Here is a 71,582-nt window from a genome sequence, read left to right as displayed (position 1 = left end):
AGCATCAAGATCTATAGAGATAGATCAAGACGATTGATAAGTTTTTTCAATGAGTACATACTTTGACAAGTTTTTGAAGTAATTCAAAATGGAACAATCAAAGAAGGAGTTCTTGCCTGTGTTGCAAGGTGTAAAGTTGAGTAAAGACTCAAAACCCGACCAAAATAGAAAATAGAAAGAGAATGAAAGTCATTCCCTATGCCTCAGCCATAGGTTCTACAAAGTATGCCATGATGTGTACCAGATCTATTGTATACCCTACACTGAGTTTGGCAAGGGAGTACAATAGTGATCTAGGAGTAGATCACTGGACAGCGGTCAAAATTTCCCCTAGTGGAATAAGGATATGTTTCTCGATTATGGAGGTGACAAAAGGTTTGTCGTAAAGGGTTATGTCGATGCAAGTTTTAACACTGATCCAGATGACTCTAAGTCTCAATCTGGATACATATTAAAAGTGGGAGCAATTAGCTAGAGTAGCCCCGTGCAGAGCATTGTTGACATAGAAATTTGCAAAATACATACGGATCTGAATATGGCAGACCCGTTGACTAAACTTCTCTCACAAGCAAAACATGATCATACCTTAGTACTCTTTGGGTGTTAATCACATGGCGATGTGAACTAAGATTACTGGCTCTAGTAAACCCTTTGAGTGTTGGTCACATGGCGATGTGAACTATGGGTGTTAATCACATGGTGATGTGAACTATTGGTGTTAAGTCACATGGCGATGTGAACTAGATTATTGACCCTAGTGCAAGTGGGAGACTGAAGGAAATATGCCCTAGAGGCAATAATAAAGTTGTTATTTTATATTTCCTTACTTCATGATAAATGTTTATTATTAATGCTAGAATTGTATTAACCGTAAACTTGATACATGTGTGGATACATAGACAAAACTCCGTGTCCCTACTATGCCTCTACTTGACTAGCTCGTTAATAAAAGATGGTTAAGTTTCCTAACCATAGACATGAGTTGTAGTTTGATTAACGGGATCACATCATTAGAGAATGATGTGATTGACTTGACCCATTGAGTTAGCTTAGCACTTAATCGTTTAGTATATTGCTATTGCTTTCTTCATGACTTATACATGTTACTATAACTATGAGATTATGCAACTCCCGAATACCGGAGGAACACTTTATGTGCTACAAAACGTCACAACATAACTGGGTGATTATAAAGGTGCTCTACAGGTGTCTCTGATGGTACTTGTTGAGTTGGCATAGATCAAGATTAGGATTTGTCACTCCGATTATCGGAGAGGTATCTCTGGGCCCTCTCAGTAATGCACATCACCATAAGCCTTGCAAGCAATGTGGTTAATGAGTTAGTTGCGGGATGATGCATTACGAAACGAGTAAAGAGACTTGCCGGTAACGAGATTGAACTAGGTATTGAAATACCGACGATCGAATCTCAGGCAAGTAATATACCGATGACAAAGGGAACAACGTATGTTGTTATGCGGTTTGACCGATAAAGATCTTCGTAGAATATGTAGGAACCAATATGAGCATCTAGGTTCTGCTATTGATTATTGACCGGAGATGAGTCTCGGTCATGTCTACATAGTTCTCGAACCCGTAGGGTCCGCACGCTTAACAATCAGTATTATGAGTTTATGTGTTTTGATGTACCGAAGGTAGTTCGGAGTCCTGGATATGATCACGGACATGACAAGGAGTCTCGAAATGGTCGAGAAGTAAAGATCGATATATTGGATGACTATATTTGGACATCGGAATGGTTCCGGGTGAGATCGGGCATATACCGAAGCATCGGGGGGTTACCGGAACCCTCTGGGAGGTATATGGGCCTTATTGGGCCATAGTGCGAGATAGGAGAAGGGATCAAAGGTGGGGGCACCCCCCCCAAGCCCAATCCGAATTGGGAAGGGGGCCGGCCCCCTCTTTCCTTCCTCCTTCCCCCTCCTTCCTTCTCGTCTAATCCAACTAGGGAAGGGGGGAATCCTACTCCCGGTGGGAGTAGGACTCCCCTTGGGGCGCGCCTAGGAGGCCGACCTCCTCCCCCTCCTCCACTCCTTTATATATGGGGGAGGGGCACCCCATAGACACACAAGTTGATCATTGATCTTTTAGCCGTGTGCGGTGCCCCCCTCCACCATAATCCACCTCGGTCATATCATCATAGTGCTTAGGCGAAGCCGTGCGTCGGTAGCTTCATCATCACCGTCATCACACTGTCGTGCTAACGAAGCTCTCCCTCGAAGCTCTACTGGATCGTGAGTTCATGGGACATCACCAAGCTGAACGTGTGCAGATCGCAGAGGTGCCGTACGTTTGGTACTAGGATCGGTCGATCGTGAAGACGTACAACTATATCAACCGCTTACTGTCTACGAGGGTATGTGGACAACACTCTCCCCTCTCGTTGCTATGCATCACCATGATCTACGAGGGTATTTGAAATTACTATGTTCCCCAACACATTGATGGAAGGAACACGGATTAGATTCATGCGGATGGATCAAAAGTGACCAAAAGTTGAATTAGTAGGATCTTCGTCCTAATTCAACTTTTGATTCGTCCAAATGAATCTAATCGATGTTTCTTCCTCACAATGATATATTAATTCATCATGGACATACTGATATAACAACCTCTTAATTGGTACTGTATCAAAATTTGTATAACGGCGTATAAATACACTAAAAATAAAAAAATGAAAAGAAGAATACTAGTAGCGCTGGACAGGAACCACGCTACTACTAGTTAGATTAGCAGTAGCGCTGGAAACAACACATGCTACGACTATATGTCTTAGCAGTAGCGTGTGTTACACGCGCTACTGCTAAGGAATAGTTGTAGCGTCTTACTAGTAGCGCGGGGCCCTGCGCTACTAGTAGGCATTAAACCCGTGTTACTACTAGGCTTTTCCCTAGTAGTGGTACATCGTGACGTGTTCGTGTGCGAACACCGGGCCATGGTTATGTTCCCTCTTCAAGAATTCATCTGATTAACCAGTTAACTTGCCGATTAACCCCTACTTGTAGGGTCACCGAATAGCCTATAAACCGATAAATCGTCCGATTAATTGATTAAATGGCTGATTAACTTGCCGATGAGCCGATTAATCCCCTACTCACCAGCCAACCGAGTAGCTACCAGTTAACGATTTCCTCAACAATGGTTATGTTGCCGGCCACCGAGATCATAAGGAAGACACACCTGAATTGGCGTATGTGCGATGTTGCTCTCCCTCCTCGTGACCTCCTCCAGCACGCCCGACGATCTGCCTTGCCTCCATCTTCTCTTTGGGCGTTGGGATACGGGACGAACCATTGTTTTGTCTCGAGCCGCCTAGACTGTAGATCTTCGATGAAGGAATAACTAATGAGGCCTTTGTGCGACATTGCTCTGCTTCTGTTGTGATTAGTTAGCTTGTAGTAATTAGAGGGAACCTCCCCCCTTGTCTTGCTGCGTGCAGTTGCCATCTAGCAACCGACGTGTCTCTCTTTCCCCTCTCTTCTAACCATTGCATCTGTTCCAGTTGTCGTGACTTGTGCGCCGTATCTTTTTAGAATATACATAAGTGTTTACATCTGCCCGTCAATACAGTTGATCATTTTTCACTCAAAACACATTATCAGCATGCTCTGCCAAGAGCATAGAAACACCTCGCCGATGTTATCTACGGTGACAATCTAATGGAGGAGGAATTATGCCTTGTGGACAGTGCAACCACAAACTCCATGCTAAGGGAGATGGAATATTTCCAAACTCTTAAAAATATGAATGGAGATATTCTAACTATCGCTGGACGCGATGCGATGATCGTTGGCACTGGATGTGCCATATTTACCCTCCTAGGCAGTACACAGTGACAATTGAGGATGTTTTGTTGTATCCCGACTCAGCACATAACCTGATCAGTTATCGAGATATCCATGAAAATGACTTTCACATTGAAACCCATGAAGACAACAAAGAAGAGTATCTACTCTTCACCAAAGATCACGGATATGGCAAGCAGGTACATGAAAAAAAATTCTTCTCTATCGTCTGGTTTGTACTATATATACATCAAACCCGTAGAACATGTTGCATACAAAATTACTTTCTAAAATGTTGACGCATTGCAAACCTGGCATGATTGCCTAGGCCATCCCGGAATTGGAATGATGAGGAAATTACTAGCAATTCCATTGGTCATAATTTGCTTCAGTCAAAATTTTCTCAATTTTCAGACTTTGTGTGTACATCTTGTGCCACGAAGAATCTATTTTTGAGGCCCTCTCACCTCAAAATACAAGCTGAATCACTTCAGTTTCTCGAATGCATTCAAGGAGACATTTGTCATCCCATCCAACCATTATCTGGACCTTTCTGTTACTTCATGGTTCTAATGGATGCATATATGCGATGGTCACACGTGTGTCTTCTATCCACGCGTAACCATGCATTTACCAAGATAATGAGGCAAGTCATTAAGTTACAAGCCCATTATCCAGAAAGTAAAATTAAGACAATTCGCATGGGCAATGCTACAGAATTATCCTCACGTGCTTTAAATGATCCTTGCATGGTCCTGGGGATTGAAGCTTAGCACTCTGCTCCATATGTCGATACACAAAATGGTTTTGTTGAACCATTGATTAAAAGGATCAAACTCATTGCAAGACCTTTGTTAATGAGTTGCAACTTGCCAACCTCATGTTGGGGTCATGCGGTTCTACATGTTGCTGACTTGTTATAATTGAGGCCTAATGCATATCACAGTACTTCCCCTCTGCAATTAGTACATGGAAATCCTCCTAGCATTTCCCATCTGCGTAAGTTCGGATGTGCTATATACATTCTGATCTCACCATCACAGCGGACATCCATGGGCCCACATAGGAAACTGGGGATCTATGTAGGGTACAAATCACCATTGATTATTGAGTACCTAGAACCCCTTACTAGGGACTTGTTCACATCCCGTGAGCTGATTGTATATTTAATGAGGAACACTTTTCGACATTACGGGAAGATTTCAAGTACTAGAAAGAATGTTTGGAAATTGATTGTAATGCTCAAGACATTTCATCCTCTAATCCACATATCCAAGAGACCGAACTCCAAGTTCGTAAAATCATTAATTTTCAATATCTTGCAAATAACCTGTCAGATTCATTTACTGATCTAAAAGGTGTTACAAAGTCCTTAAATCTGGCCCGAAATGCGCCCAAAAGAGTGGAGGAGTAAAAAGCACTCAACTCCTTGTTTCTAAAAAGAGGGGGAGTAGTAAGGCCTCTGGCCTGGAACAAGCTTCCATCAAGCAACAAAGAAAATCGAGGAGAAAAACCTCAGAGTCAGTAAATGCAAGTTAGCTCAATGTTGAAAAACACATTATGGGTTACTATATACACCTAGTGGAAGGGCAACCTCCACAACCCAGCTTCACTTCGCACACACTGGTTGGGCCATCAGAACACCTAGACTCATGCGTATTGGGAAATCATGAAGAGTCACTAGGGATGCAGGGAATTTCCATCAACTATATCGATTCTAGAGAATCTTTCGATCGTAAGTCTATGATTGTCGACATTTATTTTGCTAAAAAAATTGCATATATCCTTCTCACTGATCATGATCCAAAGACTATCGTTGAGTGACAAAAGCACTCCGACTGGCCTAAATGGAAGGACGCAATACAAGCAGAAATTGCCTTGCTTAACAAAAGAAATATTCATTGGAGCAATATTGACACCTCCCAATGTTTTCCGTGTGGGATACAAATGTGTTTTTCTCTGAAAACGGAATGAGAACAATGAAGTGGTGAGATATAAAGCAAGGCTCATAACACAAGGGTTCACACAGAGACTTGACATTGATTTTAATGAGACATATTCTCCTGTAATGGGTGGAACCACCTTCTGATACCTTATATCTTTGGCAGTGCAAAATCGTCTATCTATGTAGTTGATGGACGTTGTGACCGCATATCTTTACAGATCACTAGATTCAGACATGTATATGAAGGTTCCTGGCGGAATCTCTATCCCGAATACGCAAAACACAACATGTATTACGTAAAACTAAATAGGTCATTATATGGCTTAAGACAGTCGGGACGGATGTGGTACAACCGACTAAATGAGTTTCTTCTTCATAAAGGTTACTCCAATAGTAGTGATTGCCCATGTGTCTTTATCAAAAAGTTCTCTGCATGATTTTGCATCATTTTAGTGTACGTCGATGATGTCAACATCATTGGCAACACGCAAGACAATGATGAAGCATGCAATCACCTAAAGATGATATTTGAGATGAAGGATTTGGGTAAAGCCAAATTTTGCTTAGGTATTCAACTAGAGCACCTTCCCTTAGAAATCATGGTATACCAAGCTGCTTATATCCAGAAAATATTGGAGAAACTCAATATGGAAAAATCCTACCCATCTGAAACTCCCATGGTGGTTCGCTCTCTAGATATAGAGAAAGATTCGTTCAGGCCAAGGAATGACGGAGAAGAAAAATTAGGACCTGATGTTCCATATCTCAGTGTCGTTGGAGCGCTCATGTATCTTAAAGATTGCACGAAACCCGACCTCACATTTGCAGTGAATCTACTTGCTAGACTAGTGCAGCTCCCACCAAACGTCATTGGTCTGGAGTGAAGAATATCTTTCGATATCTCCAAGGCACAAAGGATCTTGGCCCATTTTTTCAGTTCTAGAGAAATCAGGACCCTAATATGATTGGATATGCCGATGTTGGCCATTTATCTGATCCCCATAATGCCATATCGCAGTTCGGCTTTGTGTTCCTACATGGTGAAACTGTCATATCATGGAAGTCCTCTAAACAGACTCTGGTGGCAACATCTACCAACCATTCTAAAATAATTTCATTATTTGAGGCATCACGCGAACATATGTGGCTTCGCAGAATGATAAACCACATGCAACAGTCATGCGTAATTGGTTTTATTGAATCACCTACCATTATCTACGAACATAATGTGGCTTGTGTTGCACAAATGCAAACAGGATACATTAAGAGTAATATCACTAAGCATATTTCTCTTAAATGATTTTCCCCCATGATCTTCAGAAAAGTGGGGAAATAAACATCTTGCAAGTTAAATCATGTGAAAACCTTCCTGATTTATTTACCAAGTCTCTACAAAATTCTACATTCCAAAAATATGTTCATGGAATTGGTATACGACAATTTCAGTACTTGCTATCAGGGGGAGTGTCTCCCTGAACTATTCCTGTTTAAAACATCATATTGAACTCTTTCTCTTTGTGAGTTTATATTTCAGGTTCTCATCAAGGATCCTATTGAAGAATTTTTTTAAGAAGGATCTTTTCGAGGTGATGATACTACAATGGAAAATCTTGGAGATGATGATTACCTGGACAAGCGTGTGAAGATTCTACATGGACACGGGTAGATTAGGGGGAGTGTTATGATTAATTAGCTTGTAGTAATTTGAGGGGAAATCTCCCCTTGTCTTGCGAAATGAAGTTGCCTTCTAGCAACCGATGCGTCTCTCTTTTCCCACTCTTCTAACTGTTGCATCGGTTCCAATCCTTGCGACTTGTGCGTCGTATCTCTTCAGAACATACATAAGTGTAATCTATCTGCCTATCAACACAGTTGATCATTTTCCACTCAAAACAGCTTCGTCGCTGTCGGCGGCGGTGACTGCCATGCACTTTGGTATATAAGGCAACTCTCAATTTTCATCTATCCCTGCATTCTATTATCCTTGAGCTCATGGCTTTGGATTTGTCAAATCGCACTTCAACTCGAAAAGTGCTCAAAGTTTTGCCTGCAAGGGTCGTTGTTGCTTCGTTGATTCTTAGGACTCTTGCTACACTAGAAACAAACTCCCGTCTCTTGGTTTCTTATTTACAATGGATGAGCTGAGCACATGCTTATGTTAATATTCTATTTTGTTACTTATATTGTTCTTAAGAAGCTCCCATCTCTGAATTTAATTAGTTACTATTGGATGAGCATGCTCCTTCTATTTGTTTCTATGTATAGATAGAAATAAGAATTTTCTCCCATGGATTCCCGCATGTAATGTACTTCCTCCGTTCCTTTATATAAGGTGTATTTGTTTTTTAATAAAAATCCACAATGTAAGATGCATTTGTTCTAATTCGTCATAATTTTGATCTTGACCCTCGAGAAAAAAGGAAAGCATCGCTACCCTAATTGCATATTTCTCTCCTTGTAGAGAAAAAAAAGGAAACTAAGTATTTTTCGATTGCGTGTATCTCTTCCTTTTCTAGCCTAAATGATTTACTTGCCACTAATCCACCAATTAGACAAGGGTAATTTCGATATAAATTGTCTATAATCATGTGTCTTGGTCACCGTGCTGAAAATAATACACCTTAGATAAAAAAATGGAGAGAGTATTTGTTTAAACAGGTTACCTACAAACTAAAATAACAATGCATGCTTCCTTTAAGCAATTTCGGTCTGATTTGGAAAGATGGATAGCACTAACAATTCTTGGAGCCATCCTATTGGTTTGCTGTTTCCATTTATTTCAGCCTCATGTTTGGTTTCTCACAGCTAGCTTGACTATGCAAATTTAACCTTTGCAATGATGTTTTTTTCTCACATGCAGGACATCGTCAACCACACATGCAAGCTTCTCATGAACTACTCTACCTTCTTCCTAAAATTTGGTGCAGTATTGCTTAAATGAATAATTAGTGCTCATTAGGTTGATCAACTTTGATTGTGATCTTTCTAAGTGGAACTTCAATTGTTTTCCAGAAAAGCACTCTCACACCGACCATGTGTGTATGTATCAGCATGAATAAATACTCATCTATTTTGGACAGTATATTTGCCTCTTTACCATGCAATATCACTAATGACAAACTACTTACTATATTGATATTGCGACCACTTTGATCTATATTCATTGCAGTAATGGCAGAATCTGCAACTTCAACCCAAAAAAACTATCATTTGATTCTTTTTGCTTCCATACCTTGTCGAGAACTTCAAATACTTTTATGTGCTGAGTGGTAATCCCTTTTATACCTAGGTTTGTTACACTAATTGCAGGCATAAAATGCCATCATCATTTCTCTACTCCCCACTCTATCGACCATCCTATTCAGCAACAGACAATTCCCACAGCAACACGCGGGATATCATCTAGTTCATCATAATGTATCACCGGACACAGCGTGTGATATGAACCGAACCTCGATGGCAAGATCCGATCTGTTGTTGCGGCCCGATCTTTCACGACACTCCACCACCACCGGTAGCAACCTCTCGCCCGCGCACGCGATGTACACGAAATAGAGGGTTTGAACCTTGCGGCCCAGCACGAGAAAACCAATCTTGACGAAGGTACTCACGCGCAAAACAATTTCCACGAAGAGAAATCGCAATACAGAGGTTTTCTAAAGATCCCTCCAAAACTTGATACGGGTGTCTACCTAAAAACACATCGTGTTTATTTCATAAAAATAACCTCCCTTTTACAAAGAACTAGTTTGGCTTTATATAATAGCTACACCCTAACTATCTTGGAAAGCAAGACTTGCTACGTGCTTAAAACAGAAGGTAACACGTAAGCATATCTAAACCGACTTGAAAGATTGAAACAAAATAAAACTAGTACTAGCTTTCGTGCATGAGCTGGTTTGTGCATGAGTTGGGTCAATCTGGGAGGGCCCCAGCCAATATCCTTCAAGCTCAAAAACTCCCAAATAAATGGCCTTCTCACGTACATGGCTTCCTTGATTGGCAGGAAAAGGAAGAATAATATTCTTCTTCTTTTGATTCTGACGTTGGACTCCTTGGTGCCTCCATCTTAACCTGAATAGGCTTCTCTTCTCTCCTGATGCACATCGCTTGCAATGCTTCAGCATGCATGCATCTATCTACTAGTGGTTGCTCATCTCCAGAACTTAGGCGCGGTTGCTCCAGTGTATATGCAGTGTATTTTCGGACAACACCAACTTCAGGCAAAACAACAATCTTGGTATTTAAATTACATGCGGTCATATCATCCTCTCCCCCTTGAATGGAAACCGTCCTCGGTTTCGAGTTATTCTCTGCAACAATATGTTTGTTTGCGGACTGAGCGATGACAGAAAAAATTCCAGCAACTTTGACTTTCTTCTTTTCTTCTTTTTTCTGCTCTTTTATCTTCTCAAGATGTTCTTTCCTCCAAGAAATAAAACGATCCACATCCATTGGCACGAGGCTGCACTTCTTACCCCTCTTGACGATATATCTGTGTGTTTTGCAATCATATGCAACATCGTGCTCTTTGTACCATGGCTCGCCCAATAACAAGTGACATGAAATCATTGGTGCCGGAATCACATCACACAAAACCTCGCAAAAATAATTACCCAGCAAAAACAGTACCTTGGTTTGATGCGTGACAGTGAGCACTTCGCGACCCCAACAGAACAAGTATGGTTGTGCTCGTGGTGTCATCGATAGATCTAGCTTCTCCACCATCTCGATGCTTGCAGCGTTGATCGAACTCATGTGGTCGATTGTCATGGCACATGATCTCTCCTGTACCACAACACGAATATGAAAAAACCCATCCCATCGACCTTCCTCCTCCAATTGAAATCCATAGCTTAGCTTCCATGATAATCCAATCATCTAACTCCACAGTGTCGTGAACAATGTTGCTCTGAATACCACCTGATATGAACCGAACCTCGATGGCGAGATCCGATCTATTGTTGCGGCTCGATCTTTCACGACACTCCACCACCACCGGTAGCAACCTCTAACCCGCGCACGCGATCTACATGAAATAGAGGGTTTGAACCTTGCGGCCCAGCACGAGAAAACCAATCTTGACGAAGGTACTCACGTGCAAAACAATTTCCACGAAGAGAAATCGCAACACAGGGGTTTTCTAAAGATCCCTCCAAAACTTGATACGGGTGTCTACCCTAAAAACACATCGTGTTTATTTCATAAAAATACCCTCCCTTTTACAAAGAACTAGTTTGGCTTTATATAATAGCTGCACCCTAACTATCTTGGAAAGCAAGACTTGCTACGTGCTTAAAACAGAAGGTAACACGTAAGCATATCTAAACCGACTTGAAAGATTGAAACAAAATAAAACTAGTACTAGCTTTCGTGCATGAGCTGGTTTGTGCATGCGTTGGGTCAATCTGGGTGGGCCCCAGCCAATATCCTTCAAGCTCAAAAACTCCCAAATAAATGGCCTTCTCACGTACATGGCTTCCTTGATTGGCAGGAAAAGAAAGAATAATATTCTTCTTCTTTTGATTCTGACGTTGGACTCCTTGGTGCCTCCTCCTGAACGTAGCTTACCAAAATAACTAAAGTATTCTTTTCCTTCGTTTCCTCTTGATGCATGATTGTCTAACACCGAAGCAATTATCATCTTAACCTGAATAGGCTTCTCTTCTCTCCTGATGCACATCGCTTGCAATGCTTCAGCATGCATGCATCTATCTACTAGTGGTTGCTCATCTCCAGAACTTAGGCGCGGTTGCTCCAGTGTATATGCAGTGTATTTTCGGACAACACCAACTTCAGGCAAAACAACAATCTTGGTATTTAAATTACATGCGGTCATATCAGCGTGCCTCGCGCGGGCTTGGCTAGTATGATCTTTTCCTTGCACAATTTACTGGGTGTAACAAGCTAGTGGTAAACTCACACAACATGGTGGTCATTAACACAATGGAGAGAGAAAATTTCACGGGAGCCTCAGTAGCTATTTATTATGATTGTTATCATATGTTATGCCAATTCCCTTGTATACTTTTTCGTGTAGCTTTTGAATTTTGCCTGAGGGGCAAATTCTATAGCCCATAAGCTAGCTAGTTAGCAAAATTTAGTGTCGACATGGATGAAGGTCCTGCTTCTATTTCTCCCCTGATTGGAAAAGAACTTGGGAGTCGCCATGGGGTGCATCCAAATGCCAAAATATGTGGAGTGAAGTTTTTTTTCATATCAAGGCTCTTTGGAGTTGTCCAACAAGTCATACGTACAACTCAGGCTATTAGCTAGAAACTGTTTCATACCTGCTACAAATCCTATCCTGTGTGCAGACTCACCGATCTCTATCAGCAGATGAGTAATGATGCATCTCCAGTGACATGCGAGCCCAACAAAAGAATCTCGAGGGACAGTTGACCACCAAAACAATCCAAATTTGGTCGCTACACACTAGCCATTCACCACCAAAATAATAACTTCAAAATACATAAACTATTAATATTATGACATTTTAAACAGTCACGAGACGAGATGCTCTCACGATAACTTCTCCCTTGTCAGAAACATCTAGAGTCAACACCTTGGTCCTCCAGTGACTCCTCCGGATGTCGAAAACCAAAACCTACAAAGTCAGTATGACATATTTCTTATAGGTAATCATATTCCCGTATGAAAAATAAACGGTCAAGCAAATCTCAACTAAATTTACCGAAACATCCACTTTTCTATTCCAGTTTATTCCTCCCATAAAACGATTCTTGCAAACATCCAACATCATTTTCTCCAACTGGTAATAGCAATAAGAAAGAATTGAACTGAGCGTAAAGTAATAGAATGCGCATGAATATAATTTCTTCTGAATGTAACTAAATCCTACAAAATGTGTAATACACTAACCTCGACTGTAGTAGAAACTTCCTCTCCCTCAAAACAGCTGATAATATCACCTCTACAGATTCCAAGCATCTCAGCATGGGACCCACTTGACACCTAAGGTTTAATTGGCAACAATGACTACATAATATGCCACCAGTCCAGAAATAAACAATATAATGAGCATGCATACGAAGGGGAGCCTTGGCGCAGTGGTAAAGCTGCTGCCTTGTGACCATGAGGTCACGGGTTCAAGTCCTGGAAACAGCCTCTTACAGAAATGTAGGGAAAGGCTGCGTACAATAGACCCAAAGTGGTCGGACCCTTCCCCAGACCCTGCGCAAGCGGGAGCTACATGCACTGGGGCTGCCCTTTTAATGAGCATGCATACCTCTTGAACAATAAGACCACTATCAATTTTGCATTTTCGCCTTATCCTCTCAATATGAGAAGGGTCTAGAAGCTTGATAGCGAAAAGCTTCAATCTGAGGTGGAGCCGAGGGATGCGCCTATACATATTTACAGAATTTAGACATAAGCATGTAACCCTTTTTAAATGAGTCATTTTTATTGAATTCTAAACTATATAACATGCTGGAAAGCTGCTGATAGTATACCAAATATTTTGCAACTTGATTTAAAATTAACATCGCAACTTTTATGCTAAATTAAATTGAAAAAACATAAATGGGGCAACTATTTATATCTTATGATCAAACAGACTAAATGGTGCAACTTGATAAATGTATCTGTCCAGCGGTTGAACTGAGTAGAACCATACCCATGATTCCTCCAGAAGTAGAAGCATTGGTGCAAGATAGAAGTAGGTATGAAAGATCCGCTCGTAGAGTTGTTGATCATGCCAACAATATTTGCACTGAAGTCAATTGCTGGCCCTCCATCATCAAACTATTAAAATGTCATCCACAATGTTGTAGAATTGAAAATGATACAAAAAATTGATTAATTTGACAACAGTAAATAAAATTCAACATAAAAAAAACTCACGCAGATGAAACTATTTTTTAGCAGAAAGGTGAATTTATATTGGATATGCACTAATCCCTAAATTCTCTAAGCTCCCTGGGAATAAAAGACAAGGGAGAGCTCCGGTGTTTTTTTTTTCTACAGTGGGTCCCAATTGTCTCTGTCAGGCAGCGTTGTGGGACCCTGCCTGCACTCGCATTGGTCAAATGCAGTGCACTGGATGTCTGCTACTTTCGATTTGAGGGTATGCGTGTAGAGATGGGAGGAAATTTGGGGTTGAGCGGTGACACTGTCGGCAGTCACTTGAAAGGAAGTGATTTAGAGTGCACTACCGCCGCTCCATCCCCGTCTTTGGTGTGCCTGCTAATTTGTCCGTCCCAGCAGCCAAGCGTTCCTCGATGTTGTTGTTTCTAGCTTACTCGCCATCAGATGCTTCTCCCGTCATTTTGGATGGTGGCACTGGCCAAATGCATGCGAGCGTAGCTGCTCCCTCTCCTGATGGTTGGTCTCCCGATGTTGCGGCTGTGCATTCCATGCCGTTGTGTCTGTTATTTCCCCGATTCAGTTTTGGGTTTTTGCGTGTGTCTGGGCAGCTGATGGGCTGTGTCTGTTGTTGCCCCAATTCAGTTTTGGGTTTTTGCACGTGTTATCTTCCTCTTTTCAGTTACTTCATTGGCTTAATTTCTCTTATATATAACATTCTTTAAAACCGAGTAAGATTTAGGATCACTATTGATTTCTTTTTGATGTTTCGTCGCTGAAGGTGAAGTTCCTATCTTTCTCTGATGGTTTGCTATAACTGTTAATGGAGTTACATATAGGTTCCAAACAATCCGTCGGGGATTGTTGGCGCGTCTTTATGTGGCGGCTGATGGGCCTTTGGTCGTTTGAGTTATTGAGGGTAATCAATGGAAGATGGACTCTAGCTCAGGCTCAGATGGTGCAGCGAAATCAGCCTGAGGCACTTAGAACACAGGGATAGATAAAACAGAGAGGCAGGAAAGGGGTGGTCGGACAGACTTAGTGTTGGAATTTTCAGGCCACGTACCTTGTTTCTCCACTTTTAACTAAATTTGTAAATGAGCTGTACACTTATCAAACTTGACATCAGTGCAATATAGGATGCTTGTATTCCATTTTGAGTACATTCACACAGTAAGATTCTTTATGTTTTCAGTTACGCAATTACAAAACAGGCTGATATTATCACAAAAAAATCAGCAGTGACCACTTAGAATGTTTGTCAGGTTACAGCGAATTGGAAGATAGAATGCAATTTTCACCAAATTTGGAAAGTGCATGGCTCAGTCTGGTGTTATTGCTTATTGATAACGTCCTGGATTTCTCAAGTGGTCATGTTATGGTTTAACAGAATAACTTTTTGTCAGAACTATCAGAGTTATAGAGCAGTCAAAAATTAGACCAACGGACAATCCCATCTCCTGCCGACAAACTATTGTGGAACATAGGAAGTAAGAGAGAAAATAGAAGATTTGAAGCCTTCTTATCTCTTATCAGTATGCAAATAGATGGCATGCATTGCAACATTGGAGCTATCATGCTAATTGTTTCAGGTTTGGAAAGAAAAGCACACATCAATATTTTTGGATGGCATGCATTGCAACTCGCCACTGATTGGTACAAATCATCTCCATCTATTTATTGCTCTCAACGAGTGCACCCTACAGTTCAAAGCCTTACATATAATGTTGATGCCATATTCGTAATTCATTCCCTGTTTTTACAGCTTTGCAAACATAAATGTCAATTGCTAAGAATTATCGACAAATTGCTGTAATATGTGTAGATGAGACATATTTCTGGTGGATACTGCATGTCGGTTCTCTTTTGTAGGTCTGAATAAATGTACGGTCATATTTGTATTCTCTTCGTCAGTTTACAGCCTTTGATGATTACATACAGATGTTTTTATAAATTTTAATCTTTTCAACAAGGGGATGTGAGGAGCTTTATGATTAGAAAATAACCATAGAGACGCTGAACTAATTGATTGAAACAAATCAACCGAGTTGTTCCTTTCATTTATTATTTTTTAACAAAATGAATGTCGGCTGCTATTTTCCAAGATGTGACTATGTGAGAGATCTCTACACCTTAGCTAAAATGCAGCAGATGGTACTTATCTCTTCCAGTTAGATCTCTTTGGTTGTGTGTCTCTGACATTCCTTCCCCTGGAGGTTCTTTCTGCTGTAATGATTTTTTGGTAGTTATAGTGGCATATATATATAAGATATCTTTGGATGTAAAGCACTAAAAAAACTTGAAATAGGCTATTGGTTTGGTATGATTATCCACTAATCACATAATTATTATACAGGTCGGCCTCTTTCCCTCCATCACAACTCTACTTACTTCCACCTGTTATGCATATTATATTTTCTGACTAGGTGACAGACACCTTATCCCTTATGTGTGCTTCAACAACCTGTAACGCAGTGCTCTCCAAATACTCAACCAAACTTCAAAGGTAAGCTCCTTATCTTGCTATAATTTTTGCAATCATGTATCAGTTATGTGGATAAGGAGGAAAACACAGGCAGCAAAAGGGCTTTGATGCGGGGCGGTGGCTGTGGGGTGCAGGATACACTTTGCTGCTGCCATTGTGTGACCAGAAGCTAACACGTCAGTGTGAGGGCTTCTACGTCACACTGCTCCGCCAGGCAGCAAATCGGTTGCGTGTTTATACTTCAAATTTGTAATCAGCACCTTCCACTACAATGATGAGTTGTGCATACGCAAGCAGTCTACTGTGAGTAACTTGTTTACTCTTCATTTGTGGATATGCCTTCTCAGACACGGGGAAGATTTGTCTCAGAAAGTTTATATGATTGGAAATAATAAAATATCTACTTTTTGGAACGATCCTACTGTTATTTATAACTTCCATAGCGTGTCTGGAAGTATGTGCGCTATGGAAGACATCGCCATGGTCCTTTTGGTTTTGGAAGAATAATATTTCATTAATTGTGTGATCATGCTTTTATGAATGCTCTCAAGGAATCAAGCTTGCTTAAGATGTAAGTTTAAGTGACGGTCTTGTGACACTTATTAGATTTTTATATTATATGCTCATATTGATACTAGAGGTAACTTTGGATAACTTCCTACTTGTACTGAGAGTGATGATCTGCCTAACACTAGAATTTATTGGGAGGTTGCCAATGCCATTTGGTTTCGCTCATCTCACTGAGGCTCAATTGGTTCAGGTACCAAACTTGTTTGTTTACCGGCTACCTCATTCAAGTTCATCTTTATTCTACTTGATGCTTCCAGAAGGTCGGCTTTGTGGTACAGTCTATTAGATCCTACACTACAGTTTTTCCTTCCGATTTTGTCAGCAACTTTTGAAAAACTGGCTAATATATTTTGTCAGGTTCTCTGGGAGCCCAAAAACCAATAGGCAAGCAATAGAAGTTGTTCAAAATGAATAATGTTAGCCTGTGATTTGTTTGCATCAGAGTTTTTGATTAAAAATTCATTTTTTGAATATATACCTCATTTGTCATCAACTTAAAATACTAGTGATAGCATTATAAAACAAAACATGGCATAACAATGTAAAACTGCGTTGTCAATATATACCTCATTGTTATCATCTTTACGATGCATGTACATGAAGTGTTGTCTTCGATACATGTTTGGATTCTTAGATTGTGCCCTGCCATAGGTTATTCTCAGGTTCAACTTCTCATCTCTTCCAAGCTGGAAAATTTCTTGACCGGATTTCACATTGTCAACAAACAAAGGCAGTTGGGGGCATTGACCGACTTTAACTTTGAAAAAAGTAATATCATAGTGTTCTTGATGGTACAAGAGGTCACCCTCTGCAGTTGTATCATCTAAAAAATGAACAACCACCTAAAACAATTATTGTAAAAAGTATTTCAGTTAATCTAAGAAAAACAAAAGCCAAAACCATGACCTTCTGTACAATAGAATTTAGAAATGCACCTTAGCATCAGGCCGGTACTCGTTCTTTCCTAACCAGTGGTCAATGGATGGGCAATTTGAGCGGATTAGATGTGCCGTCGTCAACACAACACCAGTTTTAAGATGATCATCCCATTCAAATAAAATGGCAGAACACCTTCGCAGAGCTTTGCCATCTGGAAATTAATACTTACAAACACACATTCATAAACAGTGGTAAATTTCATGGCAATGCTAGAAAAAGAAAATCTATCAAAAGATATTAAATACCAGCAAATGATGAAAGCGCGAGAACAAAATTGGCAGCATGAAGTACAGCCTCTGTTCCAGATTCACGCACTGGGAGAAGTTGTTGATGAGATAGGCAAGTGGAAGATTCGAAGTGAAGTGTTGGCAGTTTCCTCTGGGCAGCTACAAGATTATGCAACAGTTAATATTGTCACAGTGTTCTGGATAGGAGTCGAGATTATAAGCGGCCAGTAGTCTTTTAGTTAAACACTTCATCCTCGTTATCTCCCACTAGTGCACTTGCCTACGCCTAAATTCATTTGCTGCTGAACTGGAAATATGGCATGTGGAGAAATAAGGGCATATATAGATGTCTTTCTTTGAATATACTAGTCTCGGTTAGTCACTAGTACTATTTTTGCATGGAAAAACTGAATTGAGTGCTATTTTGGCAAGTTCATTTTCACTAGTGGTACTTTGCTATTCTCTCTCGACTTGATTTGTGCAGCATATCTTGCCGGACCTACCAAAGATGTGATTACCATGCGAATGAGAAGAGGAACGGAACTAATAAGGGGCTTAGAGAGGGAACCTAGTTTTTCTTCCACCATCTCTTCTGCAGCCCTTAAGGCGTTGTATATTGCCGGGTTGCGAAATCTGTTGTGCATCGCTCCGTCTTTGTCTCTGGGGATATACGGCTCGCAGATCGGGGAGCTCGGTGCAGAGGAGACCACCTCTTCCTCCTCCTCCACCTCCTCCTCCTCCAGTCTGACCAGATTTCTCTTCTTAGCGTCCTGATCCTCGTCATCCTCCTCATCAGGGATCCTCGATTGTGTGGTACCGTCCCCGAGAGCAGGAGATGTTGGCCCGGTTTCCTGACGAGTCGGCGGCCGCCGTCGCTTTCTTGCGGTCGACATGGACCCAGACGCCTCTGCTTCTTGTGTAGGGATAATATCCTTCTTTCTTCTAGCCTCGCTCGACATGGTGGAAAGCAAATTAGGGGAGGACGATAGCCGCCGTCGCCCGTCGGGCAGGAAGTTGGGGTTTGGATTTGACGTTTTCCTTTGGATTTTGGGACTAGAGACGCCTCAAATAGAAATAGTGTAACGCGGGGTCGCCCAGAGGACGGGGCAAGGCGGCGACCACAAGGGGCCGGCCCAGAAGGTGAGGCCACGCGGAGAACAGGGCCACGGCCTAAGTACCTATCTATCTGGATTATCTGGAAGCCCTAAATATTCTCAAAAAAAAATCTGGAAGCCCTAATAAAAAAAGAATATGGAGTATATGGAACCCCTCGAAGAAAAAAAAACTGGAGTGTCTAAAAAATCCACTAAAAGCATCTCCAACAGCCGCGCAACGCGCGGGCGCGGCGCGCTTAAAAACCGTTTACAGCGCCGGAATCGCCTTAGGCGCCGCTTCGCTTCGCCGGCGCTTGTAGCAGCCACGAGTGGGCCGGCCCAGCTAGCGCACTCGCTCTTTCCCTTCCATTCGTCTGCTTTGTTCATTCGTCTCTATGTTTTTTTTTCTTGTTCGTCCATTCGCTTACAAATCTGGAAAAACATGGATTAAAAAAATTACAAATTTGAAAAGTTCATAAATTTTGAAAAACATTCATCAATTTTGAAAAGGTGTAGAAGGCTCAAGTGGTCTGAGCCAATGCGCCTTTCATATGGCCAGAAATGTGCTTATAGGGGTGCTCATTCGTTTATACTGCTTCCTTACGAACAACCGCGGCACCACTACTGAACGACACACCCCGGTCATCATGCCGCCCACACGGCCATGGTGACCGGACAGCGCCCGAGCCGTGTGCTCTGCCCACGAGCACCCCGGCATCCACCAACCGGGCCGCCGCCCCAGCATCCGAGCCCAACCTTCATTCATGGATACACCATACCGACGCGGCCGACCAGAAAGGGGCGGACACCTTGGCAGCGTTGGTGGTCTCGGCGGGCAGATCTGGACCAGGGGAACTCTGGCAATTACACGACGCAGCCGCCAGATGCAACGGAGGGGCACTCCTGCCCCCTTCCTGAAGTCCCCTGCCACCTCCGGCAAGGCCTCGCACGGACCCACACCGCACCATTGAACCACCCCTGCCTGACGAGCCCGTACCTAAACCAGAGTTTTTCTGGGTTGAAGTTGCAGATTCATTGCAGTAATGGCAGAATCTACAACTTCAACCTAGAAAAACACTCTTTGGTTCTGTTTGCTTCCATACCTTGTCGTGAACTTCAAATACTTTGATGTTATGAGTGGTAATCCCTTTTATACCTTGGTTTGTTACACTAATTGCAGGCATAAAATAGCATCATGATTTCTCTAGCCCACTCCATCGCTTAGCCTATTCAGCGATAGACAATTCTCGCAGCAACACACGGGATATCATCTAGTTCATCATGATGTATCACCGGGCACGGCGTGCCCCACATGGGCTTGGCTAGTATGATTTCTTTTTTTTTCTTTGCGGGGATTAGTATGATCTTTCCCTTGCACAATTTACTGGGGGTAACAAGCTAGTGGTAAACTCACACAGCATGGAGGTCATTAACACAATGGAGAGAGCAAATTTCACGGGAGCCTCAATAGATATTCTTTATGGTTGTTACCATGTGTTATGTCAATTCCCTCGTATACCTTTTCGTGTACCTTTTGATTTTTGTGAAACGGGCAAATTCTATAGCCCACGAGCTAGCTAATTCAGCAAACTTTTGTGTCTGCATGGATGAAGCTCCTGCTTCTGTTTCTCCCCTGATTGGAAAAGAACTTGTGAGTCGCCCTGGGGTGCATCCAAATGCCAAAATATGTGGAATAAAGTTTTTTTTATCAAGGCTCTTTTGAGTTGTCCAAAAAGTCAGACGTACAACTCAGGCTATTAGCTAGAAACTATTTCATACCTTTTACAAATCCTATCCTGTGTGCAGACTCACCGACTGTCAGCAGATGAGTAATGATGCATCTCCAGCGACATTCGAGCCCAACGAAAGAACCTCGAGCAGCAGTTGACGACCAAAATAATAGGTCAAAATTTGGTCGCTACACACTAGCCATTCACCACCAAAATAATAACTCCAAAATACATAAACTAGTAATATTATGACATTCTAAACAGTCACGAGACGAGATGCTCTCATGATAACTTCTCCCTTGTCAGAAACATCTAGAGTCAACACCTTGGTCCTCCAGTGACTCCTCCGGATGTCGAAAACCAAAACCTACAAAGTTAGCATGACATATTTCTTACAGCTAAAATTTTGACTAATCATATTCCTGTATGAAAAATGAACGGTCAAGCAAATCTCAACTAAATTTACCGAAACATCCACTTTGTTATTCCAGTTTATTCCTCCCACAAAACGATTCTTGCAAACATCCAGCATCATTTTCTCCAACTGATAATAGCAACAAGAAATAATTGAACTGAGCATAAAGTAATAGAATGCGCATGAATATAATTTCTTCTCCTACAAAATGTATAATACACTAACCTGGACTGTCGTAGAAACTTCCTCTCCCTCAAAACAGCTGATAATATCACCTCTACAGATTCCAAGCATCTCGGCATGGGACCCACTTGATACCTAAGGTTTAATTGGCAACTGTTACTACTCCCTCCGTCCGAAAATACTTGTCATCAAAATGTATAAAAAGAGATGTATCTAGAACTAAAATACGTCTAGATACATCCCCTTTTATCCATTTTGATGACAAGTATTTCCGGACGGAGAGAGTACATAATATGCCACCAGTCTAGAAATAAACAATATAATGAGCATACATACCTCTTGAACAATAAGACCACTATCAATTTTGCATTTCCGCCTTATCCTCTCAATATGAGAGGGGTCTAGAAGCTTGATAGCGAAAAGCTTCAATCTGAGGTGGAGCCGAGGGATGCACCTGTACATATTTATAGAATTTAGACATAAGCATGTAACATTTTTAAATGAGTCGTTTTATTGAATTCTAAACTATATAACATGCTGGAAAGCTGCTGATAGTATACCAAATATTTTGCAGCTCGATTAAAATTTAACATCCCAACTTGTATGCTAAATAAAATTGAAAAATATAAATGAGGCGACTAATTTATATCTTTTGATCAAACAGACTAAATGGTGCAACTTGAAAAATGTCTCTGTCCAGCGGTTGAACTGAGTAGAACCATACCCATGATTCTTCCAGAAGTAGAAGCATTCGTGCAAGATAGAAGTAGGTATGAAAGATCCGCTCGTAGAGTTGTTGATCATGCCAACAACATTTGCACTGAAGTCAATTGCTGGCCCTCCATCATCAAACTATTAAAATGGCATCCACAATGTTTTAGAATTGAAAATGATACAAAAAATTGATTAATCTGACAACAGTAAATCAAATTCAACATAAAAAAACCTCCTGCACATGACACTATTTTTTAGCAGAAAGGTGAATCTATATTGTATATGCACTAATCCCTAAATTCTCTAAGCTCCCTGGGAATAGAAGACAGGGAGAGCTCCAGTATATTTTTTCTACAGTGGGTCCCAATTGGTGTCAGGCAGCGTTGTGGGACCCTGTCTGCACTCGCATTGGTCAAACGCAGTGCACCGCATTTCTGCTCCTTTCGATTTGGGGGTCTGTGTGTAGAGATGGTAGGCGATTTTGGGTTGAGCGGTGACACCGTCGGCAGTCACTTGAAAGGAGGTGATTTAGGGTACACTACCGCTGCTCCATCCCCGTCTTTGGTGCGCCTGCTAATTTGTCCGTCCCATCAGCCAAGCGTTCCTCGAAGTTGTTGTAGCTTACTCTCCATCAGATGGTTCTCCCATCATTTTGGATGGTGGCACTGGCCAAATGCATGTGAGTGTAGCTGCTCCGTCTCCTGATGGTTGGTCTCCCGATGTTGTGTTGTGCATTCCATGTCGTTGTGTCTGTTCTTGCCCCTATTCAGTTTTGGGTTTTTGCGTGTGTTTGGGCAGCCGATGGATTGTGTCTATTGTTGCCCCAATTCAGTTTTGGGTTTTTGCATGTGTTCTCTTCCTCTTTTCAGTTACTTCATCGGCTTAATTTCTCTTATTATTCTTTAAAACTGAGTAGGATTTAGGATCACTGTTGATTTCTTTTTGATGCGTCGTCCCTGAAGGTGAAGTTCCTATCCTTTCTCTGATGGTTTGCTATAACTGTTAATGGAGTTACATATAGGTTCCAAACAATCAGTCGGGGGTTGTTGGTGCGTCTTTATGTGGTGGCTGATGGGCCTTTGGTCGTTCGATTTATTGGGGGTATACAATCAATGGAAGATAAACTCTAGCTCAGGCTCACATGGTGCGGCTAAATCGGCCTGAGGCACTTAGCACACATGGATAGAGGCAGGAAAGGAGTGGTCGGCCAGACTTAGCGTTGGAATTTTCGGACCACTAACCTTATTTCTCCACTCTAACTAAATTAGTAAATGAGCTAGCTGTATGCTTAATTAAACTTGACATGAGTGCAATATAGGATGTTTGTGTTCCATTTTAAGTATATTCACACGGTCGGGTTCTTGATGTTTTCAGTTACGCAATTTCAAAACAGGCTAATATTATCACAAAATTTTCAGCAGTGACCACTTAGAATGTTTGTCAGGCTACAACAAATTGGAAGATAGAATGCAATTTTCACAAAATTTGGAAAGTACACGGCTCAGTCTGGCATAATTTCTTATTGATAACGTCCTGGATTTCTCAAGTGATCATGTTATGGTTTAACAAATAACTTCTCGTCAGAACTATCAGAGTTTTAGAGCAGTCAAAAATTAGACCAACGGACAATCCCATCTCCTGCCGACAACCATTGTGAAACATAGAAAGAAAGAGAGAAAATAGAAGAGGTCAAGCCTTCTTATCTCTTATCAGGATGCAAATAGATGAACAATAATTACTTGCTTAGCATTGGACCTATCATGCTAATGGTTTCAGGTTTGGAAAGAAAAGCACTGGAGTTAGGAATATATGTTTCGCATCAATATTTTTGGCTGGCATGCATTGCAACTTGCCACTGATTGGTAAACAACATCTCCATCTATTTATTGCTCTCAATGAGTGCACCCTACAAATCAAAGCCTTACATATAATGTTGATGCCATATTCGCAATTCATTCCCTATATTGTCTCGCAAACACAAATGCCAATTGCTAAGAATTACTTGACAAATTGCTGTAATATGTGTAGATGAGACATATTTCTGGTGGATGCTGCACGGCAGTTCTCTTTTGTAGGTCTGAATAAATGTAGGGTCATATTTGTATTCTCTTCTGTCAGTTTACAGTCTTTGTGATGATTACATACTGATGTTTTCATATATTTTGATCTTTTCAACAAGGGGGTGTGAGGAGCTTTATGATTAGAAAATAACTATAGAGACCCTGAACTAATTTGCTTGAAACAAATCAACCAAGTTGTTCCTTTCATTTTTTATTTTTAACCAAAACAAGCGCAGGATGCTATTTTCCAAGATGTGACTATGTGAGAGATCTATGGTTGTGTGTTTGTCTCTGACATTCCTTCCCCTGGAGGTTCTTTCTGCTCTGGTGGATCTTTGGTGGTTATAGTAGCATATATACATATATAACATTTCTTTGGATGTAAAGCACTAGAAAACTTGAAAGAGGTGATATTGGTTTGGTATGATTATATCCGCTAATCACATAATTATTATACGGGTCAGCCTCTTTCCCTCCATCAGAACTCTACTTAGGAAAGTTCCACCTGTTATGCATATCATGTTTTCTGACTAAGTGACAGAAACCTTATCCCTTATGTGTGCTCAGCAACCTGTAATGCAGTGCTCTCCAATTACTCAACCAAACTTCAAAGGTAAGCTCCTTATCTTGCTTGCTATAATTTTTGCAATCATGTATCAGTTACATTGATAAGGAGGAAAACACTGGCACGAAAAGGGTTTTGCTGCGGGCGGTGGCTGTGGGGTGCAGGATACACTTTGCTGCTGCCATTGTGTGACCAAAAGCTGACACGTCAGTGTGAGGGCTTCTACGCGACGCTGCTCCGCCAGGCAGCAGTTCGGTTGGGTGTGTGTACTTCAAATTTGTAATCAGCACCTTCCATTAAAATGATGAGTTGCTCATACGCAAGCAGTCTACTGTGAGATGCTTATTATTGTTTACTCTTCATTTGTGGATCTGCTTCTCAGACATGGGGAAGATTTGTCTCGGGAAGTTTATATGATTAGAACTAATAAAGTCTCAACTTTTTGGAACGATCCTGTTTTTATCTATAGACTTCCAGAGCATGTCGGGAAGTATGTGCGTTGTGGAAGACATCGCCACTGTCCTTGTGGCTTTACCGAAAAAGGGTTTCCCCCCGCTTTGTATTCCAAAGCAAACCACCAATGACACATCGCAATGCTGGGGCGAGCAGCACATCAAGCCCAAAGAAAGAGAAGAAGAAAGGAAGAAAAAACTAAAAAAACGGCAAAGATACAAGATACCAAAGGAGCCACTAACAAGACCCGAGTGCACCAAGCACAAGCTTGAACATCGAAGCCCTCGGCGAACAGGAGCCAACACACGCCGCGGCTGAGCCGAGGTAGATCCCGCTGCAGGAGGATTGTCACGCTCCGTCATCCCCCTTGAGCTAAGCCATCCGGTCCGCCATCCGTCTCTACCTCCGAAGAGAGCCCCCTGCCCTCTAGTCCTGGATCGGAGGACACTACGCCGTCGACAGGCAGAGTCGCTCACCCCTGAGCTGACCAGGCAGCCGCACCACTGAGCATCGCCAACGCCGCGCGCCGGCGCCAACTTCAACCGCAAGTGGACGAGCATGGACACCACTGACGATAACCGGCAGCCACCCCCCGTGCCAAGGCCTCGACCACCACTCCGCCGCACCAAGGTGGTGTCTTCAAGAAGAAAAACGATGCCGGAGCGCCGTCACCACCCAATCCGGAGATTTTGGGCTTTCACCCGGGACGAGGAAGGAAGGGCGAGGGGGGGATTGCGAAGCCGCCTTCAAGAAGGGGAACGACGCCAGAGCACCGCCGGCAACGTGGCCGCAGCGAACAGCCAAGGGGTTTCCCCCAATCCATCCCCCGAGAGGAAGCACCATCGCCAGATCTGCTCCAAGGGCAAACGGGGAAGCCCCAGGAGCCAGCCACGCTCGTCGCCGATCCGCCGCCCACGCGGCCAGGAGCGGCGCTCCCCGCATCTGCATCAGCCACCCGCCAAAGGGGGGCCAACGCGCTCCACCAGTGGCTGCCGCCACCACGCCAGGCGCAACCACGCGGAACAGAGCACACCGAGCCCAACCCGCCGCCGCCAGGCACTGGCCGCGCCGTCACGCCCTCGGTCAGCGCCACGCCACCGCCCGCTGACCCCGACCCGCGTCGGCCCTAGCGAGCAGGGGAAGGAAGGCCCCGCCGCCGCCGAGGCTGACCGGGCTTCGCCCGTCAGCGCGAGCCGGCGACGGCGAGGGAGGAGTCAAGGAGGAGGGGGGCCTGCGACCGGCGGCTAGGGTTTCCCTTCCGCGTCGCTCGCGGGAGCGAATGGGAGGGGAGGGGAGGGGGATGAAGCTCTTTAAAAAGAAGAATTGTCTAGTACAAGGCTGGGCTCCTCCCTTGTGGCTTTAGAAGAATATAATATTTCATTAATTGCGTGATTATGATTTGATGAATGCCCTCGGGGAATCAAGCTTGCTTACGATGTAAGTTTAGTTGATGGTCTTGTGACACTTATTAGATTTTTGTATTATGCTCATATTGATACTAGAGGTAACTTTGGATGAGTTCCTACTTATACTGAGAATGATGATCTGCCTGAAACTAGAATTTATTGGGAGGTTGCCAATGCCATTTGGTTTCACTCATCTCACCGAAGCTCAATTGGTTCAGGTAGCAAACTTATTTGCATGTTTTGGTTTCTTTACTAGCCATCTTATTCAAGGTCAGCTTTGTGGTCTAGTCTACTAGATCCTACACTGCAGTTGTTCCTTCCCATTTTGTCAACAACTTAAAAACCTAGCTAATATATCTTTTCAACTTCTCCGGTAGCCCATGAACCAATAGGCAAACAATAGAAGTTGTTCAAAATGAATAATGTTAGCCTGTGATTTATTTGCACCAGAAGTATTCATTAAAGAATTCCTTCTTTGGTGATTTATAACAAGAAACATGGCATAGCAATGGAAAATTGTGTTTTCTTTGAATGTACATACCTCATTGTCAACATCTTCACGAATCATGTACATGAAGTGCTGTCTTTGATACGTGTTTGGATTCATAGATCGTGCCTTGCCATAGGTTATTCTCAGGTTCAACTTCTCATCTCTTCCAAGCTGGAAAATCTCTTGACCGGGTTTCACATTATCAACAAACAAAGGCAACTGAGGACATTGACTGACTTCAACTTTGAAAAAAGCAATATCATAGTGTTCTTGATGATACACGAGATCACCCTCTGCAGTGGTATCATCTAAGAAATGGACAACCACCTAAAACAATCATTTTAGAAAATATTTCAAATAATCTGAGAAGAAAAAAAGCTAAGACCATGACCGTTTACATGATATAAGTTAGAAATGCACCTTAGCATCAGGACGGTACTCGTCTTTTCCTAACCAGTGGTCAATGGACGGGCAATTTGAGCGGATTAAATGTGCCGTCGTCAACACAACGCCGGTTTTAAGATGATCATTCCATTCAAATAAAATGCCAGAACACCTCTGGAGAGGCTTGCCATCTACAAATTAATACATATAAACACACATTCGTAACTTCCATGGCAATGGTAGACGGATAAAGACTATCAGAAGATACTACATACCAGTAAATGATGAAAGCGCGAGAACAAAATTGGCAGCACGAAGTACGGCCTCTGTTCCAGATTCACGGACATGTAGAACTTGTTCATCATCAGATAGGCAAGCGGAAGATTCGAAGTCAAGTGTTGGCAGTTTCCTCTGGGCAGCTACAAGATTATGCAACAGACAGAGACAGTTAACATTGTCACAGTGCTCTGGATAGGAGTCAAGATTATAAGCAGCAGCCAGTAGTCTTTTAATTAAACACTTCATCCTCATTATCTCCCACTAGTGCACTTGCCTACGCCTAAATTCATTTACTGCTGAACTCGAAATATGGCATGTGGAAAAATAAGGACATATATGTCTTTCTTTGAATATACTAATCTTAGTTAGTCACTATTTACTATTTTTGCATGGAAAAACTGAATTGAGTGCTATTTTGGCAAGTTCATTCTCAGTAGTGGTACTTTGCTATTCTCTCTTGACTTGATTTGTGCAGCATATCTTGCCGGACATAACAAAGATGTGATTACCATGAGAATGAGAAGAGGAACGGAACTAATAAGGGGCTTACAGAGGAAACCTAGTTTTTCTCTCAACTTCTCTTCTTCAGCCCTTAAGGCCTTGTATATTTCCGGGTTGCGAAATCTGTTGTACATCGCTCCGTCTTTGTCTCTCGGGATATACGGCTCGCAGATCGGGGAGCTTGGTGCAGAGGAGACCACCTCTTCTTCCTCCTCCAATCTGACCAGATTTCTCTTCTTAGCGTCCTCATCCTCGTCATCCTCCTCATCAGGGATCCTCGATTGTGTGGTACCGTCCCCGGGCGCAGGAGATGTTGACCCGGGTTCCTGACGAGTCGGCGGCCGCCGTCGCTTTCTTGCGGTCGACATGGACGCAGGCGCCCCTCCCTCTTTTGTAGGGATAACATACTTCTTTCTTCTAGGCCCGCTCGACATGGTGGACAGCAGATTAGGACGATGGCCGGCGATGCTCGGGCGCCGCCGCCGTCGGGCAGAAACTTTGTGCTTTGGTCGTGGGAGGAGGGGGCCTGGTAGAGCGGCGCGGTAGCAGCGGGGTCGGTTCGTGCACCTTTTTTTTAACTGAAAATAGCGCACCTTTGGTGTCCAAGGGAATGAGATGTCACGGCCCAATACTTTCAGGTAGAAAAATAATCGAACGGAGGTAATGCTCAACAGCATAGGAAACCTCCATCCGAATGTTCGGGGTGGGGATGAGCCAGTCCGAACCCTTCGTTCGATCCAGAAGAGGGGACCGAACGAACGGAATCGTTCGTTACGACCTTCGTTCCTCCCGAACGACATGCTGCCCCCACTGATCGCAAGCAAGCCAGCCCAATGGCGTCAAGTAGGCCCAAAAAAACTGCTCCTGCCCTCTCCCAAATAATAGAGAACCACAAAAAAGGCCTATGAAATACACTAGACCAAAGAAAAACTCAAATAAACAAATCTCAACAAATCCATACTACACGGCAAAAGGTTGGCAAGATCTAATGAACAGAACTACCATGTTCTAATGCCCCCTCCCTCAAATAAACAAATCTCAACAAATCCATACTACACGGCAAAAGGTTGGCATGATCTAATGAACAGAACTACCATGCTCTAACGCCCGCTCCTTCCCGCCCCCCCCCCCCACCCCCACCCCCACCCCCACACACAATAACTGGGGGCCTTGCTATATGACAAAATGACATTGCAGTAAAAACATGGAAAATGAAGGAAAACCAGCTGAAAAAACTGTACAATAAAAATGCCTCAAAATTCTAGAAATTGCCATCGATTGTTATACTGTAATTGTTAAGACTACCACACACTACCTAAAGAACAAGAGAAATGCCATGATACTCCCTCCGTTCGGATTTAGATGTCGTGGGGGTTCTTAAATTTGAACTACGAAACATTTACAAGAAACCCCCTGCGCATTTTCAAATTGTACAAAAATAGACGATGACAGGCGTGCACGGCTCGCGCGTGAAGAATCGGCCGCCGGCGAGGCTACAGGCCAGTAGAGCTCCGCCCGCCGGCCTGATCCCGATCCTTATCCCCTGCCAAAAATCTCCTGAAGCTCCTCCGCTGCCTCCGGCCGTGGATCAACGGAATCGAGGCCATCTCCTCCCACCACGACCGCCGCTTCCCCCCACGAGCTCGACGCCGACGGGCGACCTCGGTCCTCCCCGAGCCAGTCCGAGCTCCGCCGCGCCGAGAGCTACGCCCGCCTCGAGCCACGCTTGTCGGAAAGCCACGAATCAACTGAATCGCCGCCGTCCCCTCCCAATCCGGTCGCTGCTTGCCGCCGCTGAAGTTCGTCACGGTAGCTCCTCCGGTGAACAAAAAACGGCGGCGCTCGTGCTTCTGCTTCTGCTTCTGCAGCCGGTCGAGCTCGTGCTTCTGCTTCTCCCCTGCAGCCGGTGGAGCTCGAGCTGCTGCTGCTTCCCTGCCTTCGAGTTCTTCTCTGAAGAAGTTACAGGTTGCCGCTGCTGCTCCTTGCTCTGAAATTTTCTCAAAGAATCTGAAATTGCTGCCGCTCCTTGCTCTGAAAAAACATTCCCCACTGAAAGCATTGGAATAAATCATATACTCCAAATCTTTTAGAGTAATAACCAGTACTAGATTTTTTAGCCTCTGCCTCTGCTACTGAAATTGAAACTTGAAAATGAAATTGAATTGAATTGGAGTATTAAATCACAGTTTTTTAGTCCCCATTTCTGAACCTATGCTAATCTTGCTCTGAATTAAACTTAGTGTTCATATCATACTGACAACAAGCTGAAATGCATATTCCACTCCTGAATTAAACTGAGTGTTCATATCATACTGACAACAAGTTGAAATGTCAAATAATCTTGGTAATAAATACAATGTCCCTGGGTGTGTTATGCTTGAGTAATTAAAGATTCAATATATTTATCTAGTCACAGTCAGTTGGACTATAGCAAATATTTTTAGTTCAGAAAAATAGAACCCAAATTAGAGAAGAGGTTGTGTCAGATTCATTTTTCCTTACAAAATAAACAGTGCTAAGGAAACTCTCTTTTATCAAAAAAAAACAGTGCTGTAAAAATGCACGAGTGAACAACAAAGGGTATACACTCATACCAGAAACGACAAAGCCCTGTTTGCATGAGAAAGAAAATCAGCATCCTCTTCACTTTTCACACCGTCCCCTGCAGGACGAGAACGAAATTGACAGCAAAATAAGAACAGGAAACGAAAAGTTTACCTAGAGATTTTAATCAGATTACCAGGACACATACATGGCCAAGGCGAGGAATTGTCGTCGTCTCCCTCGGCAGCCGCATCACTCCAAATGTTTTTCCTCGTGAAGATGGAGGCGCCGTTATCTGCTTCTGGCGTTGCTGCTGCCACCGGGCGGGCGGATCAAAGGCTTCCTTCATCTGCCAAACAAATGCGGCTTAGTAAATGCAAGAACTGATGTACATCTATCATTGGATAACATTATGAAGTCCTGATTCATTTGTGAAGTGCTGCAAATGGCCAGTTCAAGGGTGAAGTAGTAAGCATGTCAGAACAGCTACATATCCTTGGATCATTTACTTGTAAAAAAAATCCCTGACGACGGACGGCCGTGTGCATGCGCATAACTTGACACACATTACATGCAGGATGCAGGTAAATGCTTCTGGTTTGTTTTCCTAGTGCAGGCAGCCATCATCACCTCACCTGGTCATCAGGTGGATCTATCTAAGAAGATGCCACATTCATTCATTCATAAAGGTGGCATCAAGCAGCCATCAGATGCCACCCCCCCTCTGGTAGATGGATGTTTTTAATAAGACCAAACCCTGACAGACACGGGACATAACTTGCTCTGAATTCAGCTGCTCCTTGCTCTGAAAAAACATTCCCCAGTTTTTACACTATGCAGTTCAGCACAAACATTTCAGCACTGCAACATTTGTATGCAAGAATAAATTGATGTTTCTAGGACACCACCTGAATAAATTGAAACAAGATAGCATTCATTAGGTTCTGAAACGAAAAAGACTTCTACTGTCTGTGGGAGTATAATGCAACAAGCGGATGTTTCTAGAATAAATTGAAACAAGATAGCATTCATTAGGTTCTGAATAAATTGAAGTATCATATTTTCAGCAAGCAAGTTGGGCATCACAGAATCCTGATATGTGCTAGGTTTTTTTTTCAAAGGACTGGTCTGTAAAACAGTAGTAGTTGTATTTATCTTGACCAGAATGTTCTTTCTTATTGGATCATGAACAGTTACCTGAGCAAGTGGTCCACCGCCGCAATGATGTTTGGGATTGATCTCAACATGAGTCCTCAACAAGATGATGCCTCAGAACCTGCAGATCAACAGGAAGAACACAACAGTCAACAACGATACAACAATGAAGAACCAGTCAATAATGAAGCAACAGGTACTACCTCCAAAACTTTTGCATTTTCATTTTTATTTTCATGATCTACTCCTATTATTTGCAATAGCTACATGACTTATCTTTTGCTCCTTATTTGACAGGGGAAGAAGCAAGTGGTGTAGAGGAACCAATTCATGAAGAAGCAAGTGGTGTAGAGGAAGCAATTCATGAGGAAGCAAGTGCTGTACAGAAACCAATTCATGGGGAACTCACAAATGAGGAGAGATATGGTATTTATTTTGCACTCATGGTGATCAAGACCCAGAATGGACAAGTTCTGAAAAAAGACAAGGAGGTCATTGCTAGCCTACTCGATACAACCGTAAGAACTGTTGAGAGAATATGGGAAAGAGCTCTTAAACAGATTGAAAAAGGGGAGAAAGTTGATGTCTCAAATCAAAAGCCAGGTAGAGTTGGCCGCAAGCGGAAAGATTTGGATCTGTCGAGGGTGGTGACAATCCCATTGAACAGAAGGAGAACATTGCAAGGTCTGTCAAAGGCATTGGGTGTAAGCTGCACGACCTTACACTCAAGGTTCGAGTGGGGTCATTTGAGGCGTCACAGTAATAAGTTGAGGCCCCACTTAAACCTATCCAACATTGTAAAGAGATTGAAATGGTGCTTGGCTATGTGTGAAGATTATTGGTCTGCGACACGGGAATTAGACAACATAGCCTACATGGATGAAAAGTGGTTCAACATGACTGGGGAGGTGAACAACTACTATTTGCTTCCCGAAGAACCCGACCCCTTGCGCACCTTGCATCATAAGGATAGCATCGCCAAGGTGATGTTTCTCGCAGCCGTGGCTAAACCAAGATACGGCAAAGGTGGTGAGGTCACTTTTGATGGAAAGCTCGGCATTTGGGCTTTTGTCACAGAGTCTCCTGCTCAAAGAACCAGTGAAAACAGAGATAAAGGGACGCTCAAGCTCAAATCATTGAAAGTCACACGAGATGTAATGAGGTATTACATGTGTGAGAAACTTATTCCTGCGATCCAAGAGCGCTGGCCGGACGAAGATGAAGGACGGACAATCTATATCCAACAAGATAATGCCACGCCACATATTCTTCCCGATGACCCGGTTTTCCGACAAGTCATAGAACAAACTGATTTGGATATTAAGTTGCTTCAACAGCCTCCAAACAGTCCCGACATGAACATTCTTGATCTCTGCATATTCAGGTCTCTCCAGTCCCACACCGATAGCAGAGCACCTCAAAGCATCAGGGAACTGATAGAAGGTGTGGAGAAGGAATATCGAAACTAGCCGGTTGATAAGCTAGCTAGAAGCTTCGTGACGCTGCAGTCATGCATCCGAGAGGTAATGAGAAACAAGGGAGCGATAAACTACTCGATCCCTCGCATGAACAAGGAACGCCGGCAGGCAGAAGGACGGCTTCCTATAGCTCTATCTATCGACCGTGAGCTAGTTGGACAGACCATAGCCTTTATAGAAGAGGCAGAAGCAATCTTAGCAGCAGAAAAAGAGCAGAAGCAGCAGGAAAAGAGCAGCAAGAAAAGAGCCGCATCAGGCTTGAAGAAGCAGAAACACCCTTCAAATACCAGCAGCCTCCAAGCAGCAGGAAAAGAGAACCAGGAGCCTTCAAGCAGCAGAAACACCCTTCGAGTACCAGCAGTCTCCAAGAAGCAGGAAAAGAGCAGCAACAACCTTCAAGCAGCAGGAAAAGAGCACGAGCAGCCTCCGAGCAGCAGGAAAAGAGCAGCCGCCTCCTTCAAGCGGCAGAAACACCCTTCAAGTACTAGTAGCCTCCAAGCAGCAGGAAAAGAGAACCAGGAGCCTTCAAGCAACAATAACAGAGCACCAGCAACCTCCAAGCAGCAGAAAAAGAGCAGCTCTTCTTTACTCCAAGCAGGGGAGTACTTGGGATCAGCTAGTACTCTGGTTGGTGCTAGAAATGACCAGTTGGTTAAGCTGAATGACATTTGCAGCCAGGAGTACTTGAAGATTCAGATTTTGGCAGAAGATTCAGATAAGCCGAATGACCAGTAACCGTTTTTGCATCTTTCTCTGTAAAATACTCCTACTTATAATTAATTAATTAATTTCTCAAGGGAAGAAAGAAGAAGAAGATAAGAATGGGATTTAATTGGATGGTCCTGCCATCTCCTCTTGTTGTGCAAAACTAACTTTGTCATTTTGTGTGCTGTGCAAAACTAACTTTGTCATCTTGCAAGTTCTCATCTATGGAATGTTCAGATCCATAGACGTGGAGTAGTTTTGATTACCACTTTGCAAACGCTGAAGATTGCATAGAAACTTGGCTTGGGTGATTAAATGGTAAACAAAATAAAATTCAGTCTATCTCTGATGGTTCCACAAGATAAAAATTCAAAGTTCAGACAGGTTCAGTATGGAAATTGTCAAGTGTGTGTAGTGAGTTGCAAGTGTCTCACTGAATCAAGATATAGTGCTAAACAAAATTGAATTTGATGAAATATATGGTGCCTACAACAGTGTATCGCTGGCTTATCAACACAGGCTGCTACGAGTGGAAGACGGAGCTTCTCGAGATGCTCAATTTGAATTCATGAATAGACATCGCAATATTGTGAAGCATCTCCAAAAGCATATCCATGATTTGTCAGTGGCTGACCCCTTCGAACAGCCATAGACAGGGTTGATGCCTGAAGATTGCACTGTTCTTAGTGTCCTGTGCTTGTTTCGTAGATGATATTTATTCCTTAAGATCGCATCGTGTTCCACATAGACCTGCTCTATTTTCTAGCCTAAGGTTCCTCTGCAATTCAAGTAACTTATGGAGTTGCCACTGTTAACACTGCAATAGATTCTTTTGTGTGGAAAATTTCTGATGGGGAGGGATGCAAAAATATCACTGCTGACAGTTGTAACTAGTGACAGCTGGTAAGTGGTAATCCCATCTGCCAACACTCCTACGGACTACGGTCTTAACCTGTGCAATCGTTCGTGGTTTGGCTCTGCCTAAGCAAGTAAAGTTAAGTCTCTCTCTCAAACACACACGCACGCACACACATTCATGGTTGCCATGTTCAGAAAACATACACAATAACCATTGTAATGGTTGCAGACAAGATACTCCAGTTGTTCAGAGTTTGAAATGGTTGCAGACAAGATACTCCAGTTGACAATGCAGTTCAGAAAACAAAAAACTAAGCAGCGGCAGGCAATTCAGAGTATCAAACAATGCTTGTTTTGGAGGAGTATGCAGATGTGATTGCACGAATTAGGGAGAAGGATATAGCAGGATGTCTCACCAGCTGACAGAGCAGGGGCGCCTCGCCGGCTGCCTCGGCAGAGGAGGATGCAGGGAAGGAGGTATCCCCTGAAGCTCGCGGCCACCGGCGCCAGGAGCTTGGCGGCGGTGACGGGTGCTGCCTTCCTCTCCTCCTGCCCGCAGGTCCGTCCCTGACAGCGCCAACTCGCCACCGTCGCGTCGTGGTGGACGACAGCAGCTCGCCGGCGTCCCCGTGGCGTCCAGTTGCCGGCGTCGTGTTGGTGGTGGTCTGGATCTGGCGCCTTCGGCCTCGCATCGACGGAATCCGTCGCCGGCTTGAACTCAAAGGTCCAAGCTTTTTCGAAGTTCGCTGCGGGAAGGAGGAGAGGAGCGCGGCGAGGCCACCGAAGGTGGGGGAGGAGAGCGCGGCGACGCTATAGAAGGTGGGGGGAGGGGGGAGAGCGCGGCGGCAGCGCAGCGGCGAGCCGGAGAAGAGCACCGAGCGGACCGCGGCGGCCAGCCGGAGAAGAGAGCAAGCGCGAGGACCGCGGGTTCGGTCGGAAATAGATGGAGGGGGTTTTCGCAAATACACCGTCGCGACAACTAAATCCGAACGGAGGGAGTAGATGGTAACTAGCAAAATTTTATGCTTTACAAAAACAAAGAAATTGCCGTGGTCCAATGGAAAAAGAAAATTGCCGTGCTACATAAATTAAATTGCCATGGTTTGTATTACATTTTGAAAATTGTTCAAAAAAAATTTGTCGTGGTAGCAGGAAAAATGCCATGGTCTGTACACTAAAAATTGTCGTGCTGCATAAAGAAAAATTTGCCGTGAGCATAAAGATAAATTTTCCATGCGCACATAAAAAGTAATTTTTACAAGTTGCACAAAGAAACAAAAAAAATGCCATACTTAAAAATTTGCCATGATCTATGAACTAAAGTTGCCATGGTCAAATATTAAAAACTACCATGATCTACGAAAAATAAATTTTCCATTATTCTTTAACCAAATTTGCCATGTTTCTTCAACTAAATTTGCCATGGTTATTTCCTAAGAATTGCCATCGTTTTGGCAAATAAAAGTAAATTTGTCATGAAAAAAAAAGAGAAGTAAAGAATTGCCATGAATCGTAAACTTAATTTGCCATGGTCATTTACTAAAACATCATCATTTACTGAAAATTGCTATGGTCATTTACTAAAGATTTTTTTTGCCATGTTTAATTAATGAAATTTGCCATGAATCGTAAACTTAATTTGCCATGGTCATTTACTTAAAGTTGCCATCATATTGCCAAAAGAAATGTTGCCATGCAAATACATGAAACTAAAAATTGCCATGATCTACAAACTAAACTTGCGATGGTCAATTTTTAAACTTACCAAGATCAAATGAAAAAAAAGTTGGCATGGTTAATTAATGAGAAACTGAAACTTTCCATGATCTATGAACCAAAATTTGCCATGGTTAACCACTTTCCTTTTCATGGAAAAATCGTTGTAAAAAGATGACGCACGAACACATGTTAAGCTTGTCATGGCAAAAACCAACTAAAGTTGTCATTTGTGAATCACCGCGTTGATGAAATGATGACAGATGGTTACTAAAATGCAATGATCACCTCATTGCCCTATGACCATATGACACATAGTTTCTAAAAAATAGCCTACATTTGCCATATAACCATTAGAAACAATAATCTGAGATGGGCCATGATGTTAGTACAAAAACTATCAAAAATAGTGTCATGTGAATGAACTAACAATTTATAAAGTTGTCATGGTGTGAGAATTTGTAATAATATAAGAAATTGTGATGTTTTACTAAACATTGTGCTTAGAAATTGCCATGTATTATAGGACCAAACTCCTAAAATTCTGTACTGCTCACATGATAAATTCAGTAACTAAAAAATCACGGCGAAAATGTGTGCTACTCAGATTTTAGTGTAGCATAGCAAATTTTAGGGACTGTTTCATACACAAGCATGGCAAATCGTGTTCAAAAAGCTCATGGTACTCAGCATTCTAGCAGGTAGATTAACTCCAAGAAAAAATCATCAGACGTCAGTACAGGTGTACCATCGAAGAAAAAGAGTAGATGAACACCTCCCCACCGCGGCTCCTCCACTGGTGCTGGTGGTTGTGCAGGAGCAGGCCGCGACTGCACGCCGCGGCGGCCATCTCCTCCCCCCACGGGAGGGCGCCCAGACGCAGGAGGTTGACCAGGGGGTGAGCGGGCGCTCACCACCACAGTAGCATCTAGTCATCCTCCACGCCGGAGCTGACGAACCCGCGAGCTGCCTCGAGCAGCAGGCTCACCATGGCCACCACGCGCCGTCGCCGAGGAGCGCCCGAATGGAGGCGGCCTCGACGCCCGCCGCGGCGGAGGGAGCGAGCAGCAGGCTCACCATGGCCACCATTCGCCGTCGCGAAGACCGGTCTGGTGCTCGTCGTCGCCAAGGAGCACCGAATGGAGGCGGCCTCGACGCCCGTCGTGGCGGCGGGGGCGAGTAGCAGAATCAAGGCCCGTCCCGTGGGAGCATACGGGGGGCCTGGTGGCGGCGGAGCTCGAACCCCCAACAGCAGCCGTGCGCGCCTTCCTCCTCCGCCGTGCCTTCCCTCGCCGTCAGCCGGATCCACTAGACCACTACTGTTCACCACCGCCGCGGCCTCCGCCCGCCACTGCCCGCCTCGCCAGCCATCTACCGCCAACCGGGGGCCTCCCACCGCGCATCTAGCGCCACCACCCTCGCCGGGAGTCGCCGGGATCTGCTTGCCTCGCCGATTAAAGGCCGTCGGGGGAGGGGAAAAGGGTGAGACAGAGGAGCGGGGGAAGAAGACAGAGGAGTGACTCGTGGGTCGGCGTTCGCGTCCCGAACGAGTATGTGGTGACGTGGCGACTTTCTCCGCTATAAGATTCGCGCTGAAAAACCAACGGTAAAGAAGGCGTTCGGGACGAGGAGGAGAAACATGGCACGTTCGGTAGATATCGATTCCGGTGATTTTTGGCTGTTATTAGAGTTATTAAACACGACTTTGCGTGTCCATGTCCGATTCCAAACATGTGTATGTGTTCGTGTATAGGTTTCAAAGCAATCACCCCCGCACCCTGCACCCTTGTAAAGAGCCTTTGGCAATACGCCGGCCTCGCGTACTGCTACTGCTCGAGCTAGCTTGTGGAAGGAACCGAAACATCCAGCGTCGCTTCGCCGCCTTCGTCATCATCGCCGTCTTGCCGGAAAGTACTCTCGCGTCGGCGTGCCGGGCTGGGCTGGGCCAACAGGGACAGGAAGCAAGCCAAGCCAAGCCAAGGGCCGGTCAGGTGAGGAGCCCGCCGCCACACATGTCTCTTCTCGCGTACATGCGACTTCCTTCCCACTTTGTTTTTCTTCTATTGGCTCGATTCAAATTCTGATATGAGATCTGTTGTTAAGTTGCAGCTATTGGGATGGATTGATTATTATTCTGAATGCCTTACTATTATTTTGCCATGGATTGGTCGGATCTTAGTTAGGCTATTTGTCGATTCCGGCTGCACTTTTCGTCTTTGATATAAAGAGAGTTCCCGGTCCGATTTCATTAGCGGTTCCAGTTGCACCAGGAGTAGGATTGTAGAATACAATTAAGACAAACTGATTTTGATTTATATTATACTCGAATTTGAATTGCAGGGCTACATAAAAACCGTCGAGCATGCAGTTTCAGCGCAAGAATTCAATGGGGAAGAAAAAAAAGCATGCTAAAACGTGGCCCATTGAGAAGCCGCAGCACCTTTATCTTGTCCTGGATGACTGGTCATGGGGATATAGTATTCGAAAGATCGACTTGACATTTGGCGACGAGCGGAGGGGTGCCATCTACACCAGCGAGGATAGACTACCATCTGCCATGTTTTGCTTGCAGGGACGTCGTGGCGAGCCCAAAGCCATCATGGGTGCTTTTGACAACATGATTTTGGCTATGCCACCCTTGGACCACATACACGGGATGAACAATTTGGGTCTACATTGTGGTGCCGTAATTGACATTCATGCACGGACCTTCATTAATGGACCATGGCAGGACACGTCGCTGGATGTGGTCAACCCAATCTACATTCCTGTTGGTGGCAGGCTCTTTTTCCTTGGTGATAGCTCCTCCTGGATGCTCTACCAGGCATGTGATGATGCCTACTTCTATAACTTCGTGTGGGCGTGGTCGGAGCTCCCCAAGCCAATCTTTCAGTGTGAACTTGTCACCTCCTATGCCGTGCACCCAGATGAGCGGACCATCTTCGTTAGCGGGTCGTTTGACGCCCCTACCACCTTCAGCATCAACACAACCGATCCCGCCACCATCGGCTTGGAGGAGCCTGTGAACCCTCAGTGGAAGCAACATGGTATGTGGCAGCTGCCCTTCACTGGACGTGGTTATTTCGATCCTGAGTTGGACGCCTGGGTTGGGCTTTCCGCACAGCTGGACACCATTGGCCACATCTGCTCATGTGATGTGGTGTCTACCAACTCCGACACAAGCCATCAGCAGTGCCCAGCCCTGAAGGTCGGCAAAGAGAACTTATTTGGCGAGTTCCTAGACGAGAGGCACATAGGTGCCACCCTAGTCTATACGGGTGGTGAGAGCAAATTCTGCCTCCTGGAGGTCATCTGCATGCAAGCTGACTTAGCTAACCAGCCAACTGAATCTGATGAGAAGAATGAGGACTTCGACGCTGGGTTGAATGACACTTATTCCGATGAGACGACTGTCGGTGAGGTGACTGATGAGATGAATGAGTACTCTACTAATGAGGTGAATGAGGAGCAAGATCAGAAACGTTTTTTGCGGTTGACGACCTTTTCACTTAGGTATGACAGGAATGGAGACCTGACAACTGGCAATAGCCGGCGGGTTCGGTACTATAGTTTGCCTCAAGGAGTTACTAATTCGATGCTTGAGTATCCCGTGGCATTCTGGATGTAATTAGAAACCATGATATGCATATTGCATCACATAATATTTGCCTGATGTAAACCTAGCAGGCATGATATGCGTCATGTAATTATCGCTTGCATGAACAACAGAACATGGGTGAGCGTCTGGAGATTTAAGGCTGATGTTATTTATGTAGTCATTTAAAATGTTTTATTACTATGAATTTTGCTTAGCTTTTCTGTATGAATGTAATCTGCCTTCTGGATTTTTCATCTATAAGCATGGGATTGTGCACATGTTTGTTGCCCCTTCATGGCCTCATGGTGTCTACCGCTCAACTGCCTGCGGGTGATGACAACAGCGTCGACGAGGTGAGCACCTGCCCTCACGCATCTCCAGTGAGTGAGGCGACCTGCGGCGCACGTGCTCAACGGGGAGCACATTGACCCAATCTTTTGGTGCGAAGTTGATAGTACTCACCTTACCCTTGCATTCTTTTGACTCTTAGTGAATGAAAACAACACTGTTGTCTTCCCTAAAAAATGACACTTTCCAAATCCACAAATAACCGTAATACGATGCTAACAAAAATGCTGCACATTTTTAGCAACTCACAGCCAAGTCTGGCCACTAGAACTTAGTGGTAACTGGAACATAAAAGGATGAAAGGATGGGCTATGATGCCTATATCTTCTTCAACCACAGAACCTAGAATAGTATGGTATAGGAGAAAATCCATTGGAAGGGGAAAGAGATATCTTCAGGTTCCCAACTTAAGGTTGGGTTTCTAGGGAACCTCATGCGCACACCATGTCACCATAGGAACATGTAGCGTTGGGATGGAAGAAGCAGCATGTTGAGGTAAGACAAACAGATGACTGGAAGGAAGTCATCAGTTTCCGTGGACGGACTGTCATCGCCAGTGATGTAGGACTGCTTGTTCCAGGGAACAATTTTACAAAAGTCATGCCTGATGCCTCCCCTTGAAGATTGATTCGTGCGGAGGATTACTGGGATCAGGAATAAATTCCAATGCCTGCTGGAGGTTCACTATCTGACTAAACTGCTCTTCAACTCTGAACAAAAGGAAGTACAAGGGGATTTACAAATATTATAAGATTTACAACAGACTCATATAGAAACATGAGCGAGACATGCACCATTACCACTTACCAAAGCACAATAGGTTTTACAAATATTGTGAGATTTATTACAACAGACGCTTACGAAAACATGAGTGAGACATGCACCATTACCACTGACCAAAGCTATACAACAAACTTATTCAGAAAAAAAATTAGCATAATAGAAATCGCATGCCAATACATGGCATACTTGTCTTGAACCTTGAAACAGAATATGTCAAGTCAACTAAGACATTCAATACTTGGACAGCTTTCTGTACTTCCAGATATGCATCATCTTCTTCATAACCTTTTGTTGCATGGCATCGATGCAACTCAAGAAAGCACATCGCCACAGCTTCCAAAGAAATAACGTACCAAACCATAACCACAAACCAAAAACTGTTCCAGCAATCACCGAGTAGTACATCCAAATGGTTTCAAGTTCTTCATGTTGTTCCGTTCCCCCATCTGAAGCATTTTTACATGAAATGTTCAATAGAGAGCCACAAAGTCCCAGGTTGTTGCGATAAATTGACGGATCATCCAATGTTTGGAGTTGATTGCCTGTAGGTATCTCTCCAGATAGAAGGTTGTTCGAGAGACTAAGAGAGCTGAGGAATATCAAGTTCGATATGCTAGGAGGAATAGGGCCTGATAGTTTGTTCCACGAGATGTCAAGGGATTCTAACAACTTCAGATTGCCAATGTCCTTCGGGATACCACCAGATAGATCATTTCTTGACATATTTAGAAACTGGATGCCTCTAAGATTTGTCAACTCTAAAGGGATTTCACCAGATAGAGAATTGCTGGAGAGATCAATACCAGTCACAAATGCATCTCTTCCCTTAAATGTATGCTCCTGTCCTTTCCAAACTATGTCCATGCTGCCATTGTAAAAATATCCAAAGGTGGTAGATCGTATGTTGATTGTTAGAACCGGCTGCATCATATCTGACTGTCTCATTGAACGAAAATATGCAAAACTTACCGGTATGGTCCCTACGAATTTATTTTCAGCCAGATCAAGTAATTGCAGATGGGAGAGCTGTGATAGCTGCCAAGGAATACTTCCATAGAAGATATTTGATCGCAGTCCAAGGATCCTCAGCAGAGGATTGCTTTCCCCTATCCACGGAGGAATTGCACCAGAATCTCATTGTTCCCGAGATCTAAAATAACAAGGCTTTTGAAGTTCTTCATCACTGCTGGAAAGCAACCTGTGAACTTGTTGTTCGACAACCGCAGCAATCTTAGTGAAGTATTGTAGTAAGTTGAGGTTGGAACTTCTCCAGAAAAAGCATTGCTTGACAAATCCAAGGATTGTAAATCTTTCAAGTTCCACAAGCAACCAGGAAACTGTCCAATTAACTTATTATTTGATAGACCCAAGAGTCGCAAATGTTTTAATTGACAAAAGGCAGACAATGGTTCTGCCAAGAAGCTGCTATTCTCAGCCACCTTAAGAACTGCCAACTTCCTGCTATCAAGATTAGGAATGATACCTGTAAACTTGTTGCTAGACAAGTCAAGAACAACAAGATTTACCAACAACGAGATGGCTGCAGGAAGCTCGCCCTCAAGATGGTTGAAGCTGATGTCAAGGAATTTCAAAGATGTCGCATTACCGATATCTGACGGTATTGTTCCAGTTATGTGATTCTTGTACAAGGACAATAGCTGCAAGTTCCGCATGCTTCCCATCTCCACTGGGATCGAGCCAATAAAATTGTTGCCATACAGGGCGAGAAAAACAAGGTCCTTCCACTTGCTGATCTGTGGGAGGATGCTTCCAGTTAACCAGTTGTTGGATACATCAAAAACCTTCATCTTGGTCCAGTTTGTAGAAATCTCTTGTGGAATGGTACCATTGATTCTGTTGTTCCCTATGTCAAAATATTGCAAATTCCGCAGTCTGCCATAAGATGGTGGCAAGCTTCCAAACAAATGATTCCCTTCCAATAACATGTGTTCAAGACTGGTAAGATTCCCCAGCTCGGGCGGAAGAATAGAAACCAAATTAGTGTTTCCAATGCTGAGCCGTTGCAGCAACTGAAGCTCCCTAAGGGAGGCTGGGATCGACCCACCAAGTGAGTTATTGTACAGTGAAAGCACTCTCAATCCAGTTATCATCCCAAGCTCCCTGGGGATTCCGCCTGTGAGATTATTTGAGTTGAGATATAGCCACTTGAGCTTTTGGAGCCTTGAGAGTGAGCGAGGTATGGAGCCAGAGAATCCATTAGAGGATAAATTCAGATACCGCAATCTTGGAACCATCTCAGGCAATGAATCTGGTAACGGCCCTGAGAAGGCGTTGCCCGATAAATCTAGAGACCTCATACTAGGACTGGAGCAGTTGAGGATGAATTGTGGGAAGGTACCATTGAGATCATTATTAGCTAGAGATAACAACTTCAAAGTGAACATAGGTGAAAACTTGGCATGTTCCAGGTTGGTCAAGTGGTTATTTCCCAAATCTAACTCAACAATCATTGGAAGCTTACTAAGTTGGTAGGGAATGGCACCAGCAAGATCATTATAGCTCAAGTCCAGAACATCAAGGGACATCAACATGGAGATATTGGTTGGGATGACGCCAACAAGGTTATTGTTGTAAAGATCTAGCAGAGTGAGGTTCTGGAACGCTGCAGAGTAGAAGGCATGAAGCGTACCATGGAGCCCCGTGTTATGAAGTTGGAGCTCGGTAACATGTCCGGCAGCATCACAGGTGACGCCGAACCAAGAGCATGTAGAGTTGGTGATCGACCAAGAGGACAGCAAGTTGGCGCCAATCAAAGTGGACTTCCATCGGAGTAGTGCTTCTGCTTCCGGGTTGGTCGCCTTGGCTGTGCATACTAGCAGCAAAACGGAAATATGGAAGAATTTGAGCAGCGCCATTGCAGCGGGCAGAATGTTTTATGTATTGCCTTCAGAAGTAGCTTATGTGCACATAGATGATAGATCAAAGATATTGTAGGAGAAAACGTGAATATATTTCAATGCTATCACAATCGCTGGGCGGGGTATATGTTCATAAAGACATCAGACTTGGGGTCGCCATGTGAGGAAAATATCAAACCTATTAGTAATGAGAGGCAACACTGAAAGGAACGGGGAGCCTCAGGTGGTTCCTTTCCTCCCAGGGCCCCATGCAGTCGCGTGCAGACAGATGGCGGCTGAGTCGGTGGCTCTGCCTAGGGGGGGAGTTCGGGGCAGGTGGCCATGATTTTCTCTCCCTCTACTCTGACGCCGGCGACGCCAGCCTCGCCGTCGTTGGCCGGCCGTGAGGGGGACCGTCTGGGCCAGGTGGCCCCGGTCCTTCCCTCGCCTTCGGCTATCGGGACGGTGACGCCCTCAGGCTTGAGGGTTGGGGCGGGGGAGGTGCTCGGGCAGGCGGCGCCGGCACCTACATCCCCCGGCCTCCTGTCCGTTCATCATGGGAGACCTCCGCCACCGCTTCCTCCGAGTGGCGCTACTCGGGAGGAGGTTATTGCCTTTGGCGGGATCCCCGACCCGGTCTCTGAGGGGAGACGGATGAGCTCTCGTCTCCTAGACCACCCGGAGGTTGATGACATGCAGTAGAGGTGCGCTATGAGGGCGGCCAAGCTTCGTGACATTGAGGTCACAACCGGTATGTCAGTCAACTTGTCCAATTCTATTTTGCATTTTTCTACCGATGAGATTATAAATAATGCAAATCAAGTAGGGGTTTCGCTAGGGAATACCAATGCTGAAATTTCCAACTCGGTCAATGATCTCCTTGATCTGGAAGCGGAACGCGCTTTAGAAACCATTCGAAACCTAGCGGCGGTGAGACCTATGAATGATGCTGAGATTGATGCGTTGGGGGTGAGAGTACTTGATAATTTTTGTGCGGACCTTGCACCATCCACTACTGACTCCGAGGAGGAGGAAGTTAGTGTAGAGGATGAAGTGAACCAACCACCAGAGCCCGGTTATGAGGACCGGATGGTGGACAATAGTAAACCCAAACGTAAGTGGAAGCGGAAGGTGTATCCCACATCCGCGGTACGTAGGAGTGCTAGGATTCGTACGGCAAAAAAAAATTCATGATGACTTATGAAAGGAATCTTTTGGAATAGCAGAGGTCTGAAGGACTTGGCTAAACGAAGGTTTCTCGCTGAAGCGTCTCTGGAGTATCGATTAGATTTCATTTCTCTCTCTGAAACTGGTAGAGATAATTTTACGCCTCAGTTTCTTTCCTCTCTTGTGGGTGGTGTTGATTTCGATTGGCATTGCCTACCTCCGCGAGGACGATCGGGAGGTATCTTGCTGGGTGTGAGATGCGATTCCCTTGAAGTCTGGAGTGTAGTGATGGGCGACTTCGCGGTAAAGTTTTGAGTTAGGTCTAAAGTTGATGGTTTCAACTGGGCTTTAGTGGCGGTTTATGGCGCCGCACAGCCCGAGCTTAAACCGGAGTTTCTGGCGGACCTTGTTCGAATCTGTGGGTCTGAGCAGCTTTCGATGTTGGTCGGGGGTGATTTAAATATCATTAGGAGGAGAGAGGAGAAAAATAATGATAACTTTGACGGCAGGTGGTCGTTTATGTTCAACACCATTATTGAAAGCTTAGATCTGAGGGAGATAGAGCTTTCTGGTAGAAAGTTTACCTGGGCTAATGCTTTGCCTAACCCGACATATGAAAAGCTTGATCGAGTTCTAGCGAGCGTGGAGTGGGAACAGAAGTTCCCTCTTGTTACGGTACAAGCTCTCTCACGGGGAATATCTGATCACACACCATTGTTCGTGGACCGGGGAGCCGAACCATGTGGGAAACAAAAACACCTTCTCATTCGAGATGGCCTGGTTCGAACGTGAGGGGTTCTTAGACCTCATTGCCAGGGAATGGGCTAAGGGTGTAGGAGGTAGGACGGCGGTCGAGTGTTGGCAGAATAAAATTAGGCATTTGAGAAGTTTCTTACAGGGTTGGGCTAAGCACCTCAGTGGGGTGTATAAGATTGAGAAGGATAGACTCCTTTCTCTTATACAGGCCCTGGACATAAAAGCCGAATCCGCAATTTTGCTGCCTACTGAGCTCCAGGTTAAAGCTGAGGCAGAGAAGAGGTTGAAAGAACTTCTCCACGAAGAAGAGTTGAAGTGGGCTTTGCGAGCTAAGGTCCGCAAAGTGGTCCAAGGGGACGCCAACACTCAATTCTTTCACCTGATTGCCAATAGTAAGCACAGAAAGAAGCGAATTTTTCAACTTGAACAAGATGAGGGTACTATTTTAGGACAGGATAATCTCAAAACTAATATTACCGAGTATTATAGGCAGTTATTTGGATCTCCGGAGGATAATTGTGTGTCCCTCGATGAGTCCAGGACTGAGGATGTGCCTCAATTGTCTGCTGCCGATAATGATATCCTGGTTGCCCCGTTCTCAGAGAAGGAGGTGTTTGATGCTATTGCACAAATGAAAAACAATAAGGCTCCCGGACCGGATGGGTTCCCGGCCGAGTTCTATAAAAAGTGCTGGCACATTATTAAGGGGGATTTGCTACCTATGTTTCATGATCTATTCTCTGGACAGCTTCAATTATTTCACTTGAATTTTGGAACTATCACATTGCTCCCTAAGAAAACGGATATTGTGAGAATTGAGCAGTTCAGGCCGATCTGCCTCCTCAATGTGAGTTTCAAAATATTTACCAAGGTCGGGACTAATAGGCTCACACAGATTGCGCATTATGTGGTGCAACAATCCCAAACTGCTTTCATGCCGGACAGAAACATCCTTGAAGGGGTGGTTGTCCTACATGAAACGCTCCATGAAATCCACTCCAAAAAATTAGATGGAGTAATTTTTAAGGTGGATTTCGAAAAAGCGTACGATAAGGTCAAGTGGCCATTCCTCCAATAGGCATTGCGTATGAAAGGTTTTGATGACGCCTGGCGCCGGCAGGTCGAATCATTTACGCAAAAAGGGAGTGTGGGAATTAAAGTGAATGACTATATTGTTGGGGAATGTTGCAGAAAATTAAAAAATTTCCTATGGTTTCACCAAGATCCATCTATGAGTTCATCTAAGCAACGAGTCAAGGGAGTGAGTTTGCATCTACATACCACTTGTAGATCGAGTGCGGAAGCGTTCAAGGGGATGGTGATGATGGAGTCGTACTCGCCATGATTCAGATCACCGATGACCAAGTGCTGAACGGACAGCACCTCCGTGTTCAACACACGTACGGTACAGACGACGTCTCCTCCATCTTGATCCAGCAAGGAGGAAGGAGAGGTTGAGGAAGACAGCTCCAACGACAGCACGACGGCGTGGTGTTGTTGGTGCAGCAGTACTCCGACAGGGCTTCGCCAAGCACGTACGGAGGAGGAGAGGTGTTGGGGAGGGGAGGGGCTGCGCCTTGGCTTGGTGTTCAGCCCTCCCCTCACCCCTCTATTTATAGGGGAAGGGGCAAGGGGGGCCGGCCCCTCTAGATGGGATCTAGAGGGGGGCGGCGGCCAGGGAGGGGGGACTTGCCCCCCAAGCAAGGGGGGCGCCCCCTCTAGGGTTCCCCCCCAACCCTAGGCGCATGGGCCCAAGGGGGGGGCGCCCAGCCCTCCAGGGGCTGGCTCCTGCCCCACGCAGCCCATGTGGCCCCCCGGGAGGGGTGGCCCCTCCCGGTGGACCCCCGGAACCCTTCCGGTGGCCCCGGTACAATACCGATATGCCCCCGAAACCTTCCGGTGTCCGTATGACAGCTTCCCATATATAAATCTTTACCTCCGGACCATTCCGGAACTCCTCGTGACGTCCGGGATCTCATCCGGGACTCCGAACAACATTCGGTAATCACATACAAGTCTTCCTAATAACCCTAGCGTCACCGAACCTTAAGTGTGTAGACCCTACGGGTTCGGGAGACACGCAGACATGACCGAGACGGCTCTCAGGTCAATAACCAACAGCGGGATCTGGATACCCATGTTGGCTCCCACATGCTCCTCGATGATGTCATCGGATGAACCACGATGTCGAGGATTCAAGCAACCCCGTATACTATTCCCTTTGTCAATCGGTACGTTACAAGCCCGAGACTCGATCGTCGGTATCCCAATACCTCGTTCAGTCTCGTTACCGGCAAGTCACTTTACTCGTACCGTAATGCATGATCCCGTGACCAAACACTTGGTCACTTTGAGCTCATTATGATGATGCATTACCGAGTGGGCCCAGAGATACCTCTCCGTCATACGGAGTGACAAATCCCAGTCTCGATCCGTGTCAACCCAACAGACACTTTCGGAGATACCTGTAGTGCACCTTTATAGTCACCCAGTTACGTTGTGACGTTTGGTACACCCAAAGCACTCCTACGGTATCCGGGAGTTACACGATCTCATGGTCTAAGGAAGAGATACTTGACATTGAAAAAGCTCTAGCAAAACGAACTACACGATCTTGTGCTATGCTTAGGATTGGGTCTTGTCCATCACATCATTCTCCTAATGATGTGATCCCGTTGTCAATGACATCTAATGTCCATAGTCAGGAAACCATGACTATCTGTTGACCAACGAGCTAGTCAACTAGAGGCTCACTAGGGACATGTTATGGTCTATGTATTCACACGTGTATTACGATTTCCGGATAATACAATTATAGCATGAATAAAAGACAATTATCATGAACAAGGAAATATAATAATAATGCTTTTATTATTGCCTCTAGGGCATATTTCCAACAGTCTCCCACTTGCACTAGAGTCAATAATCTAGTTACATTGTGATGAATCGAACACCCATAGAGTTCTGGTGTTGATCATGTTTTGCTCGCGAGAGAGGTTTAGTCAACGGATCTGCGACATTCAGATCCGTATGTACTTTGCAAATATCTATGTCTCCATCTTGAACATTTTCACGGATGGAGTTGAAACGACGCTTGATGTGCCTGGTCTTCTTGTGAAACCTGGGCTCCTTGGCAAGGGCAATAGCTCCAGTGTTGTCACAGAAGAGTTTGATCGGCCCCGACGCATTGGGTATGACTCCTAGGTCGGTGATGAACTCCTTCACCCAAATTGCTTCATGCGCTGCCTCCGAGGCTGCCATGTACTCCGCTTCACATGTAGATCCCGCCACGACGCTCTGCTTGCAGCTGCACCAGCTTACTGCTCCACCATTCAACATATACACGTATCCGGTTTGTGACTTAGAGTCATCCAGATCTGTGTCGAAGCTAGCGTCGACGTAACCCTTTACGACGAGCTCTTCGTCACCTCCATAAACGAGAAACATGTCCTTCGTCCTTTTCAGGTACTTTAGGATATTCTTGACCGCTGTCCAGTGTTCCTTGCCGGGATTACTTTGGTACCTTCCTACCAAACTTACGGCAAGGTTTACATCAGGTCTGGTACACAGCATGGCATACATAATAGATCCTATGGCTGAGGCATAGGGGATGACGCTCATCTCTTCTTTATCTTTTGCCGTGGTCGGGCATTGAGCCGAGCTCAATCTCACACCTTGCAATACAGGCAAGAACCCCTTCTTGGACTGATCCATTTTGAACTTCTTCAAAATCTTATCAAGGTATGTGCTTTGTGAAAGACCTATGAGGCGTCTCGATCTATCTCTATAGATCTTGATGCCTAATATATAAGCAGCTTCTCCAAGGTCCTTCATTGAAAAACACTTATTCAAGTAGGCCTTAATGCTGTCCAAGAATTCTATATCATTTCCCATCAAAAGTATGTCATCTACATATAATATGAGAAATGCTACAGAGCTCCCACTCACTTTCTTGTAAACGCAGGCTTCTCCATAAGTCTGCATAAACCCAAACGCTTTGATCATTTCATCAAAGCGAATGTTCCAACTCCGAGATGCTTGCACCAGCCCATAAATGGATCGCTGGAGCTTGCATACTTTGTTAGCATTCTTAGGATCGACAAAACCCTCCGGCTGCATCATATACAGTTCTTCCTTAAGATGCCCGTTAAGGAATGCCGTTTTGACGTCCATCTGCCATATCTCATAATCATAGTATGCGGCAATTGCTAACATGATTCGGACGGACTTAAGCTTCGCTACGGGAGAGAAAGTCTCATCGTAGTCAATCCCTTGAACTTGCCGATAACCCTTAGCGACAAGTCGAGCTTTATAGATGGTGACATTACCATCCGCGTCCGTCTTCTTCTTAAAGATCCATTTGTTTTCTATCGCTCGCCGATCATCGGGCAAGTCAGTCAAAGTCCATACTTTGTTTTCATACATGGATTCTATCTCGGATTTCATGGCTTCTAGCCATTTGTTGGAATCTGGGCCCGCCATCGCTTCTTCATAGTTCGAAGGTTCACCGTTGTCTAACAACATGATTTCCAGGACAGGGTTGCCGTACCACTCTGGTGCGGAACGTGTCCTTGTGGACCTACGAAGTTCAGTAGCAACTTGATCCGAAGTACCTTGATCATCATCATTATTTTCCTCTTCAGTTGGTGTAGGCATCACAGGAACATTTTCCTGAGCTGCACTACTTTCCCGTTCAAGAGGTAGTACTTCATCGAGTTCTACTTTCCTCCCACTTACTTCTTTCGAGAGAAACTCTTTTTCCAGAAAGGATCCGTTCTTGGCAACAAAGATCTTGCCCTCGGATCTTAAGTAGAAGGTATACCCAATGGTTTCTTTAGGGTATCCTATGAAGACGCATTTTTCCGACTTGGGTTCGAGCTTTTCAGGTTGAAGTTTCTTGACATAAGCATCGCATCCCCAAACTTTTAGAAACGACAGCTTAGGTTTCTTCCCAAACCATAATTCATACGGTGTCGTCTCAACGGATTTAGACGGTGCCCTATTTAAAGTGAATGTAGCTGTCTCTAGAGCGTATCCCCAAAATGATAGCGGTAAATCGGTAAGAGACATCATAGATCGCACCATATCCAATAGAGTGCGATTACGACGTTCGGACACACCGTTTCGCTGAGGTGTTCCAGGCGGCGTGAGTTGTGAAACGATTCCACATTTTCTTAAGTGTGTACCAAATTCGTGACTTAAATATTCTCCTCCACGATCCGATCGTAAGAATTTTATCTTTCGGTCACGTTGATTCTCTACTTCATTCTGAAATTCCTTGAACTTTTCAAAGGTCTCAGACTTGTGTTTCATCAAGTAGACATACCCATATCTACTCAAGTCATCAGTGAGAGTGAGAACATAACGATATCCTCCGCGAGCCTCAACGCTCATTGGACCGCACACATCGGTATGTATGATTTCCAACAAGTTGGTTGCTCGCTCCATTGTTCCGGAGAACGGAGTCTTGGTCATTTTGCCCATGAGGCATGGTTCGCATGTGTCAAATGATTCATAATCGAGAGACTCTAAAAGTCCATCAGCATGGAGCTTCTTCATGCGCTTGACACCAATGTGACCAAGGCGGCAGTGCCACAAGTATGTGGGACTATCGTTATCAACTTTACATCTTTTGGTATTCACGCTATGAATATGTGTAACATTACGTTCGAGATTCATTAAGAATAAACCATTGACCATCGGGGCATGACCATAAAACATATCTCTCATATAAATAGAACAACCATTATTCTCGGATTTAAATGAGTAGCCATCTCGTATTAAACGAGATCCAGATACAATGTTCATGCTCAAACTTGGCACCAAATAACAATTATTAAGGTTCAAAACTAATCCCGTAGGTAAATGTAGAGGTAGCGTGCCGACGGCGATCACATCGACCTTGGAACCATTCCCGACGCGCATCGTCACCTCGTCCTTCGCCAGTCTCCGCTTATTCCGCAGCTCCTGCTGTGAGTTACAAATATGAGCAACGGCACCGGTATCAAATACCCAGGAGTTACTACGAGTACTGGTAAGGTACACATCAATTACATGTATATCAAATATACCTTTGGTGTTGCCGGCCTTCTTATCCGCTAAGTATTTGGGGCAGTTCCGCTTCCAGTGACCCTTCCCCTTGCAATAAAAGCACTCAGTCTCAGGCTTGGGTCCATTCTTTGACTTCTTCCCGGCAACTGGCTTACCGGGCGCGGCAACATCTTTGCCGTCCTTCTTGAAGTTCTTCTTACCCTTGCCCTTCTTGAACTTAGTGGTCTTATTGACCATCAACACTTGATGTTCTTTCTTGATTTCAACCTCTGCTGACTTCAGCATTGAAAATACTTCAGGAATGGTCTTCACCATCCCCTGCATATTGTAGTTCATCACAAAGCTCTTGTAGCTTGGTGGGAGCGACTGAAGGATTCTGTCAATGACCGCCTCATCCGGGAGGTTAATGTCCAGCTGGGACAGGCGGTTGTGCAACCCAGACATTTTGAGTATGTGCTCACTGACAGAACTATTTTCCTCCATCTTACAACTATAGAACTTGTCGGAGACTTCATATCTCTCGACCCGGGCATGAGCTTGGAAAACTAGTTTCAGCTCCTCGAACATCTCATATGCTCCGTGTTGCTCAAAACGCTTTTGGAGCCCCGGTTCTAAGCTGTAAAGCATGCCGCACTGAACGAGGGAGTAATCATCAGCACGAGACTGCCAAGCATTCATAATGTCTTGGTTCTCTGGGACGGGAGCGTCACCTAGCGGTCCTTCTAGGACATATTGTTTCCTGGCAGCTATGAGGATGATCCTCAGGTTCCGGACCCAGTCCGTATAGTTGCTGCCATCATCTTTCAGCTTGGTTTTCTCTAGGAACGCGTTGAAGTTCATGTTGACATGAGCGTTGGCCATTTGATCTACAAGACATATTTGCAAAGGTTTTAGACTAAGTTCATGATAATTAAGTTCATCTAATCAAATTATTATAATGAACTCCCACTCAGATTAGACATCCCTCTAGTCATCTAAGTGTTACACGATCCGAGTCGACTAGGCCGTGTCCGATCATCACGTGAGACGGACTAGTCATCGTCGGTGAACATTCTCATGTTGATCGTATCTTCCATACGACTCGTGTTCGACCTTTCGGTCTCCGTGTTCCGAGGCCATGTCTGTACATGCTAGGCTCGTCAAGTTAACCCTAAGTGTTTTGCATGTGTAAAACTGTCTTACACCCGTTGTATGTGAACGTAAGGATCTATCACACCCGATCATCACGTGGTGCTTCGAAACGACGAACTTTAGCAACGGTGCACAGTTAGGGGAGAACACTTCTTGAAATTTTTATAAGGGATCATCTTATTTACTACCGTCGTTCTAAGTAAACAAGATGCATAAACATAATAAACATCACATGCAATTATATAATAGTGACATGATATGGCCAATATCATATAGCTCCTTCGATCTCCATCTTCGGGGCTCCATGATCATCTTCGTCACCGGCATGACACCATGATCTCCATCATCATGATCTCCATCATCGTGTCTTCATGAAGTTGTCACGCCAACGACTACTTCTACTTCTATGGCTAACGCGTTTAGCAATAAAGTAAAGTAATTTACATGGCGTTCTTCAATGACACGCAGGTCATACAAAAATAAAGACAACTCCTATGGCTCCTGCCGGTTGTCATACTCATCGACATGCAAGTCGTGATTCCTATTACAAGAACATGATCTCATACATCACAATATATCATTCATCATTCATCACAACTTCTGGCCATATCACATCACATGACAATTGCTGCAAAAACAAGTTAGACGTCCTCTAATTGTTGTTGCATCTTTTACGTGGCTGCAATTGGGTTCTAGCAAGAACGTTTTCTTACCTACGAATAACCACAACGTGATTTTGTCAACTTCTATTTACCCTTCATAAGGACCCTTTTCATCGAATCCGCTTCAACTAAAGTGGGAGAGACAGACACCCGCCAGCCACCTTATGCAACTAGTGCATGTTAGTCGGTGGAACCGGTCTCACGTAAGCGTACGTGTAAGGTTGGTCCGGGCCGCTTCATCCCACAATACCGCTGAAGCAAGATAAGACTAGTAGCGGCAAGCAAGTTGACAAGATCTACGCCCACAACAAAATTGTGTTCTACTCGTGCAATAGAGAACTACGCATAGACCTAGCTCATGATGCCACTGTTGGGGAACGTTGCAGAAAATTAAAATTTTTCCTACGGTTTCACCAAGATCCATCTATGAGTTCATCTAAGCAACGAGTCAAGGGAGTGAGTTTGCATCTACATACCACTTGTAGATCGAGTGCGGAAGCGTTCAAGGGGATGGTGATGATGGAGTCGTACTCGCCGTGATTCAGATCACCGATGACCAAGTGCTGAACGGACAGCACCTCCGCGTTCAACACACGTACGGTACGGACGACGTCTCCTCCGTCTTGATCCAGCAAGGAGGAAGGAGAGGTTGAGGAAGACAGCTCCAACGGCAGCACGACGGCGTGGTGTTGTTGGTGCAGCAGTACTCCGACAGGGCTTCGCCAAGCACGTACGGAGGAGGAGAGGTGTTGGGGAGGGGAGGGGCTGCGCCTTGGCTTAGGTGTTCAGCCCTCCCCTCACCCCTCTATTTATAGGGGAAGGGGCAAGGGGGGCCGGCCCCTCTAGATGGGATCTAGAGGGGGGGCGGCGGCCAGGGAGGGGGGACTTGCCCCCCAAGCAAGGGGGGCGCCCCCTCTAGGGTTCCCCCCCAACCCTAGGCGCATGGGCCCAAGGGGGGGGCGCCCAGCCCTCCAGGGGCTGGCTCCTGCCCCACGCAGCCCATGTGCCCCCCCGGGAGGGGTGGCCCCTCCCGGTGGACCCCCGGAACCCTTCCGGTGGCCCCGGTACAATACCGATATGCCCCCGAAACCTTCCGGTGTCCGTATGACAGCTTCCCATATATAAATCTTTACCTCCGGACCATTCCGGAACTCCTCGTGACGTCCGGGATCTCATCCGGGACTCCGAACAACATTCGGTAATCACATACAAGTCTTCCTAATAACCCTAGCGTCACCGAACCTTAAGTGTGTAGACCCTACGGGTTCGGGAGACACGCAGACATGACCGAGACGGCTCTCAGGTCAATAACCAACAGCGGGATCTGGATACCCATGTTGGCTCCCACATGCTCCTCGATGATGTCATCGGATGAACCACGATGTCGAGGATTCAAGCAACCCCGTATACTATTCCCTTTGTCAATCGGTACGTTACAAGCCCGAGACTCGATCGTCGGTATCCCAATACCTCGTTCAGTCTCGTTACCGGCAAGTCACTTTACTCGTACCGTAATGCATGATCCCGTGACCAAACACTTGGTCACTTTGAGCTCATTATGATGATGCATTACCGAGTGGGCCCAGAGATACCTCTCCGTCATACGGAGTGACAAATCCCAGTCTCGATCCGTGTCAACCCAACAGACACTTTCGGAGATACCTGTAGTGCACCTTTATAGTCACCCAGTTACGTTGTGACGTTTGGTACACCCAAAGCACTCCTACGGTATCCGGGAGTTACACGATCTCATGGTCTAAGGAAGAGATACTTAACATTGAAAAAGCTCTAGCAAAACGAACTATACGATCTTGTGCTATGCTTAGGATTGGGTCTTGTCCATCACATCATTCTCCTAATGATGTGATCCCGTTGTCAATGACATCTAATGTCCATAGTCAGGAAACCATGACTATCTGTTGACCAACGAGCTAGTCAACTAGAGGCTCACTAGGGACATGTTATGGTCTATGTATTCACACGTGTATTACGATTTCCGGATAATACAATTATAGCATGAATAAAAGACAATTATCATGAACAAGGAAATATAATAATAATGCTTTTATTATTGCCTCTAGGGCATATTTCCAACATATATAGGTCATTACTTCTAGACACATAAAGGCCTCAGACAAGGAGATCCGATGTGCCCTATCCTGTTTAACATTGTGGTGGATATGTTAGCAATTTTGATGGGAAGGGCTAAGGAGAATGGTCAAGTGGGTGGCTTGGTACCTCATCTTGTTGATGGAGGTGTATCCATCCTTCAATACGCTGATGATACAATCATCTTTATGGAGCATGACTTGGCCAAGCGAGAAATATGAAGCTGCTGTTGTGCCTCTTTGAACAATTGACTGGGTTAAAGATTAACTTTCATAAGAGCGAGTTGTTCTGCTTTGGTAGAGCCAAAGACGAACAAGAGTCTTATAGGCAATTGTTTGGGTGCGAGTTGGGGAATTTACCCTTCTCTTACCTTGGTATTCCGATACACCATCGTAGGCTGACGAACAGAGAATGGAAGTGTATCGAGGACCGATTTGAGAAGAAACTGAGTTGCTGGAAGGGTAAGCTCATGTCATACGGAGGCTGGTTAATCTTGATAAATTCGGTGCTCGCGAGTATGCCTATGTTTCTCTTATCGTTCTTTGAAGTCCCAGTTGGTGTTAGGAAAGGACTGGACTTCTATCGATCGCGCTTCTTTTGGCAGGGTGACGAACTTAAAAGAAAATACCGGCTTGCTAAATGGGATATTATCTGTCGACCCAAAGACCAAGGGGGTCTTGGTATCGAGAATCTTGAAGTTAAGAACAGATTAAAGGAAATATGCCCTAGAGGCAATAATAAAGTTATTATTTATTTCCTTATTTCATGATAAATGTTTATTATTCATGCTAGAATTGTATTAACCGGAAACATGATACATGTGTGAATACATAGACAAACATAACGTCACTAGTATGCCTCTACTTGACTAGCTTATTAATCAAAGATGGTTATGTTTCCTAACCATAGACATGTGTTGTCATTTGATTAACGGGATCACATCATTACGAGAATGATGTGATTGACATGACCCATTCCGTTAGCCTAGCACTTGATCATTTAGTATGTTGCTATTGCTTTCTTCATGACTTATACATGTTCCTGTAACTATGAGATTATGCAACTCCCGTTTACCGGAGGAACACTTTGTGTGCTACCAAACGTCACAACGTAACTGGGTTATTATAAAGGAGCTCTACAGGTGTCTCCGAAGGTACATGTTGGGTTGGCATATTTCGAGATTAGGTTTTGTCACTCTGATTGTCGGAGAGGTATCTCTGGGCCCTCTCGGTAATGCACATCAATATAAGCCTTGCAAGCAATGTAGCTAATGAGTTAGTTACGGAATGATGCATTACGTAACGAGTAAAGAGACTTGCCGGTAACGAGATTGAACTAGGTATTGGATACCGACGATCGAATCTTGGGCAAGTAACATACCGATGACAAAGGGAACAACGTATCTTGTTATGCGGTTTGACCGATAAAGATCTTCGTAGAATATGTAGGAGCCAATATGAGCATCCAGGTTCCGCTATTGGTTATTGATCAGAAACAGTTCTAGGTCATGTCTACATAGTTCTCGAACCCGTAGGGTCCGCACGCTTAACATTACGATGACAGTTATATTATGAGTTTATGAGTTTTGATGTACCGAAGGTGTTTGGAGTCCCGAATGAGATCGGGGACATGACGAGGAGTCTCGAAATGGTCGAGACGTAAAGATCGATATATTGGACGACTATATTCGGACATCAAAAGGGTTTTGAGTGATTCGGGTATTTTCGGGGGTACCGGGGAGTTACGGGAATACGAGGAAGAAGTAATGGGCCTCATGGCCAAGTGGTGGAAGAGAGGAGGCAGGGCGCGCGGCCCCCCTAGCCCAAACCGAATTGGACTAGGGGGCCGGCCCCCCTTTCCTTCTTTTCCTCCCTCTCCTTCCTTCTCCTTCTCCTTCCCTTCCTTCCCCTCTCCTAGTTGGACTAGGAAAGGAGGGAGTCCTACTCCCGGTGAGAGTAGGACTCCTCCCTAGCGCGCCCTCCCTTGGCCGGCCGCCCCCTCCCCCTTGCTCCTTTATATACGGGGGCAGGGGGGCACCCCATAACACATAAGTTGATCTTCGTGATCGTTCCTTAGCCGTGTGCGGTGCCCCCCTCCACCATATTCCACCTCAGTCATATCGTTGCGGTGCTTAGGCGAAGCCCTGCGTCGGTAGAACATCATCATCATCACCACGCCGTCGTGCTGACGGAACTCATCCCCGAAACCCTGCTGGATCGGAGTCCGGGGATCGTCATCGAGCTGAACGTGTGCTGAACTCGGAGGTGCCGTACGTTCGGTACTTGGATCGGTCGGATCGTGAAGACGTACGACTACATCAACCGCGTTGTCATAACGCTTCCGCTTACGGTCTACAAGGGTACGTGGGCAATACTCTTCCCTCTCGTTGCTATGCATCATCATGATCTTGCGTGTGCGTAGGAATTTTTTTGAAATTACTACGTTCCCCAACAGTGGCATCCGAGCCTAGGTTTTATGTGTTGATGTTATATGCACGAGTAGAACACAAGTGAGTTGTGGGCGATACAAGTCATACTGCTTACCAGCATGTCATACTTTGGTTCAGCGGTATTGTTGGATGAAGCGGCCCGGACCGACATTACGCGTACGCTTACGCGAGACTGGTTTTACCGCCGTGCTTTGCACACAGGTGACTGGCGGGTGTCTGTTTCTCCAACTTTAGTTGAACCGAGTGTGGCTACGCCCGGTCCTTGCGAAGGTTAAAACAGCACTAACTTGACGAACTATCGTTGTGGTTTTGATGCGTAGGTAAGAACGATTCTTGCTCAGCCCGTAGCAGCCACGTAAAATTTGCAACAACAAAGTAGAGGACGTCTAACTTGTTTTTGCAGGGCATGTTGTGATGTGATATGGTCAAGACGTGATGCTATATTTTCTTGTATGAGATGATCATGTTTTGTAACCGAAGTTCTCGGCAACTGACAGGAGCCATATGGTTGTCGCTTTATTGTATGAAATGCAAACGCCCTATAATTGCTTTACTTTATCATAAAGCGGTAGCGATAGTCGTAGAAGCAATAGATGGCGTAACGACAACGTTGCTACGATGGAGATCAAGGGGTCGCGCCGGTGACGATGGTGATCACGACGGTGCTTCGGAGATGAAGATCACAAGCACAAGATGATGATGGCCATATCATATCACTTATATTGATTGCATGTGATGTTTATCCTTTATGCATCTTATCTTGCTTTGATTGACGATAGCATTTTAAGATGATCTCTCACTAAAAATATCAAGAAGTGTTCTCCCTGAGTATGCGCCATTGCAAAAATTCTTCGTGCTGAGACACCACGTGATGATCAGGTGTGATAGGCTCTACGTTCAAATACAACGGGTGCAAAACAGTTGCACATGCGGAATACTCGGGTTAAACTTGACGAGCCTAGCATATACAGATATGGCCTCGGAACACGGAGACCGAAAGGTCGAGCGTGAATCATATAGTAGATATGATCAACATAGTGATGTTCACCATTGAAAACTACTCCATCTCACATGATGATCGGACATGGTTTAGTTGATTTGTATCACGTGATCACTTAGATGACTAGAGAGATGTCTGTCTAAGTGGGAGTTCTTAAGTAATAAGATTAATTGAACTTAAATTTATCATGAACTTAGTCCTGGTAGTATTTTGCAAATTATGTTCAATAGCTCGCGTTGTTGCTTTCATATGTTTATTTTGATATGTTCCTAGAGAAAATTGTGTTGAAAGATGTTAGTAGCAATGATGCGGATTGGATCCGCGATCTGAGGTTTATCCTCATTGCTGCATAGAAGAATTATGTCCTTAATGCACCGCTAGGTGACAGACCTATTGTAGGAGCAGATGCAGACGTTATGAACGTTTGGCTAGCTCAATATGATGACTACTTGATAGTTTAGTGCACCATGCTTAACGGCTTAGAATCGGGACTTCAAAGACGTTTTGAACGTCATGGACCATATGAGATGTTCCAGGAATTGAAGTTAATATTTCAAGCAAATACCCGAGTTGAGAGATATGAAGTCTCCAACAAGTTCTATAGCTAAAAGATGGAGGAGAATCGCTCAACTAGTGAGCATGTGCTCAGATTGTCTGGGTACTTCAATCGCTTGAATCAAGTGGGAGTTAATCTTCCAGATAAGATAGTGATTGACAGAATTCTCTATTCACCATCACTAAGTTACTAGAACTTCGTGATGAACTATAGTATGCAAGGGATGACGAAAACGATTCCCGAGCTCTTCGTGATGTTGAAATCGACGAAGGTAGAATCAAGAAGCATCAAGTGTTGATGATTGACAAGACCACTAGTTTCAAGAAAAGGGCAAAGGGAAAGAAAGGGAAACTTCAAGTAGAATGGCAAACAAGTTGTCACTCCCGTGAAGAAGACCAAAGCTGGACCAAAGCCTGAAACTGAGTGCTTACACTGCAAAGGAAATGGTCACTGGAAGCGGAAATGCCCTGAATATTTGGTGGATAAGAAGGATGGCAAAGTGAACAAGGGTATATTTGATATACAGGTTATTGATGTGTGCCTTACTAGTGTTTATAGTAGCCCCTGAGTATTTGATACTTGTTCGGTTGCTAAGATTAGTAACTCGAAACAGGAGTTACAGAATAAACAGAGACTAGTTGAAGGGGAAGTGACGATGAGTGTTGGAAGTAGTTCCAAGACTGATATGATCATCATTGCACACTCCCTATACTTTCGGGATTAGTGTTAAACCTAAATAAATATTATTTGGCATTTGCGTTGAGCATGAATATGATTTGATCATGTATATTGCAACAAGGTTATTCATTTAAAGTCAGAGAATAATTGTTGTTCTGTTTACATGAATAAAACCTTCAAATGGTCATACACCCAATGAAAATAGTTTGTTGGATCTCGATCGTAGTGATACACATATTCATAATATTGATGCCAAAAGATGCAAAGTTAATAATGATAGTGCAACTTATTTGTGGCACTGCCGTTTGGGTCATATCGGTGTAAAGCGCATGAAGAAACTCCATAAAGATGGAATTTCGGAATCACTTGGTTATGAATCATTTGATGCTTGCGAACCATGCCTTTTGGGCAAGATGACTAAAACTCCATTCCCCGAAACAATGGAACGAGCTACTGACTTATTGGAAATAATACATACCGATGTATGCGATCCAATGAGTGTTGATGCTCGTGGCAAGTATCGTTATTTTCTGACCTTCACAAGATGATTTGAGCAGATATGGATATATCTACTTGATGAAACATAAGTCTGAAATAGTTGAAAGGTTCAAAGAATTTCAGAGTGAAGTGGAAAAATCATCGTAACAAGAAAATATAGTTTCTATGATCTGATCGTAGAGATGAATATTTGAGCTACGAGTTTGGCCTTCATTTTAAACAATGTGGAATAGTTTCATAGTTCACGCCACATGGAATACCACAGCGTAATGGTGTGTCCGAACATCGTAACCGCACTTTATTGGATATGGTGCGTGATAACCCACAAGTATAGGGGATCGCAACAGTTTTCGAGGGTAGAGTATTCAACCCAAATTTCTTGATTCGACACAAGGGGCGCCAAAGAATATTCTCAAGTATTAGCAGCTGAGTTGTCAATTCAACCACACCTGGAAACTTAGTATCTGCAGCAAAGTGTTTAGTAGCAAAGTAATATGATAGTGGTGGTAACGGTAACAAAAGTAAAGACAGCAAAAGTAATGTTTTTGGTATTTTTGTAGTGATTATAACAGTAGCAACGGAAAAGTAAATAAGCGAGAACCAGTATATGGAAAACTCGTAGGCACCGGATTAGCGATGGATAATTATGCCGGATGTGGTTCATCATGTAACAGTCATAACATAGGGTGACATAGAACTAACTCCAATTCATCAATGTAATGTAGGCATGTATTCCGTATATAGTCATACGTGCTTATGGAAAAGAACTTGCATGACATCTTTTGTCCTACCCTCCCGTGGCAGCGGGGTCCTATTGGAAACTAAGGGATATTAAGGCCTCCTTTTAATAGAGAACCGGAACAAAGCATTAGCACATAGTGAATACATGAACTCCTCAAACTATGGTCATCACCGGGAGTGGTCCTGATTATTGTCACTTCGGGGTTGCCGGATCATAATACATAGTAGGTGACTATAGACTTGCAAGATAGGATCAAGAACACACATATATTCATGAAAACATAATAGGTTCAGATCTGAAATCATGGCACTCGGGCCCTAGTGACAAGCATTAAGCATAGCAAAGTCATAGCAACATCAATCTCAGAACATAATGGATACTAGGGATCAAACCCTAACAAAACTAACTCGATTACATGATAAATCTCATCCAACCCATCACCATCCAGCAAGCCTACGATGCAATTACTCACGCACGGCGGTGAGCATCATGAAATTGGTGATGGAGGATGGTTGATGATGACGACTGCGACGAATCCCCCTCTCTGGAGCCCCGAACGGACTCCAGATCAGCCCTCCTGAGAGAGATTAGGGCTTGGCGGCGGCTCCGTATCGTAAAACGCTATGAAACTTTCTCTCTGATTTTTTTCTCCCCGAAAGCCAATATATGGAGTTGGAGTTGGCGTCGGAGGGCCACCAGGGGGCCCACGAGGTAGGGGGCGTGCCCAGGGGGAGGGGCGCTCCCTCACCCTCGTGAGCAGGGTGTGGGCCTCCTGGTCTGCATCTTTTGCGTGGATTTTTCTTTATTTTTTCTAAGGTGTTCCGTGAATTTTTATTTTCTGCACAAAAAACAACACCATGGCAGTTCTGCTGAAAACAGCGTCAGTCCGGGTTAGTTCCATTCAAATCATACAAGTTAGAGTCCAAAACAAGGGCAAAAGTGTTTGGAAAAGTAGATACGATGGAGACGTATCAACTCCCCCAAGCTTAAACCCTTGCTTGTCCTCAAGCAATTCAGTTGACAAACTGAAAGAGAAAAAGAAAAACTTTTACAAACTCTGTTTGCTCTTGTTGTTGTAAACATGAAAAGCCAGCATTCAAGTTTCAGCAATTATTATGAACTAACCATACTCACAATAACACGTAGGTCTCACAATTACTCATATCAATAGCATAATCAGCTAGCGAGCCATAATAATAAAACTCGGATGACAACACTTTCTCAAAATAATCATAACATGATATAACAAAATGGTATCTCGCTAGCCCTTTCTGAGACCGCAAAACATAAATGCAGAGCACCTTTAAAGATCAAGGACTGACTAAACATTGTAATTCATGGTAAAAGAGATCCAGTCAAGTCATACCCAATATAAACCAATCATAATGAATGCAAATGACAGTGTGCTCTCCAGCGGGTGCTTTTTAATAAGAAGGATGATGACTCAACATAAAAGTAAATAGATAGGCCCTTCGCAGAGGGAAGCAGGGATTTATAGAGGTGCCAGAGCTCGGTTTTGAAATAGAGATAAATTATATTTTGAGCGGCATACTTTCATTGTCAACATAACAACTATGAGATGACGATATCTTCCATGCTAAACAGATTATAGGCGGTTCCGAAACAGAATGGTAAAGGTTATACTCCCCCTCCTCCACAAGCATCAATCCATGGCTTGCTCGAAACAACGAGTGCCTCCAACATTCAATGGGTCCCAAGGGGAGTTTTGTTTGCAGTTATTTTGATTTAGTTTGCATAAAGCATGGGACTGGGCATCCCGGATACCAGCCATTTTCTCGTGAATGATGAGCAGAGTCCACTCCTCTTGAGAATAACCCGCCTAACACGGAAGATAAGGGCAGCTCTAGTTGACACATGAGCTATTCGAGCATGCAAAACAGAATGTTTATTTGAAGGTTTAGAGTTTGGCACATACAAATTTACTTGGAACGGTAGGTAAATACCGCATATAGGAAGGTATAGTGGACTCATATGGAACAACTTTGGGGTTTAAGGAGTTTGGATGCACAAGCAGTATTCCCGCTTAGTAGAGGTGAAGGCTAGCAAAAGACTGGGAAGCGACCAACTGAGAGAGCGACAACAGTCGTAAACATGCGTTAAAATTAATTCACACCGAGTACAAGCATGAGTAGGATATAATCCACCATGAACATAAATATTATGAAGACTATGTTGATTTGATTCAACTACATGCGTGAACATGTGCCAAGTCGAGTCACTCAATTTATTCAAAGGAGGATATCATCCTATCATACCACATCATAATCATCTCAATAGCATGTTGGCACGCAAGGTAAACCATTATAACTCATAGCTAATCAAGCATGGCACAAGCAACTATAATCTCTAAATCTCATTGCAAATATGTTTACTTCATAATAGCCGAATCAGGAACGATGAATCATCATATTTACAAAAACAAGAGAGGTCGAGTTCATACCAGCTTTTCTCTTCCCAATAAGTCCATCATATATCATCATTATGGCCTTTCACTTGCACGACCGAATGGTATGTATAATAATAAGAGTGCACGTGCATTGGACTAAGCTGGAATCTGCAAGCATTCAACTCAAGAGAGAAGACAAGTAATATGGGCTCTAAGTTAAATAAACGATCATGCATATGAGAGCCACTAAGCATTTTCAATATGGTCTTCTCGACCCCCAAAGAAAGGAAAAGAAATAAAAACTATTTACACGGGAAAGCTCCCAACAAGCAAAAGAAGAACGGGAAATATTTTTGGGTTTCCTTTTTAATTCTACTACAAGCATGGAAAGTAGACTAACTAATTTTTTTGGTTTTTCTTAAGGTTTATCCAACACACAAGAAGAAAGTAGGAAAAAGGAAAATAAACTAGCATGGATATTACAGTGAAAGAGTATGAGCACCGACATCTAGCAATGAGTGTGTGTGAACATAAATGTAATGTCGGTGAGAAATACGTACTCCCCCAAGCTTAGGCTTTTGGCCTAAGTTGGTCTATTGCCAGGGATAGCCTGGCGGATACCCATAGGTGTAGCTGGGGTCGTACTGTGATGAAGAATAGTTGGGATCATAATGTGATGAAGAGGACTCTGACTTCCAGTGGCTGGCAACCGCCTCAGGATCCCAAGAATAAACAAACATTCATGGAGGCTCCGATTCCGGGGCTTGTGCAGGATTCCGGTAGGCTTGAACAGCCGCCCACGGAACAATGTAAGTACCTGCAGACAAGTTAAACAAAGAGGGAGCAGGCAAGGTAATAGTCTTAGGGTGATGTTTATCAAAGTACAATTTATATTTAAGCGCCCCTTCGCGATTCTTAACGAGAAAATCATGCGCTACCATACTCTTATAATCTAAATAAGCACGGGGCAGCGCTGTTTCTTCTTTCTCCTCATGCCTAATAGGTATCTCAAAATATTCAGCTAGGCGTGAAGCATAAATGCCTCCAAAGATGGGGCCCTTAGTACGGTTCATACTTAACCGTCTAGCAACGATTCCACCCATACTAACAGAGTTATTGCGGTATAAACTATGGAGCAAAATAATAATATCAGGAATACTAAGATTCCCACAGTTCCCGCGACCAATCAAGCAATAACTAGCAAATAAGGCAAAGTAGCGTAAAACAGGAAAATGTATGCTAGTAATTCTTGCATCAGAAACCTTCCTGGTTTCTCCCACAGTGATAGTGTCAATATAAGCTTCCACTTCATTATGGTGTGGTTCATCTAAAGAACCCTCGAAAGGTATTTTGCAAACCTCGCAAAATGCAGCTAATGTCATCTCCCTAGCAACATCATATAAATGGAACTCTACTGTAGGAGGTGATTTCTTAGGGAAAAAGTAGAAGTTCTGCACAAAAGTATTTGTGAGTAAGAGATACTGATGACGTTGGTCGCGGAGGAAGTTGGTGAGGCCGGCGTTCTCAATTAATAGATAGAAATCCTCATAAATCCCGGCACTCCTCAAGAAGTCATCAGAAGACCATTCACACAGCCGAACCTCCACAATACGAGGCAAATTAAATTTGGGCTTCTGTTCTTCTTCCTTTTGTTTCTCCTTAGAGCTTCGGCTCGACGAGCCCCTCAAAAGTCTCTTCATTATTTCTGAAACAATCTGAATTTTTTAGTAACTTCAAACAAAAGTGAACCAACTTCAATGAAACTGGTAGCAACTACTCATACAAGTGCCTAGAGCATATATCAAGCATTAGAACTACTTGGAACCATATAAATTTGACATGCAAGCTCAAGAACATGGTCACCTATGCAGCACAAATTTGCAATGAATAAAGCACTAGAACAAAAACTAATTGGACCAATGGAAGAGTCACATACCAAGGAACAATCTCCCCAAGCAGTTTTGCAAGAGGTGCTTTAAGCAAGGAGATCAAAAATCACAGCAACGGGGGCTGGAACTCGTGCTTGAGTTGGTTTTTCGTGTTTGTGTGAGACAGAGGAAGAAGATGGGTGCAGGAATAAGTGGAGGAGGGCCACCATGGGCCCACGAGGCAGGGGGGCGCGCCCAGGGGGGTAGGGCGCGCCCTCCACCCACGTGGCCAGGTGGCAGCTCCCCCCGTGGTAATTTTTGCACAGTAAATTCTCAAATATTCCCGAAAAAACCATATTAAATTGGCATGGCATTCTGAGGACTTTTATTTTCGGGATATTTTATATTGCACGGATAAGTCAGGAAACAGACAGAAAAATACTATCTTACTTTATTTCTACTGAATAACAGAAAATATAAAGAGGGTACAGAAGGTTGTGTTTCTAGTTTCATCCATCTCGTGATCATCAAAATGAACCCACTAACAAGGTTGATCAAGTCTTGTTAACAAACTCATTCCGAATAATCACGGAACCGGAGAAATTTTGAATGACACTAAGTTACCTCAACGGGGATATGAAAATCCCCAACAATAAGAATATCATACTTTTTCTTGACAGTAGGGAGAGGAAATTCAAAACCTCCAAATATAATCGATGGAACTTTTCCAATAGAGTTGATACTATAAACTTGAGGTTGTTTCCTCGGAAAATGTACCGTGTGCTCATTGCCATTAACATGAAAAGTGACATTGCCTTTGTTGCAATCAATAACAGCCCCTGCAGCGTTAAAAAAAGGTCTTCCAAGAATAATAGACATACTATCATCCTCGGGAATATCAAGAATAACAAAGTCCATTAAAATAGTAACGTTTGCAACCACAACAGGCACATCCTCACAAATACCGACAGGTATAGCCGTTGATTTATCAGCCATTTGCAAAGATATTTCAGTAGGTGTCAACTTATTCAAGTCAAGTCTACGATATAAAGAGAGAGGCATAACACTAACACCGGCTCCAAGATCACATAAAGCAGTTTTAACATAATTTCTCTTAATGGAGCATGGTATAGTAGGTACTCCTGGATCTCCAAGTTTCTTTGGTATTCCACCCTTAAAAGTATAATTAGCAAGCATGGTGGAAATTTCAGCTTCAGGTATCTTTCTTTTATTAGTAATGATATCCTTCATATACTTAGCATAAGGATTTGTTTTGAGCACATCAGTTAAACTCATACGCAAAAAGATGGGTCTAATCATTTCAGCAAAGCGCTCAAAATCCTCATCATCCTTTCTCTTGGATGGTTTGGGAGGAAAAGGCATGGGTTTCTGAACCCATGGTTCTCTTTCTTTACCATGTTTCCTAGCAACGAAGTCTCTTTTATCATAACGTTGATTCTTTGATTGTGGGTTATCAAGATCAACAGCAGGTTCAACTTCTACATCATTATCATTACTAGGTTGAGCATCATCATGAACATTATCATTAACATTATCACTAGGTTCATGTTCATTACCAGATTGTGTTTCAGCATCAGACATAGAGATATCATTTGAATTATCAGGTGGTTCAGCAATAGGTTCACTAGAAGTTTGCATAGTTCTATCATTTTTCTTTTTCTTCCTCTTAGAAGGACTAGGCATATAAATATTATTTCTTTGAGAATCTTGCTCGATTCTCTTAGGGTGGCCTTCAGGATACAAAGGTTCCTGAGTCATTCTACCAGTTCTAGTAGCCACTCTAACAGCATAATCATTTTTCTTACTATTCATTTCATCTAGCATTTCTTTCTGAGCTTTAAGTACTTGTTCTACTTGAGTGGTAACCATAGAAGCATGTTTGCTAACAAGTTTAAGTTCACCTTTAATATCAGCCATATAATCACTCAAGCGTTTAATCATAAAGGTATTCTGTTTTAATTGTCTACCAAAGTAAGCATTAAAGTCATCTTGCTTAAACATAAAGTCATCAAACTCATCCAAGCACTGACTAGCAATTTTAGTAGGAGGGACTTCAGCTTTATCATATCTATAGAGAGAATTTACCTTTACCACCTGTGTCGGGATATCGGGAGGTTCTTCAGTAAATAAGTAATTGAGATCGTATACTTCTTCAACAAGCGGTAAATTAAGACCATGTATTTCTTCAATAGGAGGTAAATTCTTAACATCTTCAGCTTTAATACCTTTTTCTTTCATAGATTTCTTTGCCTCTTGCATATCTTCGGGACTAAGAAATAGAACACCTCTCTTCTTCGGAGTTGGTTTAGGAATAGGCTCAGTAATTGGCTCAGGAGTTGGCTCAAGAGGTGGCTCAAGAGGTGCCCAATTATTTTCATTTGCCAACATATTATTCAATAGAATTTCAGCGTCATTTGGTGTTCTTTCCCTGAAAAGAGAACCAGCACAACTATCCAGGTAATCTCTGGAAGCATCAGTTAGTCCATTATAAAAGATATCAAATATTTCAGGTTTCTTAAGAGGATGATCAGGCAAAGCATTAAGTAACTTGAGAAGCCTCCCCCAAGCTTGTGGGAGACTCTCTTCTTCAATTTGCACAAAATTGTATATTTCCCTCAAAGCAGCTTGTTTCTTATGAGCAGGGAAATATTTAGCAGAGAAGTAATAAATCATATCCTGGGGACTTTGCGCACAGGCAGGATCAAGAGAATTAAACCATTTCTTAGCATCACCCTTTAATGAGAACGGAAATATTTTGAGTATATAAAAGTGGCAAGATCTCAGATTATTGGTAAACAGGGCAGCTATTTCATCTAACTTACGAAGATGTGCCACAACAGTTTCAGATTCATAGCCATAAAAAGGATCAGATTCAACCAATGTAATTATATCTGGATCAACAGACATATCATAATAATCCTGATCAGGAACACAGATAGGTGAAGTAGCAAAAGCAGGGTCAGGTCTCATCCTACCTCTAAAAGATTCTTTACTCCACTTAATTAATAACCTCTTACGTTCAGGTTTATCCGGACAAGCAAGAATAGCTTCATAAGATTCATTATTAAAAAGATAACCCTCAGGAATAACAGGCATAGGTTCATCATCACTCACATTATCGTGTTCAGGTTCACTAATTTCTCTTTCTCTAGACTTAGCAATTTGCTCATCAAGATATTCACCAAGTTGCACAGTAGTGTCAAGCATAGAAGTAGTTTCATCATAAGTATCATGCATAGCAGAAGTGGCATCATCAATAACATGCAACATATCAGAATTCATAGCAGTAGTAGGTTTAGGTGTCTCTAGCTTACTCATAACAGAAGGTGAATCAAGTGCAGAGCTAGATGGCAGTTCCTTACCTCCCGTCGTAGTTGAGGGATAAATTTTTGTCTTAGCGTCTTTCAAGTTCTTCATAGTGTCCAGCAGATATAAATCCCAAGTGACTCAAAGAATAGAGCTATGCTCCCCGGCAACGGCGCCAGAAAAAGGTCTTGATAACCCACAAGTATAGGGGATCGCAACAGTTTTTGAGAGTAGAGTATTCAACCCAAATTTGTTGATTCGACACAAGGGGAGCCAAAGATTATTCTCAAGTATTAGCAGCTGAGTTGTCAATTCAACCACACCTGGAAACTTAGTATCTGCAGCAAAGTGTTTAGTAGCAAAGTAATATGATAGTGGTGGTAACGGTAACAAAAGTAAGGACATCAAAAGTAATGTTTTTGGTATTTTTGTAGTGATTGTAACAGTAGCAACGGAAAAGTAAATAAGCGAGAACCAGTATATGGAAAACTCGTAGGCACCGGATTAGCGATGGATAATTATGCCGGATGTGGTTCATCATGTAACAGTCATAACATAGGGTGACACAGAACTAGCTCCAATTCATCAATGTAATGTAGGCGTGTATTCCGTATATAGTCATACGTGCTTACGGAAAAGAACTTGCATGACATCTTTTGTCCTACCCTCCCGTGGCAGCGGGATCCTATTGGAAACTAAGGGATATTAAGGCCTCCTTTTAATAGAGAACTGGAACAAAGCATTAGCACATAGTGAATACATGAACTCCTCAAACTATGATCATCACCGGGAGTGGTCCCGATTATTGTCACTTCGGGGTTGCCGGATCATAACACATAGTAGGTGACTATAGACTTGCAAGATAGGATCAAGAACACACATATATTCATGAAAACATAATAGGTTCAGATCTGAAATCATGGCACTCGGGCCCTAGTGACAAGCATTAAGCATAGCAAAGTCATAGCAACATCAATCTCAGAACATAATGGATACTAGGGATCAAACCCTAACAAAACTAACTCGATTACATGATAAATCTCATCCAACCCATCACCGTCCAGCAAGCCTACGATGCAATTACTCACGCACGGCGGTGAGCATCATGAAATTGGTGATGGAGGATGGTTGATGATGACGACAGTGACGAATCCCCCTCTCAGGAGCCCCGAACAGACTCCAGATCAGCCCTCCCGAGAGAGATTAGGGCTTGGCGGCGGCTCCGTATCGTAAAACGTGATGACACTTTCTCTCTAATTTTTTTCTCCCCGAAAGCCAATATATGGAGTTGGAGTTGGCGTCGGAGGGCCACCAGGGGGCCCACGAGGTAGGGGGGTGCGCCCAGGGGGGAGGGGCGCGCCCCCCACCCTCGTGAGCAGGGTGTGGGCCTCCTGGTCTTCATCTTTTGCGTGGATTTTTCTTTATTTTTTCTAAGGTGTTCCGTGGAGTTTCAGGACATTCCGAGAATTTTTATTTTCTGCACAAAAAACAACACCATGGCAGTTCTGCTGAAAACAGCGTTAGTCCGGGTTAGTTCCATTCAAATCATACAAGTTAGAGTCCAAAACAAGGGCAAAAGTGTTTGGAAAAGTAGATACGACGGAGACGTATCAGTGCGATCTATGATGTATCTTACCGATTTACCACTATCGTTTTGGGGTTATGCATTAGAGATAGCTGCATTCACATTTAATAGGGCACCATTAAAATCCGTTGATACGATGCCTTATGAACTGTGGTTTGGCAAGAAACCAAAGTTGTCGTTTCTTAAAGTTTGGGGCTGCGATGCTTATGTGAAAAAGTTTCACCTGATAAGCCCGAACCCAAATCGGAGAAGTGCGTCTTCATAGAGTACCCAAAGGAACTTGTTGGGTACACCTTCTATCACAGATCTGAAGGCAAGATATTCGTTGCTAGAATGGATCCTTTCTAGAGAAGGAGTTTCTCTCAAAATAAGTGAGTGGGAGGAAAGTAGAGCTTGATAATGTAATTGTACCTTCTCCCGAATTGGAAAGTAGTTTATCACAGAAATCAGTTCTAGTGATTCCTACACCAATTAGTGAGG

The 71,582-nt window shown here is 43.8% G+C and overlaps 4 protein-coding genes across 19 annotated transcripts; 1 reads left to right on the top strand and 3 right to left on the bottom strand.

Moving 5' to 3' along the window:
* Positions 1 to 11,898: 11,898 nt before the first annotated feature.
* On the bottom strand, positions 11,899 to 18,922 carry LOC123136431 (uncharacterized). 2 transcript variants are annotated; one of them, XM_044555793.1, is made up of 9 exons: positions 18,368 to 18,922; positions 17,818 to 17,958; positions 17,569 to 17,723; positions 17,200 to 17,475; positions 13,391 to 13,518; positions 13,001 to 13,118; positions 12,634 to 12,726; positions 12,446 to 12,523; positions 11,899 to 12,358 (listed from the first exon to the last, which is right to left on the bottom strand). In XM_044555793.1, the coding sequence occupies exons 1-9, from the start codon at positions 18,756 to 18,758 to the stop codon at positions 12,248 to 12,250; spliced, it is 1,491 nt and encodes a 496-aa protein (XP_044411728.1). In that variant the 5' UTR covers positions 18,759 to 18,922; the 3' UTR covers positions 11,899 to 12,247. The 2 variants fall into 2 exon arrangements, 1 of the variants encoding a protein (XP_044411728.1); XR_006466923.1 differs by lacking the exon at positions 13,001 to 13,118.
* A 1,658-nt stretch (positions 18,923 to 20,580) lies between these two features.
* On the bottom strand, positions 20,581 to 28,767 carry LOC123136430 (uncharacterized). 3 transcript variants are annotated; one of them, XM_044555792.1, is made up of 9 exons: positions 28,132 to 28,767; positions 27,569 to 27,712; positions 27,330 to 27,484; positions 26,961 to 27,236; positions 21,946 to 22,073; positions 21,558 to 21,675; positions 21,264 to 21,356; positions 21,081 to 21,167; positions 20,581 to 20,990 (listed from the first exon to the last, which is right to left on the bottom strand). In XM_044555792.1, the coding sequence occupies exons 1-9, from the start codon at positions 28,748 to 28,750 to the stop codon at positions 20,880 to 20,882; spliced, it is 1,731 nt and encodes a 576-aa protein (XP_044411727.1). In that variant the 5' UTR covers positions 28,751 to 28,767; the 3' UTR covers positions 20,581 to 20,879. The 3 variants fall into 3 exon arrangements, with proteins under 3 accessions (XP_044411727.1, XP_044411725.1, XP_044411726.1); XM_044555790.1 differs by having other exon boundaries at positions 28,123 to 28,764; XM_044555791.1 differs by having other exon boundaries at positions 21,090 to 21,167; positions 28,123 to 28,760.
* Positions 28,768 to 29,322: 555 nt separating this feature from the next.
* On the bottom strand, positions 29,323 to 38,138 carry LOC123136429 (uncharacterized). Of its 13 annotated transcripts, none has more exons than XR_006466911.1 (6): positions 35,230 to 38,138; positions 31,815 to 31,893; positions 31,253 to 31,525; positions 30,826 to 30,966; positions 30,668 to 30,735; positions 29,323 to 30,104 (listed from the first exon to the last, which is right to left on the bottom strand). XR_006466911.1 is itself a non-coding variant. In XM_044555788.1 (4 exons), exons 3-4 carry the CDS (start codon positions 30,709 to 30,711, stop codon positions 29,567 to 29,569), a joined length of 600 nt encoding a protein of 199 aa, XP_044411723.1. In that variant the 5' UTR covers positions 30,712 to 30,735; positions 30,826 to 30,966; positions 31,127 to 31,148; the 3' UTR covers positions 29,323 to 29,566. The 13 variants fall into 13 exon arrangements, 1 of the variants encoding a protein (XP_044411723.1); XR_006466913.1 differs by having other exon boundaries at positions 31,253 to 31,422; XR_006466914.1 differs by lacking the exon at positions 31,253 to 31,525 and having other exon boundaries at positions 35,230 to 36,002; positions 37,278 to 38,138.
* Positions 38,139 to 38,269: 131 nt separating this feature from the next.
* LOC123133891 (uncharacterized) lies at positions 38,270 to 40,326 on the top strand. The gene is made up of 2 exons (XM_044553281.1): positions 38,270 to 38,520; positions 38,870 to 40,326. The coding sequence occupies exon 2, from the start codon at positions 38,892 to 38,894 to the stop codon at positions 40,155 to 40,157; it is 1,266 nt and encodes a 421-aa protein (XP_044409216.1). The 5' UTR covers positions 38,270 to 38,520; positions 38,870 to 38,891; the 3' UTR covers positions 40,158 to 40,326.
* The last annotated feature ends 31,256 nt before the right edge of the window (positions 40,327 to 71,582 follow it).

Source organism: Triticum aestivum, chromosome 6B (genome assembly GCF_018294505.1).
Source record: "Triticum aestivum cultivar Chinese Spring chromosome 6B, IWGSC CS RefSeq v2.1, whole genome shotgun sequence".
Classification (NCBI taxonomy): Eukaryota; Viridiplantae; Streptophyta; class Magnoliopsida; order Poales; family Poaceae; genus Triticum; species Triticum aestivum.
This window is presented reverse-complemented; position numbering and strand designations above follow the sequence as displayed.

Bases quoted from the DNA above. Each gene is read 5' to 3' on its own strand.
- LOC123136430 (XM_044555790.1), bottom strand. From the start codon at position 28,750: ATGCTGTTGAGCATTACCTCCGTTCGATTATTTTTCTACCTGAAAGTA. The intron at 22,074-26,960 runs GTATGTACATTC...CCATTTTAATAG, and splicing joins GTGAAGATGTTGACAATGAG to TTTGATGATGGAGGGCCAGC. The intron at 21,676-21,945 runs GTATGGTTCTAC...AAATATGTACAG, and splicing joins TACTTCTGGAAGAATCATGG to GTGCATCCCTCGGCTCCACC.
- LOC123136431 (XM_044555793.1), bottom strand. From the start codon at position 18,758: ATGTCGAGCGAGGCTAGAAGAAAGAAGGATATTATCCCTACACAAGAA. The intron at 17,959-18,367 runs GTTCCCTCTCTA...ATAATCTTGTAG, and splicing joins GATGGTGGAAGAAAAACTAG to CTGCCCAGAGGAAACTGCCA. The intron at 12,359-12,445 runs GTAAATTTAGTT...CTGACTTTGTAG, and splicing joins ATAGAAAAGTGGATGTTTCG to GTTTTGGTTTTCGACATCCG.
- LOC123136429 (XM_044555788.1), bottom strand. From the start codon at position 30,711: ATGCTGATTTTCTTTCTCATGCAAACAGGGCTTTGTCGTTTCTG. The intron at 30,123-30,667 runs GTATGAGTGTAT...CAATGCTTTCAG, and splicing joins ACAGGGCTTTGTCGTTTCTG to TGGGGAATGTTTTTTCAGAG.
- LOC123133891 (XM_044553281.1), top strand. From the start codon at position 38,892: ATGCAGTTTCAGCGCAAGAATTCAATGGGGAAGAAAAAAAAGCATGCT.